The sequence below is a fragment of the Mauremys mutica genome, chromosome 1 (genome assembly GCF_020497125.1).
Source record: "Mauremys mutica isolate MM-2020 ecotype Southern chromosome 1, ASM2049712v1, whole genome shotgun sequence".
In the NCBI taxonomy this organism is placed as follows: Eukaryota; Metazoa; Chordata; order Testudines; family Geoemydidae; genus Mauremys; species Mauremys mutica.
The window spans coordinates 212,455,310-212,527,398 of NC_059072.1; the positions used below are offsets into that span (position 1 = coordinate 212,455,310).

The 72,089-nt window shown below is 44.4% G+C and overlaps 1 long non-coding RNA gene across 1 annotated transcript; it reads left to right on the forward strand.

The window, feature by feature from the left end:
• Positions 1-38,112: 38,112 nt before the first annotated feature.
• On the forward strand, positions 38,113-51,849 carry LOC123362283. The gene is made up of 3 exons (XR_006576395.1): positions 38,113-38,281; positions 45,339-45,759; positions 51,624-51,849. It is a non-coding gene; the product is annotated as an uncharacterized LOC123362283 (long non-coding RNA).
• Positions 51,850-72,089: the final 20,240 nt, after the last annotated feature.

Below are 72,089 nucleotides of genomic sequence, written 5' to 3' on the forward strand. Positions count from 1 at the left end.
TAGGGAGGTGTCAGAATCAAAATATCTACCTACCTACTGTGCGCCCCCTGCCCGCCCATCTGGTATCCCCAAAGGAGTCATTTCCCACTGGCACCAACTTAGTATACACCTACAAAGTTGCCATCAAACTCCCTTGCGGGGGAAGGATTTCGACAGAGCTGGCTGGAAATGGAATTCTTGTTCGGTGGAATTTTGCAAATTTTCCACACAAAAAAAGTTAGTTCCAAAACAAAATGAAGAATGGAATTTTGAAATTTCCTGCAGAACAGGAATTCCAGCATTTTGTTTTGACCTTTTAGAAATATGATCAGCTGCGAGAAGTCAACGTATCTTAGATTGACTTACCTCCCATCCTCACGGTGCAGGATCAACAGCCATGGCACCCCCATCGACTCCACTTCTGCCTCTCGCCCTGGTGGAGTTCTGGAGTCAACGGGGAGTGTATTTAGGATCAATTTATCGCGTCTAGACGAGACACAATAAATCGATCCCCGATAGCTCGATCGCTACCCGCTGATCCGGCAGGTAGTGTGGACATATCCTAAGTGTCCACATAGGTGTGTGGACTGGTTTAACTAAACCAGTGCAAGTTCATGTGTGGACAAAGCCTGAGTGTGTGAACAGTCTGAAGCAATATCTCTGACAGGGGGAATTTCCCTATTCATCTCAATGGGGTGCTAACTCAAAGACCCGTTGCTCTGGAGAGTCCTCACCCACACCATTACAGCAGAGGGCAGTGGCAGGAACAGAAGAATGTAGTGAATCCAGCACAGCCATTCAAGTAAATATACCCCAGCTGCTAGCATAGGTACTGGGGGGGAGGGGCTACTACCGCTCTTGTGGAGAAGAAGGGCACCCCATATCACTGCCCCTTCATCTGAGGGGGAAGAGGGACTCCCCTACCACTGCCACGGCAAGTGTGCGGGGGGAGGGTCACAACATGGAGGCCTCCATAGCAGGGTGTGCCTAGGACCCTGGATTGCCTTCATCTGATCCCATCCCCATCTATGTGCACAGAATCCCATAATCACTTATAGGTAACATTGATTGCCTTCCTCTAAAGCAGGGGTTGGCAACCTTTCAGAAGTGGTGTGCCGAGTCTTCATTTATTCACTCTGATTTAAGGTTTCGCATGCCAGTAATACATTTTAAGAAGGTCTCTTTCTATAAGTCTATAATATATAACTAAACTATTGTTGTATGTAAAGTAAATAAGGTTTTTAAAATGTTTAAGAAGCTTCATTTAAAACTAAATTAAAATGCAGAGCCCCTGAACCGGTGGCCAGGACCCGGGCAGTGTGAGTGCCACTGCAAATCAGCTCATGTGCCGCTTTTGGCATGTGTGCCATACGTTGCCTACCCCTGGTGTAAGTTATTAGGTTGTCAGAAAATAAGAAGCTATTTTACCTGCAGAGTAAGATAAGACTTGAAGAGGAAAAATAAAAATGACAGTTTATGTATTTAGGATTTTTCGATCAAGGCAACAGCATTTGACTAAGGACTAGATTTGCAGTGGTCACATGTCCCTTAAGATGAACTTGAGGCAGAATAGACAAAAAATTTTTGACCTTTTCCTTAAAATTATTTTGGGGCTTTTGATCAGCCTTCAGCTAACACAAGCACAACCTGATTGTGAAACCCAGCATTTTTGTTTGAGGCAACATTAACATGCTTTTCTGCTAGTTGTCGACAGGTATGTGTAGCGAGTCACCCCAGTACTGCCTCCTGTACAGGTTCAGTTTGTCACCTCCACGATGCATGAAGTTGTCATTAGAGTAGGGTCACACTAAGGATCTGAGTTCAGAATCTGGCCCTAGTCTTCAATCTTTACCACAATACCGTAAGTGTTATCAGATCCCTCCTTCCCTTTGCACTCCACCCACCCACCCACCCGCTCGGGATGTGTCCATTTTACAGCTCTTCAAAGGGAGGCATATTGGGTACAGTGATCTACAATTCTGGATTCTGTGGATTAGTTTTCAAAATGTAATCACCCCTCTGGTGATTTAAAGTACTGAGCACACTGCCGCCCCCTGGGATCAGCCACATTTTAACTAGGCAACAGTACCGGTAATTGTAGCCGACCATTCATGAGCACAGTTTTGAAGAGGAAAACCAACGAAAACCAACTGTTAACAATATTATATTGTAGGATAACGAAGAGGAACGGTTTCAGTTGCTCGCAATGTAGGACTGCTGTATGGCTAGAAATGCATCATTTGTACATTTCCCCCTATTTGTTCCCTGAATGCTGATTGCTTGTGGCTGTCCCATTCGCATGAGCACTATGAGTCTGATTCGCATCTACTCTAAGGTCCGTTTACACCACTCTGGCAGTACAAAGGCACCTTAGGGTATGTGCATGGGCTAGCCTATCCAAACCAGCTTGAATCCAGCTAGCACAGCGAAGCAGTGAAGAGAGTGTAACACAGCACAGGCTACAGAATGGCCTAGCAAGCCAAGTGTATACCCAGGCCCATGCTGGGCTTGTCTTCGCTGCTATTGCTACCCATGCTAACTGGACTCAAGCTAGCTTAAGTAGGCTAGCTCCAGCATAGCTTTTGCTCTGTAGACATACCCTAGTGGATGGCTTTAGAACCCCTTAGAGTTCCAGAGAGGTGCAAAGGAGTCTTTGAGTTAACGAGTTTCAGGCTCTGTATGGCTGTTTTCCAGTAATTATAAATTAGGGACTTGGCAGGCCCCTCTGCATCACTTACTTCCTACTTAGGCACTATGGGGAATGTGGGGAGAGGCAGATGATCAGGAATTACAAATGATGGCTACTCAAAGCAATAATCACAGTGAATAGTGTTCAGATGAACAATTCAAAACAACCAAATAAATGAAAATCAGACTGTTTGAGGATAATCCAGAAACAGAAAACGGGCTGAATTTGGCAGATAAATTGTTTGCTGTGAATATTTTGCTCATCCCTTGTCAGGATTTTGACCTTGCAGAGCCTTGAAGGACATCTTTCTGAAAGCTAGCACCTCCAGGAGCACAGGGCCTCTTGGCTCCAGACAGAGACATTGTCTGAGTTCTGACGCAGAGAGAAGAGTGCTATCTGCTGAATCATAAGCACCGCTTCCTGCTGTAGCTAGATGTTTCTTGGAGGTATCCCATCCAAGTATTAATGAGGCCTGATCCTTCTTAACTTCACCCGATCACAGTCTGAAGCTGTATGACTGGAGGTGCCAATTTCAGAAAATTTAGTCCATAAAATGTAAGAGATACAAGATGGGTGAGGTAATACCTTTTCCTGGATGAGGTTCTGTTGCATGTGAGAGACAAGCTTTCCAGCATACATGAAATTTATATACTGTAATTCTAGCGCAGATAGTAGATAATATTCTTGCCTATGAAGGAATGACTTGATAAGTCATTGCTAATACCTGCATCTTTTCACCACCTCTGTTTGTCTGCATAGTACATATTTTGCTTATAGAATATAAAACAGGGTGGGAATAGAGATGTCATCAAGCTACATTTACTTGATTTTTTTTTTTGCAACATCGTTATGCTACTAGTGATCTGGCTGTTTGGGAATCAAAATGCTATAGTTGAGGTTTGAATAAGATTTTTGATTTCCCTCCTCCAATCATTTAAAATACAGAAATCAGATCAGTATTGTTAGTGTTGGGAAGGGGAATGAAGTGTACTATGTAAACTATACTACTCTAAACTAGTAATTTAACACCCATTACTACATAGAAAATTGCATATTTTTGTCCTAATTTTGTGTGTGACTTAGCACTGTACCATGTGTTGTAACATTATATAATATCTCTCAGGTAGCCACAGAGGCAAATAAGTTGCAATAAGTATAATTAGTAAGTTACATAGTCAAGAAAGTAGTGAGCATTCAAATGTTACCAGATATTATAGTATATACTATCAATGAAAACTTTTTTCGGCTTGTTACCATTCCAGATAAGACAGCGGGTTCATTCATTCTGGTGTTCCCACCTGGCACTGGAAAATACATGATGCTTTAGAGCAGGGGTAGGCAATCTATGGCACGGGTGCCGAAGGCGGCACGCGAGCTGATTTGCAGTGGCACTCACACTGCCCGGGTCCTGGCCACTGGTCCACTAAGGTGCCTTTGTACTGCCAGAGTGGTGTAAACGGACCTTAGAGTAGATGCGAATCAGACTCATAGTGCTCATGCGAATGGGACAGCCACAAGCAATCAGCATTCAGGGAACAAATAGGGGGAAATGTACAAATGATGCATTTCTAGCCATACAGCAGTCCTACATTGCGAGCAACTGAAACCGTTCCTCTTCGTTATCCTACAATATAATATTGTTAACAGTTGGTTTTCGTTGGTTTTCCTCTTCAAAACTGTGCTCATGAATGGTCGGCTACAATTACCGGTACTGTTGCCTAGTTAAAATGTGGCTGATCCCAGGGGGCGGCAGTGTGCTCAGTACTTTAAATCACCAGAGGGGTGATTACATTTTGAAAACTAATCCACAGAATCCAGAATTGTAGATCACTGTACCCAATATGCCTCCCTTTGAAGAGCTGTAAAATGGACACATCCCGAGCGGGTGGGTGGGTGGGTGGAGTGCAAAGGGAAGGAGGGATCTGATAACACTTACGGTATTGTGGTAAAGATTGAAGACTAGGGCCAGATTCTGAACTCAGATCCTTAGTGTGACCCTACTCTAATGACAACTTCATGCATCGTGGAGGTGACAAACTGAACCTGTACAGGAGGCAGTACTGGGGTGACTCGCTACACATACCTGTCGACAACTAGCAGAAAAGCATGTTAATGTTGCCTCAAACAAAAATGCTGGGTTTCACAATCAGGTTGTGCTTGTGTTAGCTGAAGGCTGATCAAAAGCCCCAAAATAATTTTAAGGAAAAGGTCAAAATTTTTTTGTCTATTCTGCCTCAAGTTCATCTTAAGGGACATGTGACCACTGCAAATCTAGTCCTTAGTCAAATGCTGTTGCCTTGATCGAAAAATCCTAAATACATAAACTGTCATTTTTATTTTTCCTCTTCAAGTCTTATCTTACTCTGCAGGTAAAATAGCTTCTTATTTTCTGACAACCTAATAACTTACACCAGGGGTAGGCAACGTATGGCACACATGCCAAAAGCGGCACATGAGCTGATTTTCAGTGGCACTCACACTGCCAGGGTCCTGGGCACCGGTTCAGGGGCTCTGCATTTTAATTTAATTTTAAATGAAGCCTCTTAAACATTTTAAAAACCTTATTTACTTTACATACAACAATAGTTTAGTTATATATTATAGACTTATAGAAAGAGACCTTCTAAAAACGTTAATGTATTACTGGCACACAAAACCTTAAATTAGAGTGAATAAATGAAGACTCGGCACAGCACTTCTGAAAGGTTGCTGACCCCTGGGCTTACACTGTTCATGAGAGAGGTAGTGATGCCCACTGGACAGAGCACAGGCCTGGGTCTCACGAGACTTGGATTCTATTCCTGCCTCTGCCACTGGTTTACAAGAACGAGGTATTATTATCATTCATGGAGGAAGGTTTCACTTTCTGACTGCCCTGATGCAAGTTATCTCCATCATATAGTGATCTGGACTATCGACTAAAGACGGTACAGTCAACCCCACCGGTCAATACAACTACAGGGAACCTACAGAAGATGAACCATCCAAGAAAGCGAAAGAGCTCTTTTCTCTCTCAGTAACAGATCTTAAGGGTGCTTTGATCAGTTTGTGGATTTTAAATTGCAGCCAACATGTTATGAGGCTGCTTGTTACAGCAACAGTACCCGCTGGTTTCTGGCAAATCAGTGCTCGGCATAGTGCCTGCTGTGCCTGCACTGCTGCTACTGTGACTATTCTGCTACTTAAACTCACTCTAGGTCAGTGAGCGATAGCGCGGGCAGGGGAATCACCCCCTGAGCTCACAGTGTAGAAATAGCTTTTATTGGTTCACACTGGAACAATGCCACCCACCACCTCCTCTTCTGGTGTTTCTTGCAAAAATAGGCCCCTAAGCCCCCTGCCTTCAAGAAAGGGTTCCTAGCCGTGGATCGCTAGTAGAAATACATGCCTAAGTCCATGTGAGGACACAAACCCCTCTCCTCAGCATTTCCCACTGGCTGGCTTAGGCAGCTCCCCATTCTTTGGTGCCTCTCTCCCCCCATGCTTTGTACAGGGAGCGTAGGTGTCTAATCCAGGCTTTGTGGATTCCAGTGATTTTCAAGGTGCCTAATTCCCCTTATAGAACCAGGCCTAACAGACTTGCAAAAATATTTCATCCAGTGCCCCACTGTGACATCCACGAAGAGTCACGAGTCTCTCTATGAACTCTTTCTGGTCTCCAGGATGAAACATTAAATAAGGCACCTCCTTTGGAAGAGGTTCTTTGCCTACTGAGGCCTTGATCTGAGAGAGAGCCCATAGCGTGGGGTTCTGACCCAAAGCTTAATTGACCTGGTTCTGTGGATCCAAGCACGACTACGCCACTGTGACGATGCGGTTCTGGCAGGACCCAACTGAGAGTGACAATTCAGGACCAATTGCTCAAACAGGGCAGTCACAGCCCTAGGCTGGGGTTTTTCCACCTCTAAGGCAAACCAAACCAGCCAGACAAAAAGGATTTTGGTTTCACCCCACTGACTAACCACAAGTCACACAAGCAATTTCCTTAGACACTCCAGTCTCCCAGTATCACCACCAGTGCACTCGACCTGGGGATGAATGGTTATGAAAACCAACACCCCAATAAAAGAAAAAGGTTCTCTCGATCCCAAAGGACCAAGCCCCAGACCCAGGTCAATATACACATCAGATTCTAAAGGATTGGCAACCTAAGATTTGGTGCCACTACAGGACCTTAGTTGCAACCCATGTTCTATATGGTCCCAATTTATATCAATAACATCACACAAGGCTATTGGGTTCCCATGCAAGTATGAGCAGAGGCTTCCCATAGACATAAGCACTACTGCGCTGACCCAGCAAAGCACTTAAGCACATGCTTAAAATTATGTGCTTACTGGTAAGCATGGATGGAGAAGGGGTATGTTTGAGGAGATCCTCAGCATGTAAATGCAACACTTAGTTACATGTTCCTCTTAGATCTTCCTCCATCTTCAAAGCAGAAGTAACTAGGTGGCTACACAAGAGAGTGCTCAGTAATGCAGAATTGAATTCTGGTGCTCCCTGCCCTGCTCATTACTTTTTGCCTTATGCACTGAGCCTCTACACTGTGGAGGATAAAGCCGTGAGTCTGCAGGCTAAAGTAGTGGCAATAGGGATGGCACGGTGGAGTTCTACTTCGGCTATTACAAAATGTACTAACACCCCCCATGTGACTCTTCTCTCCCAAATTTCTCTCTTCATTTCTCCTCCATCCGCCCCTTTGCTTCCTCTTTTCTGGTTTCCCTCCCTTCCTTCTCTCTCTACCTACTGAATGGTGGGATTACGATGCAGCCTTGCGCTGTAAACTCTCTAGTGGAGGTGCTCTAAGCCAATGGGAGCGAGCTCTCCCATCGGCTTAACAACTCCAGCCCCTGTGAGCAACAGTAGCTATGTCGGTGGGAGAAGCTCTCCTGCCAACATGGTGCTGTCCACACCAGCACTTAAATGGGTATTCGTTATGTCGCTCGGGGGTGGCTAATTCACACATGCCGAGTGACATAACATATGTTGACTTAAACTGTAGTGTAGCCATAGACTCAGAGGAAAGTCACTCCTTTCACAGCTCTCACTGGAGCAGTGGCACTCTGACATCAGTGGTGAGGAGCCAGGGAGAGGAACACAAATAACAGACACATGAAAAGAGTTCAGAAACAACAGATCATGGGTGCTGCTGGAATTTCCTTGATGGTTTTTAGTCCCGAGAGACTCTCCATTACATTATTAATTGCTGGCGATTATGATGACGATTTATGAGCATGAATAATGTGCTTGGTGCTATACAGCAGTGGTTCTCAAAGCCAGTCTGCCGCTTGTTCAAGGAAAGCCCCTGGAGGGCCGGGCTGGTTTGTTTACCTGCCACGTCCGCAGGTTCAGCCGACCAATGGGGCTGCGGGAAGCAGTGCGGGCCGAGAGATGTGCTGGTTGCCCTTCCCACAGCCCCCATTGGCTTGGAGCGGCAAACCACAGCCAGTGGGAGCCACGATCAGCCAAACCTATGGACGCGGCAGGTAAACAAACTGGCCTGGCCCGCCAAGGGCTTTCCCTGAACAAGCGGCAGATCGGCTTTCAGAACCACTGCTATACAGAACACAGAACAGATAATGTCCCCGCCCTGAGGAGCTTACAGTCTAAAATGCCAAACACACAACCATTCAGGCTCCTTGGTAAAAGAGAAGAAATGCAGCATTCAGGCAGAGACGGTGATCAGGAGTCAGGGAGCCAGCAAACAGCAGCATGGCAGGTTTTGTTTTCTATAACAATGAATAATGCACTGCTTGGAGGGGTGAATGAAGCCTGGTAACAACACCTAAGAATGCTCAATACTATCACTGAATCAGAGAAGATATGGAAATGAACCATTTGGTCATTCAGACGCTCTCCCTGCCAGTGCAGGTTGTTCAATTTATGCTGCCTGAAATGGTCAAGTTCCTTACCACAGAGAAGGCATATTTTTTTCTCCCTTCAGCACAATGCGTGTGGTATTTCTTAATTACTGGAGAAAAATCAGTAGTCTTTCTATCTCTGGCCCTAATTATGGTAGACCCAAGTGTATGTACTCTTGCCATACACACTCTAAAGTAGTGGTCCCCAATCTTTTAGTCTGGTGGGCGCCAGACGAAGGACCGTGGCGGCGGTGGAGCATCCGCCGAAATGCTGCCGAATTTCTGCGGCATTTCGGCAGCGACGCCTCTCGATGACGTCGCTTGTCGGTGGCAAGTGGCGTCATCGAGAGGCATCACCGCCGAATTTCTGCAGTGTTTCGACAGCGACGCCTCTCGATGACATCACTTGTCGGCGGCAAGTGACGTCATTGAGAGGCGTCGCCGCCGAAACAGCGCAGAAATTCGGCAGCATTTCGGTGGATGCTCCACCGCCGGCCAAGACTCAGGCGCATTTAGATGTCCCCGCGGGCACCATGGCAACCTCTGCTCTAAAGGTAGCATGATTATAGGCGGCAGCTTTGTATAATTTTTGGTGGGGCCCAAAATGGTGGTGCCCCCCCCGCTCCCGCCCTGTAAGCCGATATAAAATGAAGCTACAATGCGTCAGTGCCACAAGATTACAAGGGTCAATTAAAAGTGGAAAGTCAGAAGCAGCACTTGCCTACTTCAATATACAGTATTATATTTTGTTGCAGCTGTGGGGATGAAGTGGGAATGTTCTTAATATTTTCTCTGAATACTGTGTGGGTGCCTCAGTTTCCCCTGCAAGATGCCAACTGAAGGTGTTGGGGACAAAGAGATCAGGTGGCCTCCTTGTCCGGAAGAGGCCAGAGGAGGGAGTGTCAGTTTGGAGCTGGCTGGGGAAATGGGGAGAGACCCAGAACTTGGTTCTGGGCTCCCCACCCCCCAAGATGGACCTGACAGAGGGGTTCTGTTTTCTGTACCAACAAGCTCTGTTTAAACTGTGTTCCCATCATCTAATAAACCTTCTGTTTTATTATCTGGCTGAGAGTCACATCTGACTGCGGAGTTGGGGTGCAGGGACCTCTGGTTGCCCCAGGACCTGCCTGGGCACACTCGCTGCGGAAAGTGCATGGTGTGGAAGGGCATGCTGAATGCTCCGAGGTCAGACCCAGGAAGGTATAAGCTTCTTGCCCTGGAGACAGTCTGCTCAGAGAGAGGAGGCTCCCCCAGAGTCCTGACTGGCTTTGTATGGAGCATCCCAGCATCCCCTTCCACACCATGCACTTCCCAGAAGTCCGCACATGCACTGACACTCCCTCCTCTGGCCTTTGTCTCTTTTCCAGGCATTAGGAGGCCACCCGATCTCTCTGTTCTCCAACACCTTCAGTTGGCACCTTGCAGGAGAGTGGCCCAGGCCATCAGTTACCAGGAGACAGGGTTTCAGCCATTCTCTGTGCAGACAGCATCACACTGGCCCTCTAGGGCTTTACAACAATCACACCCCCTTATCCCACCATCTAGAGCCTTGAGAAATGCAGAGAGGAAACTGAGGCACCCACACAGTATTCAGAGAAAACATTAAGAACATTCCCACTTTGTAACACCTGTATATGACTAGTTATATACTTTAAAGTGGTGTAAAATAGTCAAGTATTGTACTAAACACAATGATACTCCAAACTGACCACCAAATTTAAGTTGCATGTTTTTCCCCTCAGGTGAGGGTTCTGGGGTGGGGCTGGGGATGAGGGGTTCACAGTGCAGGGGTTCGTGTGCTCGGTGCTGGGGGTGCAGGCTTTGGGGTGGGGCAGGGCTGAGGATGAGGAACTTGGGGTGCAGACAGGCTGCCCCAGGGCTAGGGCGAGAGAGGACTCCCCATCACCACCACTGGCAGCAGCAAACTCCAGGGGAGGGACCCCTCCTCTCCCCCCCTACCCCCCACAGCACACTCACTCTGCACCACAGTCACTGCACATGCTCCTAGGGCCCCTCTCAGGTCCAGAAAGCTCACTCACCTCCCCTATGATGGGTACTGCGTGGGGGGGGGGGTGTTGCCATCACAGGTGGCCTTCCAGGTTGCTGCCCCTCACCATAACTTCACTGTGGATGGGGCTGCCCCTTGCCCAGCATGGGGCAGAAGTGGGGTCTGCAGGGTGGTGGCTATGGGGCAGGGGAGCAGGGTGTCATAAAATTCACCCAAGCCCCAGCTGCTCAGGTCTAGGAAGCCTCCCTATCCCATCCCTCCTGTGGCGGGTGGGTTGGTGGGTGCTGGGGGAGGGGGCATTGCCTTCACATGTGGCTTCCTGCCTCCCCTGTGCAGCCTGCTCCGCCTCACCATAGCTTCACTAGGGGATGGTACGAGGGGATGGCATGGGGCTGCCCCTTCCCCAGCGTTGGGCAGGAGTGGGGGCTGGGGCTGGGGGGGAATCATAGGGTCAAACACTCACGGAAGCCCCAGCAGCTGCTAAGGTGAGTGATGTCCGTCTCCTGGCCGGAAGTCCCCTTCGCGTCTCCTCCAGGTAGGGGCAGGCTGCGGGCAACCCAGAGCCTTTTAATTCCCGGCCGCGACTGGGATTTAAAGGGGCAAAACCTAGCTCCAAATATTGGTGGAGCAGAGCCCCTGACTGTGAATATTCCTGGGGCTTTAGCCCCAGGAGCCCATATAAGTTGGCGCCCATGAGCATGATGTACACATTGCATGTGGCTCCTGACATTTCACTGCAAAAATTCCATTTGCTGCCTAAGTGCCCATGGAAATCAGCAGCCCTAAAATTGTCAAATGTTTATACTGTACTTCATTCCCCTCCCTGCTCTGCAAAGCAGGAATCACAGCAGCACTCTCCACTTGATGAAGGGGAGCATGGAATGCTGAAAAAAGGGCCTAGCAGTGCAGGAGGGGATACTTGCTTCCTTGTGGGTGGTTCATTTGCCCTCTCCTTACAGGTGAGAGAGCTATTGGAAACTCCCCCTTCAGGGGAAAGAGTGAGACGAGAGATGGTCTTTCCCACTCTTTGGTTGGCAAAGAAAGTGTCTTGTAGCTCTCCCAGAGAAGCAAACAGGAAGAGGAACATTGTATGACAAGTGTCTGGATCCTTACATGCTATCCAAACTTATGCACTCTCCCTTGACAACTTTGCCCCCACCTCAACCACACATCCTCTCATCCCTTGGTTCTTTGGAGAGTGATTTTTAAAAGGAAATGCTGCACTCTCCACGCAGGGAGAGTGGGGGAGAAGGAGATGGACTAGATCAGCGATGACCACTCTGAATGGGAACTCTCTTCCACAGCTTTAGACAGATGACTATTCCTAATTCTTATCAAATTTCTTACCACATTCAGTTTGTGTAAAAATAAGATTTTACAGAATCTAAAACAACAAGAATTTTTTCCAAGAAAAGCGTTTTGCTTTTTTAAACATCCAGTCAAAATAGTGTTAAAAAATATATATTAACAAATGACTATTCCCCCTGCTACACGTGGCCTCGTCCCAATACATCAGGACTTTAAGGTGAACTTGACAAGATTCCAGACTACAAAAGTGAAACCGACTAGTCTTCTTTCCTTATCCAGACTAAGAGAGGGGAGCAGAATTAATACACTGAAAAGGAAATGAGTTGTTTAAAATTCTGTTAAATTAGCTAAGGTGTTATTTTTAACATAAGGCTCCAATTCAGCAAAGTACTTAAATACATGTTTAATTTTAAGCATATGTTTAAGTCCCATAGACTTGAATCCTGAATAGGTATATTGAATCAAGGCCTCAGCAAGAAAATTTAATTTTCCTTTAAAATAAGTGGGGCTTGATTCTTCATGGCCTTGCATCTTTGAATAAAATAGGGAAACTTGTCTAACTTATTAAAAGTTTTTTTAATATGAGCCAACAATTATGACCACTGTTGCACTTTAGCTATGTTATGGTATAAAATGGAGCCAGGATTCCATCCTAGGTGCCCAATCATTGTCATCTGTGCAAAAGGAGTGCATATCAGGTGACTAGTGTTTTACACTCAGTTTGCACAGGTGTCACTTTGGAAGTGAATTAAACTAAATCAGATTAAGACCTCTTTAATTCAGAATGAGGGAGCTCAAGGTTTTGTTACAGTTTAACTAACCCATTTCAAATTCACACTTTTAGTTAATTTGGATTAATCTTCCCATGTAGACAACCCTCACGATGCTATAGCAATTCCCAAATGCAGGATTATAAATGACCTGAAGGAGAGCTGATTGGAAATGTTTTATCAAAACAAATTTTGATGAAAAAATGCCATTTTGATCAAAATTGAAATGTCTTGATTTCAGTGAAATTTTCTTTTGGAAAAAATGAAATGAAGCATTTTAACATGGAACCATCCTGTTTTGACATTTTTGGACAGGAACATTTTGATTTTTTGTTTTCAAATGACCTTTCAAACAAAACACTTTTTAAAAAATATTAAAAACACTTTAAAAAGTTAGAAAAGGTCAAAATTGGAATGAAATGCTTTGATTTTATCTAAATTCAATTCACTGAAACAAATTTGGGAAGGAAGGGGTTTTGTTTTGTGGGCACTATTGGTTTATTATGTTTTTCCTTCCATTTCGGAAAGGAAGACGTTTTGGAATAGTGGAATTCCCCATTAAATGGAAAATCCCAGTTCCCATCCCAGTTCTGCCGAAAGGAGCTCTTTCCCTCCCTCTGCCCCTAAGGCTGCCATTCCTTGGCTACCATGAGCTGTGGGGAAAAAAAAGAAAGGGAGAAGTTTTGCCTTGAAACTTGTAAGCCAGTTTGATGCTTAACATGATTCACCACAATATGTCAAGCTGTGCTTTAAAATGGACTTTCCTAGTCAAGAATCCTCTGAGGGAATAAAGAGTCTGAGCTTTTCACTGAATTAGTTGTGCTGAAATCATTTATTTTTCTCCTGCCGCATCTACATTTACCAAAGAGTGGAGATCTGCCCTTTTGTCTGTATGTGGCTTGAGGCACGTTATCTCAGACATAAGCTCAAAACTATCATGGATTTGAATCTGAAGTAACATTTCTAATAATAACAATAACACCTCGCTCTTATACAGCACTTCTCATCTGTAGAGCTCAAAGGGCTTTACAACGGGGGTCACTATCATTAACCTCATTTTATATGTGGGGAAATTGAGGCAGCAGGAGGGTAAAGTGATTTTCCCAGAAAACCAGTCACAGACTCAGGAATAGAATCGAGGTATCCTGCATCTCATTGCAGTGCACTACCCACTAGACTACATGCTGTGCTGTCTTGTTCATCTTTGTAAAATGAAGAATGGCTCCACCAAATACATTCTCTTAAGGGAGCTGGCTCAGTAGTCAACTGCCATCTTTCCCTGGAAGAATTAGTAAAACTAATCCTGTGGGCTACCCACCCTCCTGTATGATTTCTCTGTAAACGGGGCTTCCATTGTTTCTGATTCCACCATGCTTAATTTGCATAGGAGACAGGTAGTGGCTAGAGCCCTGAGTGGATACAAATATACACCTGTGGATGCAGATATCTGCAGATATAAATCGGTATCCATGGAACTGCAGGGCTTTTCCAGGAACCGCAGCGCCAAAAGAAGCAGAACATGGGGTCGTCGCTCCCAGGAGCCTGTGCCCCACGCTGGCAGCTCCTCCAACGTGGCTGTACCGTCCCCAGCCCGCCCCGCCCCAGCTCTGCCTCAGTCCTGCCCCCGTCCCTTCCACACAGCTCTCTGCGTCTCCTATCAGTGGGCAGTACAGCTGAGCCAGAGGAGCTGCCGGTGCAGGGCACTGGCTCCTAGGAGCGGCAGCCCCACGTTCTGCTCCTTTCACCGCTACAGTTCCCGGGAGAGCCCAGCGGTTCCACGGATACTGATTTATATCCGTGGATATCCGCATCCGTGGGTATACATTTGTATCCGCACACGGCTCTATAGGTGGCTGTGAGAGCTCCTCCTGTCTGGGCAGACTGTACAGCCCAATACCAATGAGCATCCATAATGCCTAACATAGTGTCAATACATACATATCACAATGATACAAATCAACAGCATGTCATAGGCTTTCAGACTTCACTCTATACACTTTTGTAATACAATCAGTTGATTCAATTGCTTATCATTCTAGGTTTAGACTCCCTTGTCTTTATAGCCCAGCAAACCTTTGCAATGTATTCTTTGAAAAGTAAAACCCAGACCAAGCTTCTCTCTCCTGCTCGGTGTAGACGCCAGGCTGTCTCCTCCCCCACTTGTCGGTGTGAGATTTGCTTCCACCCCTTGTTAGCTTGATGGGTCTGTTTACCCGCAATATGTAAATACATTCTCATTGTCTTTCAAAGTACTTAGGAAGTAACTCCCAGAGGGGGAAACAAAATTCCTTTGTCTAGGGTGAGGTAAATCTTGCTTGGCTTGCAAACACATTTTAAGAATTATAATTGTAGCATATTCATAACTGTTTGGGCACATCCTGTGCATACATCATGCTAGAATATTAATGATCAGTGAGCTATTAGTTTTCAAATGATACTTCACAAGGCATATTTTGTACAAAGATTATTACAACAGTGTGTCAGCTGTGAATACGGGGCGCTTAGTGTCACAGACATACTGCATTCTGGCTTTATCAGAGCAGCAGTAGTTTCAAATAAGGGCAATCCTTGCTCAGGCCCAGATAAAAAGAAACAAGATTCTGGGTCTATCCCATTCAAATCAGCGCACATGGTGATCTTAGGCAGCTACAGTATCTAAGCATACCACTGGATCTTAGAGCTCGTCTACACAGCAAGTTAGTGTACGGCAAGCCAGGGTGTGAATCTAGAGTGGACCAGCCTGCTGCGCACTAACGGGCCATGGGGACACTGCTAGATCAGGGGAATTTTGTTTTAAATACCTTATTTAATAAGCCAAAGAACCCAGATGTGCCTTCTCTTTTAAAGAAATCTATGAAGAAAGAAGGAAATCCTCTCCAAATGTAGACAACAGCTTACAGGCACCTTCTCTTGTTTTGATACAAACTGGGAGGTAAAAGGTCTGTCCTGTTGGGAAGGCACTGGATTAGTGTATTGGAGACCTTGGGTTCAGTTCGTGGCTCTTGCTTCCTGTGTGATGTCACTTAGGGTATGTCTACACTGGCAGAGTTACAGCACTGGCAGCTACATTGCCACTCAAAAAGAACAGGAGTACTTGTGGCACCTTAGAGACTAACACATTTATTTGAGCATAAGCTTTCGTGGGCTACAGCCCAACACTCAGAGAGCTCAGAAGGGAAACCGTTGTTGTGTGTTCATACTGTCAGCTGCCTTCGCAATAGCGTGTTCACACTTGCGGCACTTGCAGCTGTATTTGGAATGGTGCACTCTGGGCAGCTACCCCACAGAGCATCTCTTTCTCTTCTGCCGCTCAGAGTTGTGGGAAGGCGGAGGGGATCACAGGGCATTCTGGGTCCTGTCCCAATGCCCCATGATGCATTGCTTCGCATCCCATCAATCCCTCTGCTTCCATCCACATTTGGCGCCATCTTTCAATGGTTTGTGTACTGCGCGCTCTGCTTCTTTGGTCTGCAGGAATGGATCCCGCACTGTTGACCACTATGCTGCTTGCTCTGACCAACACGTCACGAATGGCAGTGGCGTTACAACATGAGATTGACTGTGGCATTCACGGAGATGACCACCACAGCGGAATGCCACTTTTGGGCTCGGGAAATCAGCACTGAGTGGTGGGATCACATCATTATGTATGTCTGGGATGATGAGCAGTGGCTGCAGAACTTTTGGATAAGGAAAGCCACATTCATAGGACTGTGTGATGAGCTCGCCCTCAGCCCTGCAGCGCAAGGACATGAGAATGAGAGCTGCCCTGCTGTTGGAGAAGCATGTGGCGATTGCACTGTGGAAGCTGGCTACTCCAGACTGCTACCGATCGGTCGCTAGCCAGTTCGGAGTGGGAAAGTCGACTGGTGGACTTGTGTTGACGAAAGTGTGCAGGGCCCTTAATCGCATCCTGCTCTGAAAGACTGTGACTCTGGGCAACGTACATGACATTGTGGATGGCTTTGCACAAATGGGCTTCCCTAACTGCAGAGGAGCAATAGATGGCACACATATTCCAATTCTGGCACCCGACCACCTAGCCACTGAGTATATTAATTGGAAGGGGTATTTCTCTATGGTTCTGCAGGAACTTGTGGATCACTGTGGGCATTTCACAGACATTAACGCGGGCTGGTCTGAAAAGGTGCATGATGCACGCATCTTTCGGAACACTGGCCTGTTCAGGAAGCTGCAAGCAGGGACTTTCTTCCCGGACCAGAAGATCACCGTAGAGGAAATAGAAATTCCCATTGTGATCCTGGGGGACCCTATGTACCCCTTAATGCCATGGCTTATGAAGCCATACATGGAGCACCTTGACAACAGCAAGGAGCAGTTCAACAACAGGCTGAGCAAGTGCAAAATGATTTCTGAGTGTGTTTTTAGCCATTTAAAGGCCACTGGCACTGCCTAAATGGGAGGCTGGACATGGCTGATGACAATGTTCCTATGCTTATAGCCACGTGCTGTACACCCCGTAATATTTGTGAAGGGAAGGGTGAAAGCTTCACTCAGGGCTGGACCACTGAGGCTCAGTGCCCGGAGGCTGAATTTGAACAACCAGAGACCTGGGCTATTAGAGGGGTGCAACGTGGGGCCATAAGGATCAAGGATGCCTTGAGGCAGTAATTTGAAGCTGAAAGCCACTAATATTTGTTGCTATGCTCGGGAGTGCAGTGCTTGTAATGCTAGGAGGTGATTGTGATTGGTGTAGATGATGCAATATGAAGGTTTAAGAAAATTGCCTGTTGCTCTGCAGGGCTCTGTTTGCTTTCAATTAAAAGAATAAAGATTGATTTCAAACCAACACAATTCTTTTATTAAAAAACAACAACCGGAGGAGAGACGAACAAAAGAACACATCATCACTGAGGGGGATGGGGGAAGGGAGGGTCCTAGGAGGAGGTGGGGTCCCGGGACGGTTAAAGATTTGTGTATCTCCAGGTGTCATATCCAACCTTCTCCTTTGGAGTACAGTGCAGCGGGTACTGTACTTCAGCAGGGCTAAACTGCAGAGGGACAGGTGTTGAGTACAGTGGGTACTGGGAGTCTGCAGGGTGCCCCGGCGCAGGAATCCATACGCCTCTCATCAGGGTGGTTTTTTTACAGTGCTGTAACGGCACCATTTCTGCACATGGAGTGGCTTGGCAGCATGTACACCTCAGGAGTTACTGCGCAGAAACTTGCCAGCATAGACAAGGCCTTAGAGTTTGATTCTGTTCCCATTGAAGTCAGGAAAACATCCTATTGACTTCAGTAGGAGCAGAAGCATTGTTAAATACAGGATGATGCTACTTCCACTATCTCACAAGGGTGTTGTGAGGATAAACACAGCAATGTTTGTGAGGTGCTCAGATACAAGAGTGATGGAGGCTATACAAATACCTAGACAAGGATCAGCCAAAGCTTTCCATTACCTTCATAAAACAAAGGTCATATAGAAATCAACAAAAGGGTGGATTCACTTGGTTTTTAAGAGGTTATCCACAAGTTACATTTTTAAAAAATACCCATTGGCATCTGGGCACACATACTGAATATATACAGAAGCTATCTGAGCTCTCACCTACAAATCAAAAAGCACATGAAAGGCGGGAACGCTGACTCATAAAATATGAGACTGATAGAACAAAGGGAAAGCTGTTGGCGCAACAGAAGGGCTGAAGTTGAGAGAATTTGTTTTTTTCAGATTTACAGCAACCACCATAGACATAAAAAAGCCTTCAGAAAGCACTTTCCCCAAACTCAGACACTACATAACATGAACGAGTGCCCCCTAATCTTCATTGGGTGAGCTTTATCTGAAAAGAGATCCAACAAGTCATAACACCTCTGGAAATTTCCTCAATAACATTGATGTGGAAGATTTTCAGCACAGGGTGCTCTTTTCAGAACTCCAAAGATGTGGCTGAATTTGTCATGCATTGTGATAATGCACAATAATAAGTAAGACTTCATCATACTGCAAACGGATTGCTGTTGACAATCAAGATGTCTAGATGTTCTCAAATGCTTTAAAATCCTGCACCTTGTGAACCAGTGTGGTTTAAGGTTTCAGAGGGGTAGTCGTGTTAGTCTGTATCAGCAAAAACAAGGAGGAGTCCTTGTGGCACCTTAGAGACTAACAAATTTATTTGGGCGTAAGCTTTCGTGGGCTAAAGCCCACTTCATCAGATGCACAGAGTGAAAAATACACAAAGCACATGCTGCATATATATACACTACTTATTATATTTTTCACGTGCATCTGATAAAGTGGGTTTTAGCCCACAAAAGCTTATGCCCTAATAAATTTGTTAGTCTCCAAGGTGCCACAAGGACTCCTCATTGTTTTTAGTGTGGTTTAAGAGTAAGCAACTAAAATCACAGCTGAACAGTAAAGAGACACTCTGCAGAGAGTAAGAGAGCAGTGGAATGTAGGATCACACAGAAGAAAAAAACAGAGTATTAGCTGTGAACTAAAGAGCGCTGAGATTTAGTTGCTAAAATTAAAAGAGACCCACTTTTGTTGCGATAGGAGATGTACAAGGATGCCTTCTTGAACTACGGAGGCTTAGCCAGGAGGGGTCATCATGGCCTGGCACAACTCCAACATTGGAATTAATGTCATTTGTCCAAAGGGATTTTTAGCATATTATTAATGGCCATGGACAATTTTATCACCAGCTGTGTTTTTGGCCTGATCCAAAGTCCACTAAAGTCAATGAAAAGACTTCAGTGATTTCAATGGGCCTTGAATTGGGCTGTTTTCCCTCCTCTTGTGGAAACAGTTTTATAGCCATCTGGACTGGCTGCTTGTGTGCCATGTAAATGAAAAAGGGTTACTTTGTTACCAGAAAGAATTTTAAATGGCAGTTTCTGCACCACAATATAATTTCATTGCAATTCATGACTTTGTGAAAGATTTGCTAACTAGCCCCCGTATTGCTGGTGGTTTGTGTGTCACAAACAAAACACAGTTCAAAGCTGGTTGGTTATTTTAAGCCTCGCCATTCAGGTCAAGTTTTTAAGATGTCTGCGGACTAAACTATTGATCTCTAATCTCTACTTAGCTCCTGTTTTTGCACTTGTTTGATTACACAGGCGTGATCCTACTCTTCTAGGATCAAAGCACAACTTTAGCAACAGACTCAGATTCCCAGGCCTGGAGCTAAAAGAAGCACAGAACCTCAGGGGGGTAGTGGGCAGCTCAGCCTCTGAAAGGAAAACTGGAGGCATCTATTGCTGGCCTTTCCAACCAGCAGACCAGAAGTACAGTAGTAGTTGGCAGCAGGTCAGTGGAACTGAAATGCAGAAGGAAAATTAGAAGAAACAAAGTGCAATATATTCCCAGGGCTTATGCACTGACAAGCATAGCAACATTCTGCTGAAACTTCCTCCAATCCTGAGTACAAGCCAAAAAATCTCTGACTAGATCTAATGCCATTCAGGCTTGTAATACAAAAAGGTTCTCATCCGCAATCATGCCACTGATCTTTAAACAGAATTCTTTATTAATGCTAATAGGGAGAGGTTTAAAATATCGAGGCATGATTTGATCCGAAGTGTGGATGTGGGGGATGACCACTGATAACATGGGAAGAATCAGGAAACAGTCAAATTACATTGCACAAGGCCTTGGAAAAACAACTCCAGTACAGACACTGGGCCAGATTCTCAGCTGATGTAAATCAGCATAACTCAATCGATTTCAAGTGGACTCCCAGGTGTTTGTGTTGTCTTCGATAGAGGTACGTTGATTTAAACCAGCAGAGGATCTGGCCCTAGGGTGACCAGATGTCCCGATTTTATAGGGACAGTCTCGATTTTGGGATCTTTTTCTTACATAGGTTCTTATTACCCCCCACCCCCGTCCCGATTTTTCACACTTGCTGTCTGGTCACTCTATCCGGCCCAGAAATACTATGCTACAGCTGTAAGCAAAAATAGCTTACTATTGGCAGTGTGGAAGTCTGTAAGCATTGCAGTCAATGCCTACATTTACAGATAGCCATGTACAAATGGTGGTGCGGTTGCATGAGTAGATTTCAGCTGAGTCTTCAAAGAGCTCTGGAAAGCTCACTCCATGGATATGAGCACCAGGCCTCCCTGTTACACTACTATTTACATGGCTGCATATGTATTTCCCCCTACAAGATATCCCAACAGAGGCCTATGGTTTTTCGCCCTTGGTGGCCACCTTCACTGCGAGTTACTCCAGTTTGGATGACAGAGACTACATTAACTGTGAATCCCATATTTTTTCTTAGTCCTTCCTATTTTTTTACTACCGTGTGGAACCTAAGTTCCAAAGTAAACTACTGTAACTGAAGCAAGCAACACAGAAGGAATACTTTCCCCAGGCCTATCTGTGAGGCTACCCTCAGTGTTCTGTCAGATCCCTCTTAAGACCCACCTCTGTTGAGATACTGACGAGAAAAAGAGGCTGTATCCAATACTATACTGAATTCATGCTCAATGTCACATTGCTAAAGTTATTTGCTCTTTTCTCTGTAACTATGGCTACAGGGGAAATTCCCCACTCTTGGTTACTTGTACACCCCTGTTTGGAGTTTGCCAGCTCCTGGAACTCAGGACCAAGCCTCTAAGGGCCCTTCCCTACGGACTACAATAAAAAAGGCTACCAGAACTTGCTAACACCATTTCTCAGCATGCTTGGTGTCAGTGATGGAGACAGAATGGATTAGAAAACCCTGCTGAGGCCAACAGGGTGGCTTCTGCTTGGTGTGATATAGACAAGCAGTTTGCTGGGCCAAGGATAAGCCGGTGCTGCTCAGCCTGTCAGTGGGCGGGGACAGCCTGAGTCAGAGCCAAAGGGAGACTGGGGTTAGTTTCAGTTTTGAGCATTGAGTTTGGGAGCTGAGGGGGAAGCAGAACAGCTCAGGGGGTCTCTGATTAACTCCCCTCCCCACAAAGGGCATCTTTGAACTGCTGTGGGATCTAGTACATGGGTCAGGCAGTTCCAGCCCTGAGGAGAGATCTGGTAGAAACTAGTGGAGATCTGACCTGGCACCAACTACTGAGAGGCAGTCAAGACCAGGGGCAGATTACTGCACAGGCTGACGGGGGCTGTGCCCAAGGATCGCGGCCAATTTGGGGGCCCGTGCAGGAGCAGTTGGAACTCTGGCCATGTCACCCTGCTCCTCCTCTCCCCCACCCGCTCCTCCTCTTCCCCCTGAGGCCCTGCCTCCAGCCCAGCCGGAAGCCCGTGGAAGCACCAGGTGAGCAGCAATATTCCCCCCGCCCCCAGGCAGAGCTGGCTGAGCTGCCGGCTCGCCCGAACCTGCCCTGCACCTTGCCAGACCAAGGGGGCCTCACTACCCCATGCAGTGTGGAGCTGGACCGAGCCCCCCCCCCATGCTGTACTAAGCCCCCCACTCACCCCTGCACAGCACAGAGCTCTCTCACAAGCTCCTCTCCCTCCCTCCCCTCCCCGGTGTGGAGCTGGTCCCAACCCTTGTCCCCTCCCCCCTTGCAGAGCTGGCCCTCTCCCCTCCCCTGTGCGGGCTTGGCCTGAGCCACTCACCGAAGCCCACATCTGCCCACATACTGGGCTGGCCTGAGCCCCACTGCTTCCCCCCACCCCCCAACCTCCTTTTTAGCAAAACTGGGCATTTGTAACATTTGCTTTTGCCAGCATGTGATCAGTTGGCAAGAGCAAATGGGACAAATGCCCAGAAAGAGGAACCCTTTCCTTTAGTTTGTTTAAGGCGGCCAACATTCACAGTGCTGCTGCAGCCCTCATCTCCAGACTCATCCTCAGCATATCACTCACCTGGGAAGGTGCCAGGGAGTGAGCTCTGGGCTGCGAAAAGTAAGGAGTGTTGGGAAGTAGAGAATTGATGTTTTAGTACTTGTTACTTAACCCAGACCCTATTTTTCTGCTCCCAGGAAAGCCCTCCCTTTGCTATATTGGTATTTTGAGGTGTGTCATTTCTTTGCTGGGGTTTATGCATGCTGTTGTACTTTGTTTCCTGGGTACTGGGTTTTATGCTCCTTCCCAGCAGTGGTAGCCTTGTTCAGGTTCCCAAGGGACAGCACTCTTGTGTCCCAGGGCACAGTGAGGCATCACCTCAGTTGGAGGCACCAGGTGTCACAAAAAAGAACCCAGGATCCAACCCATACGAGGAGAGGGGAGAAGCCACTCCAAGGAACAAGCACCAGGCAAGCGGCTTGGGCACACCTCAGGGGAGAGGCCACACCTGAAAAACTGTCAGTGCATTACAAGGTTTGAGGACCATCTCACTGAACTAACTTTTCTGTTTATTCATTGAGAATTGGACCAAGACACCAACAAATTCAAAACACGTGGTTCGTTTGTGAGAGCCAGATCCTGGAGGATTATAATTTGGGTAAACCATTAGATATTGTTCACTGCTGCTCATAAAGAATCAGCTAATTTGCACACCACTCATGAGCATAGTTTGCTTATTTGCTTACCACTTCCATCCATCCCCATTGCAAAAATCCTATATTCACTGCAGGCCTCAGGCTGATGACATACAAGAACTTGGATATGAATGATGAAGCTAATAGATTGCCTTGTGCAAAACTAGGAGATACTTGTGCCAATTCAAATATAAAATAAAAATGAAGACCGTTCCCAGAGACATTACAGAATGTAATAAATGCTAGCCAAAGTCATAGACCCAGGAGCTAGGACTAGAGGGGGATTTTCTGCCTGACCTTTCCAGGTGGATCAGAGAGGTGAGATGAAATGCAGCTGCTGTCTCTGAGAAACCAGCTGAAGATGGCTTCATCTGAGCTGACCTGACACACTTGTTCACATGGGGGTAGGCTCAACCAGTCAGGAATGTAGGAGAAATACCATGCAATTTTCCTGATGGGACATATCCTGAGGAATCAGGTTCAAAGTTGAAATACACACAAACTGTAGCCTGAAAACATGTGGGTATCCACAAAAACATTTGCAAAAAGCTTCTGTGGACAATTTGCAGACACAAACCCAATTCAAGCCAAACCACTCCTGGTTTGTAAACACGGGGCCACGCTCAAGCCAAAGCTTACTCTATTATTACTGGTCAAGTCAAACTGTTGCTTAGCAGCAGTCTCCACCAGTTCAAAAATATTTGTATTCCCCTGAATCCCACTGCAAGCCTCTGAAGTGTGGACAAAATAACAGTAGATTCTGAGCTATGGTTCTCAGCGTAATCTTAACTCTGCATCTTGGCATTTATGCATCACAATCTGACCCTCCATTCCATAACCCAGCAACACTAGGCAATGTGACATATTGTTACCCACACGGTATGCCGTAAGCCCAAAGGGAGTGAGGCAGATCTGCTGTGAAAGCTATAGAGAAGGCTGGCCTTGCAGTTAAGGCACTGGACTGGAATTCAAGCGATCTCGGCTCTATCCTCCTGGCTGTGCTACTGACTTCCTGTGTGAGCTCGATCAAGTCATTTAGGGTTTGTCTACACTTGGAGCTGGGGGTGTGATTCCCACTCAAGGAGACATGCCTGCCCTAGTGCTGATTGACTTAGCTTGCTAAAAACAGGAGGGCTGGCCACCCTGAGTATGTACGTAGATGCTTGGGTGGTTAGGGCTCAGGGCAGCTGGCCCCTTCTGCCACGCGTGCTGCTGCAGCTGTGTTCTATTTTTAACACACAAGCTCAATCAGAACTAGTGCGGGTAGGTGCCCTCAAGCTGGGAATCACACCCCTAGCTTGAAGTGTAGACATACCCTGAGTCACTCCATTTATCACCTCCCTACCTCGCAGTAATATTTTCTTGCTCATGGGAGTGTTGTGAGGATAAAATTATTACAGGATGTGAGGTGCTCAGAAGAAAAGCAGCAGGGCCGGCAATGACACTTGTAAATCCTATCAAGAAATATTTGATGAAGTGGCAATGAGAAAAAGAACCAGAAGGAGGCATGAAAGAATGCGAGAGGAAGAGAAAAAAGCTGGGATTGATGATTTCTTATGCTGATAAGTTAGCGCTCTTACCTAGGAGTGTAAAAAGAAATGTGAAAGTCAAACACTTCTTCTGCAGCTAGGCACAATGGAACTCTTCGTGCTGTTGGACCCCAGGATTAGTGTCAATAAGATGTGTTTGGTCTGAGATATCAGCACAGCACATACTGGTGCCACAAGTGGTGCGGAAAACCTTTGAACATGCTTAGCACATTCAAACTGGATAGAAGTGTGCTTAATTAAAAGGAAGTTTGTTTAACCAGGCACCTAGAACTGACTGAAGAAAAAGGTTTGTGAAATTACTTGAAACAAAACTATAGAGCAGTACATTAAATAAAAAGTCAGTAAACTTGGCCGTACTTTTCAGTCTTTTGCTCCTTGAGTCAATTGTGCTGATCAGGTCAAAATTTAATTCCACAGTTGAAATGGAAATTTCAAGTGTAAGTACTTAACAACAGGCCCAAACTATAAGTGCTTTGGACAATTCAATGCCATTTGTCCAGTCGCTACTTGTAATACTAAAATGCCACTCCAGAAAGCATGACCTCCCAGAGGCAGAAGGCAGCAGGGTTCAGCCTGTGGCAGGCCTGGAGTCGAAAGAGCAGGAAATTTCCTAACCAATCTACCATTAGGCCTCTGATACATTAAAAATCTACAAACAAAAATCTATGCCTCTCCCTCCAATCTCCCTCCTCCCCCCCTCTCAATTATAGTAAGCAACATAGGGGTGTGTTTTAAAGGTACTAATTCAGCAGGACCTTTAGACAATATAGAAGCTCCCAAAGATAAGGAGGATAAAAGGAGGCACCTGGAAAGCATCTGCTTCACCAAATCATGTGAATTGCTTGGTTCCAGTGGTGCACTGACAGGGAAACATGCAACAGCTCTATGGTCTTAGCAATACGGTCTCAGCACTACTACTATCTTCTAAACCAAGCCTGCTATTCTTCCTCTTTATCATTATATACATCAGTCCCATGTCCAAGCAGCAACCCATGTAATGGAGTTTCACACTTTTGTAGCATCTTCCATCTGAAGATCTCAAAGCGCTTTAGGTTGATTTTCTTTTTTGGTGGTTCAGATTCTGTAATTTCTGCATTGGAGTGTTGCTCTTTTAAGACTTCTGAAAGCATGCGCCACACACCATCCCAATCAGATTTTGGAGGGCACTTTAGATTCTTAAACCTTGGGTTGAGTGCTGAAGCTATCTTTAGAAATCTCACATTGGTTCCTTCTTTGTGTTTTGTCAAATCTGCAGTGGAAGTGTTCTTAAAATGAACAACAACATGTGCTGGGTCATCATCCAAGACAGCTATAACATGAAATATATGGCAGAATGTGGATAAAACAGAACAGGAGACATACAATTCCCCCCAAGGAGTTCAGCTGAAATTTAATTAACACTTTTTTTTTTTAATGAGCATCATCAGCGTGGAAGCATGTCCTCTGGAATGGGGGTTGAAGTATGAAGGGTCATACGAATGTTTAGCATATCTGGCACATAAATACCTTGCAATGCTGGCTATAAAAGTGCCATGCGAACGTCTGTTCTCACTTTCAGGTGACATTGTAAATAAGAACCGGGAAGCATTATCTCTTGTAAACTTGTTTGTCTTAGTGATTGGCTGAACAAGAAGTAGGACTGAGTGGACGTGTAGACTCTAAAGTTTTATATTGTTTTGTTTTTGAGAGCAGTTATGTAACAAAAAAAAAATCTACATTTGTAAGTCGCATTTTCACAATAGAGATTGCATTATGGTACTTGTATGAGGTGAACTGAAAAATATTATTTCTTTTGTTTATCATTTTTGCAGTGCAAATATTTGTAAGAAAAATAATAATATAAAGTGAGCACTGTACACTTTATATCTGTGTTGAAATTTAAGTCAGTATATTTTAAAATGTAGAAAAACATCCAAAAATAGTTATAAATTTCAATTGGTATTCTATTGTTTAACAATGCGATTAAAACTGTGATTAATCACGATTAATTTTTTAATCATGATTAATATTTTGAGTTAATCACATGAGTTAACTGTGATTAATCGACAGCCCTACTTATAAGTGTACATTATTATTATTTATTATTATTATTAATTAAGGGTCCTTACTCAGGTCGTGAAATACCGAGTTTTGAACAGTCATTACTCAAGCAAACCTGCCATTTACTTAACCGAGTAAGGACTTTAAGATTGGGGCCTACAAGGCCTTACAAACTACACTTATATCTGCAAATTACACATATGTTTAAAATGTTCTTATAGGTCATTTTCCGTATGATTTACAATATAAACAATAGGAGAAGGTTAAAATAAAATAAAAGGGCCATTTGTGTACTGTCCATATAAAATAAAAGGATCTGATTATAATAGCAATGCTGTGGAACTAAGCAAACTGAATAGAAGTGAAATGAAACTGGATATGAAACGTGAGAGAAATGAGACAGATCTTTGTCAAAAACATCATACTAGCTACAGTCTGATATACACAAGAGGAGCAAAACATCCAATGTACCAAAGGCTAACAGAATACAAGAATGTTGACAGAGCTGTCATAATTCCTGTGCATCCTCTTTAACATAGAATGAATGATAAATGCCATGAGGAAAGCTCAAAAATTGTGATGCTGGTCACACTAATTGATGAACTAGCTAGTTGCCTGACATGTTTTGCCCCACGGTAAATGATACAGAGCAATACTGGCTCCTCTACAAGAAATTTCTCTCCATATCATCTTCAGAGGCTATAGACAGCTTGCAGAGACCATTCCATGGAAGATCTTCAAGAGCACTCTCTTGAACAGGGAATCCCCAACAGGGATTCCTCTAGGCATGATTTTCAATAGCACTAGCTGCCTGCCAGGGTCCACTGCATAGACAGGGCTTGTGACCAACAAGTACTCAGAGCAGCTAAGGACGGAGGGTGAATAGATGGCTTTAAGCTACCTTTGTGCTCCTCTGTTCCAAGTGCCAGTCTGGTCCCCAGCACATATTAGAATAGCTGCAAGGTTGTTCTAATTTACACTGGCTGCCATTGGGCCCCAAGGGAGCTGTTCCCTCAGCCACGGTTGGGTATAAAGGAGCTCCAGCTGTGTTAAGTGGAGTGTATGGATGCTTTGAGCAGCACAAAGGAGCCAGAGCAAACCAGTGACTTTGACCTTCGGTATTTTTCTTTCCCTGTCCCCTTTATTCCTCCTCTGTCCCAGTCTCTCCATCATATCTGAATTTCTGGAGTGGTATTCTGGAGGCACTACACCTTCCAGAATTTTAACGACTTGAGCTGCACAACCCTCTAGTGAGGTAAGCAACGTCCCCATTTTACCAGTAGGTACACTGAGGCACAAAGACGTTAAGTAACTGGCCAAAGGTCACACAGCAAGCTTGTGGAAGAGCCAAGAACCCAACCCAGATCACCTTCCTCTCAGTTGTATGCTTTAACCACATACCATTTAATAATACAGATAAAACACAATAGAAGAGCGCTAGACCATATTTCTTCTCCCTTACAAAGCATGTGCCATGTCAGCACTGACTGAGCTAGCAGCTGCATGTGAGACTGAACTATTTTTAGATGAAATGATATCAGAGTAGTCAACTGGTCAGAGAAGACCAAGGTTATTTATGAAGCCTGGCAGTACAGTACAGTAACCCTCTGTCTACATACATGGGTGGCAGGGGTGAAAGTAGAAATAGGGACTTACTGGTATGGAGCTGGGTTGGGGCCGCCTCTGGCCCCCGGAAGGGGCGGGGCCTCGGGCAGAAGGGGCGGGGATGGGGGGGTCAGAGCCAGCACCGGCCCACCCTGTACCAGTAAGTGCCCTCCCCTCCCCCGCCAGGGTAGCAGCGGCAGCTGGGGGCTCCAGCAGAGGTTTAAAGGGCTGGGGCCGTAGAGGCAGCGGGAACCCCAGGCCCTTTAAATAGCCCCGGGAGCCCCGCCACTACTCCAGGGCTCTGGGGGCTATTTAAAGGGCCCAGGACTCCCCTGCTTCTACCACCCCAGCCCTTTAAATAGCCCCCGGAGCCCTGGGGTAGCAGCAACGGGACTCCGGTGGCTATTTAAAGGGCCCAGGGCAGTAGAGGCAGTGGGAGCCCTGGCCCTTTAAATAACCCCCGGAGCACCGCCGCTACTCCAGGGCTCCGGCAGCGGGGCTCTGGCGGCAATTTAAAGGGTGTACCGGCTTACTTTCACCTCTGATGGGTGGTGCGTGAACGGCTGGCTGGGGGAGACTAGCCCCTGCCCTGCCTCTTCTGACTGAGGCCCCGCCCCTTTCACGCCCTCCACCCCTGCCAGAGCCAGCCCCCACACCGTGCTAGCGCGCCCGGCCCCAGAGTGCCGGGAGGATGGGCGGCATGGCCCCAGCCTCTCCAGCCTTGGAGTGTCGCCACCAGGTGGGCAGTGCAGCCCTAGCCCCAGCCCAAGCTAGGGCCACAGCAGAGGGAAAGAGGAACTGGCAGGAGAGGGTTTGGGGGTGGAGTGTGGGCGGGGCCACGCCTGCCTGTTTGGAGAGGCACAGCCTCCCTCGGCCTATGATACCTGCTGCCCAAGTCTACATACAATGAAGAAATCCTGAAGAGACTTTTCTTCCACTTTCTGGGTCTTTTCTTTCTGGATCCTAACTCCTAACCATTTGGCTCTACATACACAACCATAATGATATGAATTGAACACTAGACTATATTCTTCAGCATGGACCATAGACCCCTGAATGTTACAGCTGCTATTGTAACAATGCTTGGGAGAGAGAGGGCCAATTCTCCATTGTGTCACTCTCTCCTGAGAAGGAGATGGGAAATCAAAGGTGGCTTAAAGCACCTTTGCAGTGTCTTGGCACCTACTTGGTTCCTGGTATATCTTAGAGCAGCCTTAGGGCTGCTCTAATTTATACTCTGATTGCAATGTCCCTCTCTAGGCCATCCTCCTGCCCCGAATTGTTGCCCTGCAACACGCTCTGGCCACAGTACCTTCCTACTCCAGCCCACTCCAGCACAGGGACTGCGGTGGGGAGGAGTTGTCAGGCCACTGTAGTAGCTTTTTGGCCACCCAGGTTATGTCCTTAATATTGAGGGTGTTCCTTGTGGGCTGTGTCCACCCCCTTTATGGCCACCACAGCACTGTGAAGGGGTCATTTTGCAACAGACAAAAGGCCCGTACGACTGCCCATAAATTGCAACCAAAAGTGGAGAACTTTGAAACGATGCAAATGACAGGTCCAATTCTATCTTCAGCTCAATAAGCACAGCTTTCATTGACTCCAGTGGGAATTGCCTCCATGTATCAGAGAGCAGAACTGGGTTTGTCTATCTTGGTAAATGTGATGTTCCCCTCTGGTGTTGTCTGGACCGGTGATCTGCTAGGCCCCTCTAATCCTTGACTCTGGAAGCCAGCCTTACCCTTCTCTGCTGTGAGAACCCCCATTCCTGGGCTGTTCACGCACAGCCTCTGGCATGTAAACTGCTCCCAGTTACTTGCAAGTGAATGACACTAGCCAATATCCCCGGTCCCAGATACAAACCTGGCAACCTCCGTTTTGCAGTGTCCAGTTATGCCCATTGGACCCTGCAAGCTTATATGAGTTCATCAATTTAACAAAGAAATTGATATGTACCAGGCTTGTTCTCCCAAGGGGAGTCTCTGACACATTTCAAACCAAACACACTGCTTCAGGTAGAATAAACAAACAGATTTATTAACTATAAAGATAGTTTTTAAGTGATTATAAGTCAAAGCATAACAGGTCAGATTCAGTCAAATGAAATACAAGCAAAACACATTCTAAGCTGATCTTTAACACTTTCAATGCCCTTAAAAACTTGGATGCTTCTCACCACAGGCTGGCTTTTCAGTCAGGCTCTCCCCTTTGATCAGCATTTCAGTCGCTTGGTGGTGATGGTGTCTGTAGATGTAAGTGGAAGAGAGAGAGCATGGCAGACTGTCTCTCCCTTTTATCATGTCCTTTCTTTCCTCCTGGCTTTTCCCCCCACCCCTTCAGAGTCAGGTGAGCATTACCTCATTGCAGTCTCAAACTGTCCAAGGGAAGGGGGTGACTCCCTCGAGGGTCTAACAGATTCTTTCATTGCTGCCTCAGCTAGTGTCCATTGTTCCTTTGAGGCTGGGTTGGGTTTGCCCCATCCATGCCCTGACAAAGTGTGAACTGTCTCTCTGTTCTTGGAGAGTTTTTGCATGGGCTTGCTTTAAGCCACGAGGATACATTTTCAGCCTCATAACTATATACATGAAATTACATCCTATAACCTTATTATAACATCACTGTAACAACCATGCTCAGTGCATTAGGAGCCTTCCGAAGACACCCAACATGACAAACTTTGCATTGGATATCACACAGTCATTTTACAAAGATGAACATGAGGGTGTAGGGTGCTCCCCCGAGGTACAGAGCATCACAGTAGGACAGATGATTTAAAGATGCTTTTGTAACCTTGAACACCCAGCAATATCTTGATAAATACAGTTTGGGCATACAGTTACCACCTTTATTGTTAGAGTGCTATAATAAATATTCAGCTAAGCTCACTCCAAAATTTTACACCAGTAACCCAATGTCTTTACTTTAAAATCTACACAAGGACCTTTAATTGTATGATATGTAATGAAGTGATCTTATAACAGTCTTAAAAATCTATACCAAAGACACACAGCTGCTCTTCCTTCAAGTCGATTCCCCCAAAGAATGTTTAAGCAGGAGATCATATTCTTGGAGAAAACACAGAGTAAGCAGGTGGCCACAAATTAAAAACTAAGACTCAGATTAAGACTCCTAGAGGCAGAGATGGTGGTGTGAAGGAGGTTCACCACCTGAGCAGTGCTAACTCATGAATAGGGCCCTACCAAGTTCACGGTCCATTTTGATCAATTTCACAGCAAGAGGGTTTTTATATTGGTCAATTTCACATTTTCAGATGTTTACATCTGAAATTTCATGATGTTGTAACCGTGGGGGTCCCAACCCAAAAGGTACCTGGAGGTGGGTCTGATCTACCCCCGACCTGAGCAGCCATGCAGGAAAAGGACAAGTCCTATCCCTCCCCCACCCCGGCCAGACTCACAGCTAGGAGCCCCGGGCTGGGGCGCTCCCAGCAGGACAGGGGAGATCGGACCCACTTCCACAAGCCTCCTCCAGCTGCAGCAACCTCCAGGGCTGCTGCCCAGCCCCAGAGCTTCCTGCAGCAGGGGGAGGCACTTGGAGATGAGTCTGATCACCCCCGAGTGGCTGTGCAGGAGAAGGACAGGTCCTATCCCTCCCCAGCGTGGCTGGACTCACAGCTAGGAGCCCTGGGTGGGCTGCTTCTAGCAGCAGTGGGAGATCGGACCCATCTCCACCTCTGGAAGCTTCCTCTAGCTGCAGGAACCTCCAGAGCTGCTGCCAAGCTCCAGAGCTTCCTTCAGCAGGGGGAGGCACCAGGAGGTGGATCTGACATCTACCCCTGAGAGTAGCTGTGCATAGGAAAGACAAATCCTGTCCCTCCCCAGCCCAGGAGGGACTTGCAGCTAGAAGCTCCCCAGCTGGGGCACTCCCCGCAGCAAGGGGGAGATCAGATTTCACGGGGATGGGTTTATTTCATGGTCTGTGACATGTTTTTCATGGCCATGAAATTGGTAGGGCCCTACTCATGATATAATGGTTGTGCATTATTATTATTATTTATATTACAGTTGCACCTAAATCAAGATTGGGGACCCATTGCACTAGGTGCTGTACACATAGAGAGTGAGTCTGTGCTCCGAAGGGCTTATTCTCAAAACAGACAAGACGGAAAAAGGTTAGAAGGGGAGACAGAAAGGTGAAGTGACTTTGCACAAGATGACATAGAATAACCTGCTATTCTGTTCAATATAGGTTCTTATGCCACCTATGTTCATCTCCACAGTATCTGAGCACGCTCCACAAAGCAGTGTGCTTACATCTGTCACGGGTTTGTTATTATATCGCACCTCTTCCCTCTCCCAGGGCGGGAGACATGCTCAGGAAAGTGTTTGGGGAGGGTTTTTTGTTTTGGTAAAGCTAAGATCCTAGGTCTTCTGAGTCAAAGACAAGTACCTTATTCACAAGACCTCACTGCAGGAAGTCACCAATGGCTCTAGGGATGCTGCAGAGAGAGAGAGCATATTCAAAACAGGCATGCAGTCTTCTCCGTTTCTCTCTCTGGGCATTGTGTTATATGCAAGAGGAGAGCCCCCACCCCACCCTCCACTCCCCTCTGGACCATTCAGCAGTCAGCAGCAGTAATGTGACCCTCCATACTCCTCAACCCCAGCACTCAAGGAGCACCGGTCACATGACATCTGCCTCCTACACAGAGAGTCTCCCTGTGCATAGGGTTGGCCATAATTTCATCCTTACTGCTTTTACTTTTCAGGTTCAACCAACAGTTTGAAAGTTGCTTTTACAAACAGCTTTTCCCCAAGCGCTTGATTCCTCAATACACTATAATTGCCGGGATATGTCAACCAGCTCTTAGACATAGGGTCTTCACAAAAGGTTTTCATGTGTAAAGTTAGTTAGTTCTGCTTGATTTCCATATGCAAGCATGGCCCAGAAAGGAGTAACATTCATAAACCTCAAATTAGAATTATTGTGCCAAGCACAATATAGTGTCTGCCTAAAGCATATCAAATGGAACAGAAGACCTCAGACTTTAAGCACACTCAGATGGGCATAATTCTCCTTTCAGTTGCACCAACGTGAATCTGGAGTAGTTCCATTGTGGGCTAAATACACTCACAGTCTGTGCCAGCCTTAGCCAGCTCAGCCTCTAGGTGAGGGTCCCAGACAGTGCAAAGTCTGCTAGCGGGCTGTGGTGGAGCAAGGAATTCACCGCACAACCAGACAGCAAAGCCCAAAAGTGTGTGGCACTGACAGGGGAGAGGGCTTGGGTGCATTGATCCAGCCCACACTGGCAGGGCTATTATGAAAAGATTAATTCAGCCACCAACATTTCATGGACTGCAGTACCATCACTGGCCTTCCCTTGGGTAAATGGTGCACAGCAGACCAGGGAGATGCATTTCACCAGGAGGGGTGAATTAAACCCAATGACTTAAATGGATTAAGAGAGCTGAATATGGCCACATTTATTCTGCACATTAATTACTACATACATTTATAACTTCAAATATTTGTAAAATGTATTCAAAAGGCAGCACTAAATCAAACCACTCAGACTTAACTACCAGAAATTAAAATCAGATAATAAACAATCAACATTTCATTCTTACAAAAGAATCATTATTTCATAGGACATTTGGTTTATACAGTCTATGCACCTGCAGTTGAAATACTAGCAATACAGTGAGATTTGATAGCTTTTGAATGGAATTACTCAAAAGAAACCATCCAGAGTCAGTTTAATCATAGTGTAACTCATTTTTAATTTTCAATGTACAGAAAAGTAACCATTCACATTAGTCTTTGACTTACTTTGCTTTATATTCATTAAATGTCTACATTGTAGCTAAACTAATTAAATAAACATTAAATATTTCTCACTTAGTAATACAGCAAAAATTAAAGACACTTCTCAACTAGTAGAATGCACAACAAAAGCAAATAGCTAATAGCTTTGCAGGCTACGGCATCCAAGTTTATACATTTACAGTGCTTGTTTAGTGATTGTGAAATTAAATGACTATTATTAGCTGTGTCTGTTGAGGCAGTCAGGGCAATGCACTGTATTAATGGAAGGCTGAGATGCCAAATGATAAAAAGGGGAACTGGTACTTTACAGGGCACTTGTAAGGTGCCATCTGAAATTCTGTGTGCAGCGCTGATCGCTGTACCATTGAAAAATATTTTAGCATTGGAGAGGGTGGAATAGCATGGTGCCTCCCTTGCAATTGCGGTTAATATCTGAAGCCTGCCCCTTAGTCCCTTGTGTCTCAAGCAGATCCTATCATGCAAGTATTACAAATGAATGCAAAGGAAAAGAACAGTGCAGTGAGAAAACAATGATTACACTCTGTTTCATTGGTTGCTGGGATCATGAATGCGAGTGACTGCCAATAATTCAGTTGTTTGCAGCTGCTTTTGCCTGAGAAATGAAGATATGATTAAGGGGAAATGATGACTGGGACTGGCAGAATTATTCCAAAACCACATCATCTGTCTAAGAAAAACAAAACAGACCTCCCAGTGGCAACTCAGTCCTCAGGGGACGGAACTGACACAATTACACTAATTTCATCTGGGACATGAAAGTCATCCCTGCTTTTATTACTTCAGTGACCCTTTTCAGCCAATTTTAGTATTTGTACTCGATGTCATTTTCTGAGCAGCAAACCACTGTGGCACAATAATCTTACATCCCTGCATCCTTCTGAGATAAAGACACTAAAACAGAACTGGATTCCTTCCATGTCACCCTGCTTTTGATTTAGAGGAAGCATATTATTCAGAGCACGTATATTTCCACCCTCATACAGGGGAAAAAAATCAAGTCCCATTCCTTCTTCTAAGTACTTTCTTCTAGCTTAGCATTTCTTTTGCTTCTAACCATATAGTCATGCAGAATGGTCTGCAGATTGTGAGATCCTAACCACATTTTCACTGATAGCAGTTTCCTGTTTTATGTCTTCTAAAGCCTGAAGGCCTCTAAGACCCTGAAAGGGGAAGGCTGGTACCATGAGAGAGGTGAACACGAAGAGTTCGCTGGCATGGGCGGCGGGTATCATAGGCAGGGGTAGGCTGTGCCTTCCCAAACAGCCTACCATGGTCCTGCCCACAAGCCAGGCCCCCTCCTGCAGTTCTCAGCGCTCTACCTTGGCTGGGCTAGGCTGGCTGCCCTGCCTCCCACAGGGAGTCAGCGTGGCTGGCGCTGCGCTGCACCACCCCGAGCACTGGAGCTGGGAGTGCTGCTGCCTGGCGCACCAGGCTGGCCGCGCCACTCAGAGCACTGAGGCTGGGGGCCATGTTGGGGGTGCTCTGGGCTTCTGTGGGGGAGGGAGGTCAGAGGGGGAGGGGCGGGGCCTTTGGCACAAAGGGAGGGGCTGGGAGTGGTGTGTGTGGTTGAAGGGCAGTCTATGGCCGAGAGCTGTGGCTCTCAACCTTTCCAGACTTCTATACTCCTTTCCGGGGGCTGATTTGTCTTGAGTACCCCCAAGTTTCACTTCACTTAAAAACGACTTACTTACAAAATCAGACATAAAAATACAAGTGTCACAGCCCCCTGTTACTGGCAAATTGCTTCCTTTCTCACTTTTACCATAGAATTATAAAATACGTCAATTGGAACATAAATATTGTACTTGCATGTCAGTGCAGAGTACGTAGAACAGAGTAAACAAGCCACTGTCTGTATGAAATTTTAGTTTCTGACTTTGCTAGTGCTTTTTATGTAGCCTGTTGTAAAACTAAGCAAATAGCTAGATGAGTTGCTGTACCCCCGGAAGACCTTTGCGTATCCACTGGTTGAGAACCACTGGCCTAGAGAGCTTGGGCCTGTCCTCCAACACAAAGGTGCACCAGAATGTATGTTTATACAAGACACACAGCAACATGAAGCCTCATTCATAGCTGAGGAAAAAGGAAAAAAAAAACCCTACCCTATCCCAGCCTACATATTTAAGACTGATAATTTCATACATAAGGAAAAAGTGAATTACTCTTATAGAAAAGTTCAGTTCAATTTAACTGGAATGAAACCAACAGGGTTTTATAGAGATTTAACAGGGTTCTGTAGAAATTACTTCCGAGACCCTATAGGATTTACTAGAGAACAACAGTATTTCTGAACTATCCTATGGAATTCTATAGCAAGGATATAATTCTCTATTATGTTCCGATGGCTAAAAATAAACTGATAGGCTCCCATTCTCTAGTTATTTCTAAAAGAAATTGTCCATCATGCTACCTTTCAATTATACCAGTGAGTGAAATGTCCTGAAAGAGGCTGGCTGTGTTTGCCTAACTTGCGTGAGCAGGTGCTGAACTGCTGGGAAAGGGTTCTGCTGACTCACGATGAGACAGGAGACTCATGAACACAGGGCAGGTTATACACAGGAGGTGAGAACAGCTAACGAGAGAGAGGCTCTGCAGCGTGGCCTGGTAGGTGAAGAGCTAAAGAAGCGATGTGTCTCACACCTGTCCCTGAGGCCCGCTTCCAGACCGCACGATTTCACAAAAAACTTTTCTTATTTTAAAAATGTTTCTTTCCCCCATGGTGGGATGAAAGAGCCCCCCCCACCCCCAACAAACAACAGGGCATCTGCTGCCACACCATTGCTGTCGCCGCTGCCCACAGGGCAATTGGGAGCTTTGAAGCTCCACTTCTACAAGGCTGGAGAGGGTGCAATACCATGGTGGTATTGTGCTGATGTGTGCTAGAGGACATGGGAAACATGGCAGAACATGGTGCCCCTGACCAGGCCCCCTTGGCTCTGGGAGCAAAAAACCTAACTGGGTCCAAGACTGAGCTTGATAAGTTTATGGAGCGGATGGTATGACGAGATTGCCTGCAATGGCATTTGGCCGATCTGCGACTGCTAGCAGCAAATATCTCCAATGGCTGAAGATGGGACACTAGATGGGGAGGGCTCTGAGTTGCTACAGATAATTCTTTCCCAGGTGTCTGGCTGGTGGGTCTTGTCCACATGCTCAGGGTCTAACTGATCACCATATTTGGGGTTGGGAAGGAATTTTATCTCAGGTCAGATGGGCAGAGACTTGGGGTGGGGGCGGGGGGAAGTTCACCTTCCTCTGCAGCATGGGCACGGGTCACTTGCAGGTTTAAACTAGTGTAATTGGCAGATTCTCTGTAACTTGAAGTCTTTTAACCATGATTTGAGGACTTCACTAATTCAGGCAGAGGTGATGGGTCTATTACAGGAGTGAGTGGGCGAGGTTCTGTGGGCTGCAACATGCAGGAGGTCAGACTAGATGATCATGATGGTCTCTTTTGACCTTAAAGTCTATGACAGCATTTCTCAAACTGGGGTTCCAGGGGGTCCATGGGCCCCACTGATCAATTCCTCCCCCTTCCTCCCTCAACTCCTCCCCACCCTTCTCCGTGCCTCCTGCGTGCCAGGAAACAGCTATTTCCCAGCATGCAGGAGGCGCTGGGAGGGAGGGGGAAGAGTAGGGATGGGGCGCACTCAGGGGAGGGGGCGGAATCAGCGCCGCTGATCAACTCCTCCTCCTCCCTCCCAGTGCCTCCTGCACATCACTGAACAGCTGTTCAGTGGCGTGCAGGAGATGCTAGGAGGGAGACAAAGGAGCAGGGACAGGGTGTACTCAGGGGAGGGGGCAGAAAGAGACGGGGAAGAGGAGGAGCAGGGTGGAATGGGGGAGGGAAGAGGTGGGGTGGGGTGGAGTGAGGACAAGGCCTGGGCCTGAGCAGGAGGCTTGGGGATCCGTGAAAAATTTTAAATCAAAATGGGGGTCCTCAGGTTGTTAAAATTTGAGAACTGCTGGTCTATGATAGTCTATGTCTGGGAGTTTTGGGCAAGGTAATAATTCAGTGACGAGTGTTAGTGATGTATGTTTTCTTTTAAAAGTAAACATTCCGTGCGTCAAGCCATAAATACAGTTGAAAATTCAAACCCTTCCTCATAACTGACTGAGTCTCTGCTTTTTACAGCCTGTACATTTAACAATTTCCTGCGTATAATTCTTCTGAGGCAACAAAACCTTTTGAGCTTAAACAAGCAAAAAGCGGGAGGGGAAGAAGCATGCCAATGCTGACAGGCTGATAGCACTGATTTGAGCATAAGGTTAAGTACACCTGACAAACTGGTTCATCAAATCAGTCCCAAAGCCTACATATATTGGATCCCATTAATTCTTAAGCCTGCATGTAATGTGGTTATTGTCATTCTAAATCAACCAAACATGGGACACTTTCATTTATCTAAACTTGTCTCAACTATCCATCTATTGGCCGCTTGACTCCATTTACTTAAGTAATCTCACGATGCCTGTCACTCTGACTAGATCTCCTGTTCTGGGATTCCATGAAGCCTTTTGTTGGCAAACTGAAATGCTACTGATTATCTGCCTTTATAAATGACACGTGCACATGCATACAGAAGTACACATGTGCACAATCTCACTTGCCCGCATTTCTCCAGAAAATGGCTGAGCTGCATTTGTACAAGACTGGGGAGTAAACAAAGAGAGTTTTCAGCCAACTTTTATGTTTCCCCCAGTCCTGGGGCCAGCCTGGTGCTGGTTTTCTCGCTAGTGCTAGTTCAAGCAGCCTTACTTCTGCTGGCTGATCATGGCCCTAAAGAGGCATTAAAGCAGCTGGGGATCAAGTGGGTGCGGGGATGACGCAGCTATGCCCCCTTGTCCCATACCCTATACCAGGGAGCCTATAGAGGTTGGAGTAGAGCTGAAAAATTTCCAACAGAACATTTTTCCATCAGAAAATGCTGTTCCATCTTTCTGTGGGAACATGATATTTCCATTCAATATTGTTTAAAAAAAATATTGAAATAAAGCATTTTAGCCTTATCAGAACTCATTCAATTTTTCATTTCAAAATGCTTTTCCTTTAGAAATGTTATTTTGTATTATAAGTCATAATAGAACAGTCAATCAAAAAAAATTGAAATTGGAATGAAATGTTTCGATTTTATCAAAATGGAATATGGTGATTGACACAAAATTAAATCTTTTTGAAAATTTCAGTTCATGGGAAATGTAGGAATTTTTTGGTTTTGTTCCAATTCAGAACACAACAAGTTTTGGAATGTCAAAACCACCAAGTTTGGACCAGCTGTATGTAGAAGTAGGATTTGTTACATATGCTCTATGCCAGTGGTTCTCAGAGCCGGTCCACAGGTTCGGCCAATAGCAGCTCCCACTGGCTGTGGTTCGCCGTTCCAGGCCAATGGGAGCTGCGGGAAGGGTGGCCAGCACATCCCTCAGCCCACACTGCTTCCCGCAGCCCTCATTGGCCTGGAGTGGTGAACCGCGGCCAGTGGGAGCCGCAATCGGCTGAACCTGCGGATGCAGCAGGTAAACAAACCAGCCCGGCCCTCCAGGGGCTTTCCCTGAACAAGCGGTGGACCAGCTTTGAGAACCACTGGTCTATGCCACCTAAGGAATTGCCAGTGCAGGGGTATCCTCAACAGGCCAGCTGAGCCAGGGAATCCTGATGAAACTAACCAGTGGTTTTAAGGTAGTATCTATTTTACAGGGAGCTCTCCAGGTGCTCCAAAACCAGTAAGTCATTAATAAAAGCTGCACAGATCATGTCAAGAGTTGTTTGGTGGATGGGGTAGTAGCCTGAGAATTAGGAGACTTGGGTTCAATGCTCTGCTGTGCTACAGACTCTCATGTGAGTTAGGGCCAGATTTTTAAAGGTATTTAGGCACCTAAAAATGCAGATAGATGCCTAGTGGGATTTTCAAAAGCACTTAATTGCCTAAATACCTTAAAAATCTGGCCCTTAGTCTCTCTGTGTCTCAGTTCCCAATAACAGTACTTCCCTTCTCACAGGGGTGCTGTGTGGATAAATACATTAAAGATTGTGAGGTGCTCAGATACTATAGTATCAAGGACCACATGAGTTCCTAAGATAGGTAGATAGTCACTGGTCTGAATATCAGTCACCAAAAGTTGTGATCATCCTGTCCAGTGTTATGTGAAATGAGGTGGGTCCCAATCCATACCCTAGTGAGGACTTATTTGCATCTGCAGATGTGTGTATAATGAATTTTTCAGTTTTCTAGCAATTCAGGGGAAAAAAAGAGTCTAAGGTCAACCAAAAACCAAAATTATTTTGAATTTTTGACCAAGTGAAAAGTCAAACAAAAATTCATTTTGAGCTTCCGCCCCTCCTTTTAAAAAAAATTAAAATAAAATTAAAGGTAGTTTTGAAACAAAGTCATTTTGAATCAAAAGGTCAAAATACTTCATCTTGAAAATATCAGAACAAAATGTTTCATGTTTTTTGGAATTTTTATTTTGGACCAAACACAATTTGCCAAAATCAACATGAATTTATGAAATGTGTCAGTTGACCTGACTCTTCATTTTTTGCTGGAAAAAAGTTTCAGTTGAAAAAAATTGCTCAGTTCCATTTGCATCACAAAACCCACCTCAGCAGCTGGTACCTTATTGGCACACCCAGTCAAAAAGCCAAAGACTGAAATACCCTCTAGCCCCAGAAGTGGTCCCTTCAGAACAGGGCTGAAGAATGTTATTGGAGGAGAGATAGCTTGTACTACTGTGGCAATGCTGCACCTATTCCTTGCCCAAGCAGATGGCTTCAATTTCCCTCACTATCAGTCCAATACCTTTCACAACCACTAAAATACACCTTGAGAAAACAAAGTTTAAGAAAAATAAATAAATAAATAAATACAGCTGCCTCCTGCAATAGATGAAGAGTAAATGAGCCCAGGTATTCATGCTCTAATACCTTTCACTCATGTACTAGATTTTCTTTATTTTTATGCCAATTCTATATGGTCTCAAATGTCTCATTCACATCTAGGTCTCGATTAGTGGAAGTAGTTGAGTTTAGTTCAGATTTAGCTAGCTCATGCTATTAAACCCAAACTAAACTTGACCAATTCCCTAATGTTGATGCAGAGTAACACATTTAGTTCCATTTCAGCTGGTCAGGTTATAGTCTAAGCAGGAACCTAAAGGTGCTTTGGCACTCGGGAAAAAGGTTGAGTTTAAATTGGGTTTATTAGTTCATGCTAACTAAGGGCTTGTTTACAGTGATCGATCCAGTGGGGGTCGATTTATCACGTCTATACTAGACCACTGAGCACTCTCCTGTTGACTCTGGTATCCACCAGAACGAGGAGTGCAAGTGGAGTCGATAGGAGAGCGTCAGCTGTCGACTTACTGCAGTGAAGACACCGCGGTAAGTAGAACTAAGTACATTGACTTCAGCTACGCTATTAACGTAGCTGAAGTTGCATATCTTAGATCGACCCTGCACGGTAATGTAGACAAGCCCTAAGAATGATCACTTTCCCTAATCATGACCAGGCCTCACTAGTGTAGATAACACTGTACCCTGGTATGTAGTATTGAATCAAATACTCACCTGAACTCCAGTTACAAAGTTATACCAAATTTGATGGGTTATCTTCACAAAAAAGTGGGTCCATCTAAACTATTTTAATCAGTTGTAATTATCTAAGTATTCACACTCTCTAAGATTTTTTTCCCATTGGTTTTCTAGTACAGTGTCTTGTTTTATGTTCTTGTTTATGTACAATTCTGTGACTTCCTTAATCTCTCTCAGATCCCTGTTGAGCTTCTTTCTGGCATGTACCTCTCCCATTGCCCAAGAAGGTTTTTAATAGATGGGCTAAAAGTGTCACTCTGTCTCCCCCCTCCCCTTAGATTCCTACCTCTCTCCTTTTCTTGTTACTTTCCTCAGAATTCTGGGCTCTCCTCTCTGACCTCCAGGGGCCTTGCAGTTTTGTCATTCTTTAAATGTTCTCTATTCTGATCACACTTTCCCCTGGTTTCCTTCGATATTTTTCTTCATAAATTTATGTCTTCTGTCTCCTAGCCTTTCTTCTGTTATCCTTCTTTGTGAGCACTAAGGCAAATAATTAATTACATTTTCTTTTACCTATGTCCAACCCTTCTCTCAATAAATTATCCTTGCATCTCTTTAGAACCCTTATTGTCTCCTCCACTGATCTCTTGTCCCTTACATAGCTGAAGAATTTCTTATTATTTACCTTAACCTCTTGCGCAATATTTCTTTCATTCTTTACTCTTTTTTTTTTTTAACATTCCTTTAACTCCATTCTGCAATCTCCCCAGCCCTTCTCAGTGCCTGACATTTTATACCTTGCATATGTCTCTTTCTTGTCCTTGATTACTTTCTGCTCTTCCATGCTCATACACATTGCCCTACTTTAGGGCATTTATTGCTAGGTGGCATATATAACCCTTGGATAGACAGTGATTTATCTGTCAACACTTTCCATCTCCTCCCAGCCCACCTCATGTCCTTTCTCCCCCTGCTTTATGTCATTCAAATTCACCCAACACTTCTTGCATTCTTCTAAACTGGCACTGCGAATTCAACATCTTTATTTCTCAACATTTGGGAATTGTGTTCCTCTTAACTCAAGGCTTAGCAAAACCGTAATTACTCACCTCTGTCTCCAGATATGAGCCACAGTGTTCCCTTGCTCCAAATGCAGAACGCCTCCAGGCATCAGTTTGAACCTGTGTCAACTCCCGCTGAAGTCAAGAATAACATGCAGCTTCTTTCCTTCCACAAAATACGAATTGTAAAGTCCTTCCCTAGAGATGTCAGGTGAAAGTAGAAATTAACTGAAAGTTAACTGATGGGAAGGAACAAAATGAAGCAGAGTTAAAGGAGAGGAAGGATTGTCCAGTGGCTATTGTGCTAGCCTGAGACTTCAAAGATGTGGGTTCCAATCTCTCCTATACCATGCGCCCTTTGTATAACCTTGGGCAAGTCTGTGCATCAGTTCCTTACCTGTAAAATGGAGATAACAACACTGCCCTGCCACATCAGGGATATTATGAAATAATGTGGTGTCAGATCAGTACCACAGAAAGTTAATTGAAATAAAAATGTGTGCTAAAAAGAACCAATTCATAGTAATGACATTTGAGTTACAAAGATAAAATAAGCTGAACAACAATTTTGTGGAAGTTATTCAGATCAGTTTCTTGATTTAGGGCCAAAATCCTAATCCTAGATCTACGCTTCAGATCTTAGGGTCTGCACTGCCCTGTCGGACTACAGGAATGTGAATATCAGTGTGCACCAAAGTGCCACACTATAACTCACCTGGGTGGACCCTGCAGGCATGAACTAAAAGGTTCCTAGTTCACATTAAGGTAAACCTGTTTGAAGAGGACTACATTAGTAATCATTAGGAACCTTTCAGTTCACACCCACAGCATCCACACGGGGGAGTTACAGTGCAGCACTTTGTGCGTACCGCTATTCACCCCCCACATAGTCCAAAAGGTGGGAGAGTGTAGGCAAGCCTTTAGTGAGGCTATAGAGCTTTATGGCTTATTAAGAGCCTAGATTGAACACTGCGTTACTTCAGTTTCACATCAGTGTAATTCCATTGACTTTAGTGGAATTACACAGACATAAAAACAGAGTTTTGCAGCAGAAAATGAGAGAGAGGCCTAATTGCCACACAGAGCTCCGACTGATGTCAAAGGAAGCTCCACAGTGGGTTCAGTTTCAAAATTTGCAAGAGTGATCCGCCACAAGGATCTGAGAGCAGGCATCTGCCTTTAGTTTGAGGCAGCAGGATTCAACAATGCCTGCAATTCTTCTGAAGTCTCATATCTCAATTACCTGTAAATGTTCCTTTGCCTGCTGTATAAAATGGCAATTACCTCCTTTCCTCTCTGATCTCTTCTAAACAGTCTCTATCCTTCAATATTTACCCAAATTGATTTGTGCATCGCCATCATTCTTTATTTATGCCTATTGTCCATTTGAATCCTCAATTAATCACATATTTGAAAACTGTAGCATGTCTGATTCCCTCCATTCTTCCTGTCTTTTCTTTGCAATACAAAGCTCTTTTTATTTGCATAAAGCTACCTTAGAAACTTGCTCACTGAAACGAGTCAACATTTGTCCATTTTTCTCTGATGCCTTCTGTTATTTATCCCATTACTACAGATGCCTTAATCCTACCTACGATGATTCTCCCTGCCCTTTTGTGGATTTCTTGTACAAAGCATTCAATACACAGAAACACTACCTGCCCCATTCTGCCTCTCCAGTCACTTCAACTCTCTCACACAGCTCTTGCTCCACCAATATCCTAGACACATCTGAAGTCTGAAAGTAATGCTTAGAAACAGGCAACTTATCTCTTTGAATGTTTATAAATAAAGCTCCTGGGATAAATAGCTTGCTGGAGGCAAGGTAGATAATTTTTGAATACAAGTGATTCTGACATTATTAGCTTTTCCTCACAGACCACATACAGAAAGGGACACATGCTATGTGTTGAAAATGAATAAAAAATTAATCTGAAATTTACCAATTGAACAAACAAATGGAACATGTGCAATGCATACATATGTCCAAAAAGGATGGGTGAACCAAAAATGGCTTTGTCAGGGTTAAATTGATATAACGCTGCTAAATTTGACCTAAACTCATAGTGTAGACCAGGGCTAAAGGAGCGGCAAATTTAACATCTGCAAGAGTTCAGCCAGGGGGCTGGATACTACAGTGCAGACCGTTTTGTGGCAATTCCAGCCATGGAGGGTGTTGGGGTCACCCTGCAAGGAGTAACCAAGGCTGGTGGAAGCCAGTGGGAGGTTGTTGTGGTCTGAGGATACTACTGCTGTCAAGGCTCTGAACCAAGGCTGCACAGCACAGAGCACCCGGGGTTACAGGGCAGACAGTGACACAACCCCTTACAGGTCTAGGTTGAACGCTAAAGCATCACAGTTTTACATAGAAGTTAAATGGATTGTTATGAGTTATTTGACTATCCCGGTCATCCCCTACCATGGAACATCTATAAAGCATCAATAATAATGCTTTTGGAAGGCCCTTGCCTGACCTGGGTGAGTTAACATACTCGTGATCCCCCTGGCTTTGTGGGCACTGCTGGGAGGGAGAAATGAGAACAGTAATGGGAAACAGCAACTCAGAATGACTGGGGAATGTAAACGTGTATTTAAGGGAAAGTCCTGAATGTCTGGTTGAAACACATTTCCTTGGCTTGTTTTTTAAAAATGTTGCTTGAATTATATTTTCTGAAGGGTGCATAATTACTTCTTCCTCCTGACAATTATTCTGTCTCTTCTTTCTCTCCCTAGCCTGCCATCATCAGACACTGCTGCTAACTAGCACAGAGAAGGCAAAGGAAGAGGGAAACAAAGAGACCATTGTTAAAAGAAAGCAAGCATAAATAAATCGAGTTTTCCTGCTGTACTTCTAAAAACTAGACAAAAAGCGCTTTCTACTCTAAAAGGAACCATTTTTATTATGAATTGTTCATTCCAAGGGGCCTATTGTTCTGCCGATGAACACGTGTAATTTTCACTTACATTTATGCATGTGCAGTGAGAGAGGCTATACCACAATGTGTTGAAGACATCCTAGCCGCAGAGACGCTGCATATATCATAGCATTTATCTATCTATAGAATCACCTGCCACTGTAGTTTCCGACTAACTCCTCCAGCATCTGGTCTTATTTATTGACAAATTCCAAGGCAACGTTTTCAGGGATTTATAGGTGAGAGTGAATGCTCATTGAAGCCAGTGGGAGTCTTTCTTCTGACTTCAGTGGGGTTTGGATTGGGCCCTATGCATAAACTCGGATTAATGCCAATGACACATTGCTCCCCATCCACCAGTTTGATAATATTCTTAACACCGAGAGAAAACAGCATTCTCCAATCAGTTTGATGGAGTTTAAATGAATCTCTGTTAGGGCCCAAGCCTGCACTCCCTGAAATTGGGAGTTTGACAATGGTGTAGTAAGTCTTAATGAATAAATCGGCACATCCTGCAGCCCGTACCTGGGCAAAGCTCCCATTAAAGTGATAGGCCCAATGATGTAAACGGCTTGGAGATCCTTCGTTGAAAGGCACTATGAATAGGATTCTAAGTACAGTGAAATCAGAGAGAGTTTTCTCATTGACTTAAATAGGCCCAAATCCTCAAAGGTATTTAGGCTCCTAACATCCACTGACTTCCGTGGAAATTAGGAGCCTAAATGCCACTGTGGGTTCTAGCCTATATGGTGTTGGCTATATTGTGAAGTGTTCTTCAACAGGGGAGAAGTATGCAAGGAGCATTCCTGCCTGTGAGCATAGGCGGCAGGTTATATTCTTCTGTGGTGCCCAAGTTCCAGCCATATTCAGGGCTGGGGGCTCTGCGCCACCAATATTTGGAGCTGGGTCTCTCCCCCGGCCCTGTCTGGTGCAGGCCCCGGCCCCCGCAGGTCTCCTGCCCCCTGCCCCACCACGTCCCTGCCTGGAAGAAAGCAGCGCATGCCTCTCCCGTGCCTGCTTGTGCTGCCCGTGTAGCACATTCCTACGAGGAGCCCTGCTCCCATCAGCAACTGCTGTCTGCTGCCCCAGGGTCCTAGTGCCCCCCCATCCATTAATGGGAAGGCAGGCTGCCTTTACCCTGCCCTTCCACCCTAGCCCTGAGCCTCTCCAACACCCCAAACCCCTCATCCCCAGCCCTCATCCACCCACAGCCTGTTCCTCTGCCCCAGCCCTGAGCCCCCTCCTGCATCATGAACCCCTCATCCTCAGCCCCAACCCTCAGCCCCCTGCACCCTATTCTTCTGCCACAGCTCTGAGCCCCCTGCATCATGAACCCCTCAGCCCCAGCCAGAGCCCTCATCCTCCCACACCCTAATCCTCTGCCCCAGCCCTGATCCCCCTTCCACACCCCAAACCCCTCATCCTCAGCCCTCACCACTGTACCCCCTCCTATCCCCAAACTCCCTCCCAGAGTATGCACCTCCTCCCCTTCTCACACACCCCTTTCCAATCCCAAACTCCATCCCAGAGCCTGCACCCAGCACCCAAACTCCATCCCAGACCCTGCACCCCTCCTGCACCTTAATCCCCAGCCCAGGACCTGCACCCCAGACCTCCTCCCCCCACCCAACCCCCCTCCCACAGCCTTAGGCAGGTGGGGGGCAGAGTTGGGGGGGGGACAGAGTTGGGGGGTCAGGTTCTGGGCACCACCAAAATTTCTACAATCCTGCCACCCATGCCTGTGAGGTCAAGCACAGAGCACACCAGCAAACCCTGTGGTCAAGAACTGCTTGCCTTCCACTCCCATGCCCCCCCCCTCCCGCCCCCAGGGAACAAATCACCTGAAAGGGGATGGGGAGGTGTTGTGAAAATGGGCCTGTAACTTCTGCATGCTTAGAAATTTAGCATGGAAAGTAGGTCAAGTTATTTTCAATAAAGAATGTTATAAACAGGTGCAAGAGAACCAGCCAGAGAGACAAAATTAGTCCAAACATACTTGGCTACACTGATAATTCAAAAATGTTTTTACCAAGCATGATTTGTTAAAATCATGCATGGTAAAAACAGAAGATGTGGAATGGGAAATTAATGACCTAAAATTGGTCTGTCAGTGTGACAATATGTGCCCCTGTGTTCACTATTGTAATGACGACTGTTGTAATAATCTTTGTACAAAGTATGCCTTGTGAGGTGTCATTTAAAAACTCATAATTTGCTGGTCAGTATTGTCCTGATAAAATGCATGTGGTGACGTTGTATGTGAAGTTATAAGATTTCACTGTGTGGTGTTATTAACACATGTTCCAAATTGAGGTTGTCTCAAACGAAGGAATGTGTAATCTGCTTAATTTGCATTTAAGCAGTAAACATAGTCAGCTAGCAGGAAGGGAAACAAAGGGTTCTCAAACAGGTGAGGAAAAAGCAGCAGGGAACAGCCTTCCGAAGAGACACTTTGTACCCTCAATCACAACTGGAAATGTTTTTCAAGAGGGAGACTGACACTAAAAAGGAAGGACAAACACCCCATGACACCCCTCATCTCTCTCCCTGTCCATTGCATTCATGGCACCAGAAGCAACAAAGGAAGTATTTGTTGGACTGGAGAAGGGGTCCTGACCAAAGAAGTCTGGTCAGTAAGACTGCTGAAAAAGCATGTGGTGAGAAAACTTTGCTTGAATTTAACATAGTTTGTTAAGTTAGACACCAGTTGTGTTTTATCTATTTTTTCCTGTAATCATTTCTGACTTTTGTGCCTCATTACTTGTACTTACTTAAAATCTCCCTCTTTATAGTTAATAACCTTGTTTAAGCTAATCCAGTGTGAAGTGTCTAGGAGACTCCATTTGGGGTGGCAAATTATGTGCATATTATTTCTATTAAAGCAATAATGGACTTTGTGTAAACTTGTATTGTCCAGGAGAGGGCTGGGCAGCACACTACATACATTTCTGGGGGGAAATCTAAGATTGGGAGTGTGCTGGGGTCACCCTGCAGTATAACCCAGGCTGGTAAGAGTCAAAGTGTGGCTGGCTGGCAGCACACACACAGAGACATAGCTAGGAGTAATTTACGTGCTGGCAGCTGTTTGTGAGCAGTCCAGGCTGGAGGCTACAGCAGCAAAGCATTGTAAAGGGCAGCCCAGGCTAGAGGGCAAGGGTGACACAGCTGCTCATTAGTCTGGATTGTGCCCTGGTAGGTCATAGTCAGATACGAGACCTAATTGGTGAACAAATAATGAAGGGATGAGAAATTCCACTCATCACTCCCTTTTTGGGTCCCGAAAAAAAGAGACTTTGGAGAGGAAAGAACAAATAGAACAGAGGGAGGCTACTGGAGCAAGTGTCACCATCGTGGCTGCCAACCCCACCAGCTCCTGGGACCCAGACCTTCTTGTCCTAATTCTGAGGGATGTTCTGACCAGCTCAGGCCAGAGAGAGGGATCCAGATGACATCATCACCCCTCCCAGCTCCAGCAGAATCCCACACTCCACCTGAGATGAATTAGACTTTAACAACAGCTCCAGCCTGCCTCAACTAACTTCTTCTCTTTTCCATGAAAGGACAGTTATTACCATCTCTAACACCAGCTAAGAGACTCTCAAGCATGTTTTTCCCCCTTGTAAGATTCTTTCACTGTGACGAAATGCATATAACAGTCAGTCAGTCAGTAAGTGTTCTGCCTTATATGAGTGCAAAACATCCTTGCAAACTGATGGTTATAGTCTTATGGACTGTACAGGGAGTATTGCTAGAAGGTTCTAGTCTTCCACCGAGAGCTCTATGAGCTGTGATTGGTCAAGAGTGAAAGTGTATTGCAAAGGATAGACCTTGCATATGCTCCAGCCAATTGGAAGCAGGAATGACATCATCCTTTCAGCTAGATCTAAAATTCTCTGAAACATTTGCAAAAGCTAGAAACAATAGTTCTTTGTTCCCACTGCTTTTCCAGCAGTCTTCCATACAGCTGGCTGTGGGATTTTGTTGGTTCACTTGAGGACACTAGCAGGGGTGGCTGGAACTGCTCTTGTCTAGCTTCATTCTTATCTTTCTGAGATAACTTGAAGAATAGCTGCGAAAAACTGTTCCTCTGCCCCAATGACTCTCTTTGGTGGGGCGGGGTCAATACTGTTGCTTCTTGTTTGTTTGATGTGTGTCTGAAGTGGCTAGAAGGGTTTGGTGAGGCAGTGTGGGCTGCAGTGCGCCGAGTATGGTGATGACACTCAGCTCCATATCGTCTCCATATTTGGCCCAGTCAGAGCAAACTACTCAACCCCTAGCTGAACCTGGGTCTTTCATGAGAGCTAGCTGTGAGTGACTCAATCCAGACAAGACAGATAATGTTAGTGGGCTGGGGGAAGGAGCTGGAAGAGTTGGAGGAACTCATATCAGTGTCCTTCTGACAGAGAGTGGCTGCCTTTTCTCAAACAGGTCTGCTTTTCACAGGTGTTAGATCCTGGGCTGCTCCTGCACGCTCAGGTGAGGGCTGTTGCCAAAAGCACTGTCTCCATCTGTGCGTGACAAGACAAGTGCAAGCTTTTCTCTCCCATGCAAACCTTAGCACAATGATCTATGCCTAGATTTTGGTGATGCTCTCTACACCTTGGGAAGAGTTTGAAAGCTGCAGCTAGTGTTGAATGCTGCAGCCCACTTATCAGGTAGAGTTGCATATTAGGAGTGTTTTAGACCAGTATTCTGGGACCTGCACACTTCTCCAATAAGCTTTGAGGTGGAATTCAAGATCTTGGCTTTAACCTGGGAAGCCCTACATGGTTTGGGACCTGGTTACCTGAGAGAATCATCTCAGTCCCCATAACATACGGTCACAGGTGAAATCAGTAGAGGTGCTGGAGCTGGATCTCCCTCAGTATTAACAGGAGGGAACTGCTAGCAAGGTGGTCTCTGTGAGAAGACCTCAATTTTGAAACTCACTTCCCTTCTTGGTCCACCAGAGCCCAGATTTAGTAAGTGTCTGAGCACACTGCAAAACTACATCTTTGTTTAGGCTGTTGAAGGAGGTGTGAATGGAGGGGGAGGTATTTAGGGGCAGTCTTTTGTCTGCATTTATGTTTTTTTAAATTTATAGGATAGGCATGCAGAGCACTGGGTGGGCATCTACAGATGTATTTTTAAATTGAATAAATCCTGCATTCGATCAGATCTAAGTAACAGACTACAAAGAGATTAAGATTTTAATAGACATATGGGAATGGACCAATGGAGGGGCGGTAGATCCATGTTCTTCGCAGATTCGCAAGTCCCAGTACCCTGTTCAAGTGACACAGAGGGGCCAGGGCTGCTATTACTGTCCATGGTTTTCATGGCAGTCCCTTGCCCTAACTCTGCATTTGGGTGTGGTGTTCACGTCTTCAGCTGCCCTGCACTCCCAACTGCACAGATCCCAGATAACGGGTCTCTATGTGGACGTAAGGAATTTCATGCTTAGTAAATAAGCAATGTCAGATAAGCACATATAAATATGAGATATCACATAATGCAAATCACATTGGATAAAATCCTGTGTCCATTGAAGTCAATGGGAGCTTTGCCATTGACTTCAATGGGGCCAGAATTTCACATATGGAATGAATCAGGTGCGTAATAAAGCTTCTGTGGTTGTAGAAATTTGGGGCAGAGCACCCAAAGCATAAAAGGGATAGTTAAATAATCAAAAGAAATTAAATAAGTAAAAATGAGAAAGCGTAACACCAGGATCCATCTTCATAGTTGTACTGTTAATATTGCAGTATCCAATGAATAAGGCATATCCCATAAGCACATACAATTACAAGTGGCATATCATAAGTGAATAATACAGTATGCAATGCATAAGACCTATCACACATGTAACAGAAGCAAGATGTATAAACAAAGCATATTGTAAAGGACATAGCTATGTATTTAATCATAGGTAAACATCATTAGAGAATGCTACACTAGCCAATAAATACTGCATCTTATAATAAGCATACGCAACTCCAGGTAGTGTCTCATTAATGAATATTATGATACACCTGAATTAGTGTATCATATAAGCTATTCAATTACAATAAACGTTCCTATTCTTTGTTTTCTCCTTTGTTTCTTTCCCCCTCTAATATTACAGAGACAGTGAGAACTAATTGAAAAGGACATGTAAAAGAAGACGTATGTATTTATGCCATCTGTGCTACCTCTTGCTGCGGCAGAGAATGATCTGTCTATGGAGAAAACTACTTAGAAACCAAAGACACCTAAAACATCGATGGAAAGTACTGTAGACCTGAGTCAGGACAACCTGAAATACATGTGAGAGGAAAAAAGCCTAGGCAGAAGGTTTTGAATAAAAAACACATTTTAAAATAAAGTTTGGTTATTACCGTAGTTTTCCTAAATTGTAAGTTCTTTGAAGCAAGGGCATGGGTTTGTTGTGGGCATACAGACAGTGCCTCGCACAGTGTATACAGCACTACCACAATATTGTTACTACTACTAATAGTAATTAATAATTAGTTGACAGTGACATTATTTTATACTTTTGTGTCTCGATTCCCCTGTAAGAGACAACACTTGAGTGTACATGGAGACATTTTTTCTCCCCAGTGCATAATGAGAAATATTTGCAAGGGGCATGTGGATACTTTGCATGTGCATTGATCACGTTGGTGAATGTGAAGCAACATTCATTTTCCATCTAAGGGAGGATGTCAAAATGTATTGCACAATTCAAAAGTTCCATTCTATTTGTTCTGAAAGAAGTTATTAGGGACCGGATGTCTCAGGAATTTGGAAATGGAATATGAAACCTCTCATCTCTAGACCAGCAATTCAAATATGACCCAGATTATTAGTCATGGAAAGTCATTACCATCTGATGGCAGTTCTTATGTAAAATCAGATGTGATCTCTCTTTCTCAGTCTAGTTCCTAACTAACAGGTTTTCCAGTTGTGACGTTGGTCTTTGTTTGTCATAATTTTTTTAATCTTGTCTTTAATCATCTGACAGACCACTGATTGAATGGAGATTAACTGAACTGCCACCTGACTGCTATCAGTGATCCCTGCAGCTGATACATGGCATGGGGCAGCTTGTTCTGCTGTTGTGGATACAGCAGCTGTTTTATAGGCTGAAATGTTTCTTGCAGACTAGATGACCTCCTGAGGTCCCTTCCAACCCTGACATTCCATAACTTTACAGAGTAACAAAAAGATTCATAACACAGAGGATTTCCCCTCTAGGCAAAACTTTAAAGTTACAAAAACAGGGATAAACCTCCCTCTTAGCACAGGGAAAATTCACAAAGTAAAACAAAAGATACTCTAATGCATTTCCTTGCTATTACTTACTATTTCTGTAATATTAGATATAGCATTTCAGTAGGAGCTGGATTACTTGCTTGGTCTCCCTCTTTGTCTTCCGATAGAACACCCACAGAGCATAAAGCAAAGCCTTCCCCCCATCCTCCCGATTTGAAAGTATCTTTTTTTCCCCATTGGTCCTTCTGGTCAGGTGCCAACCAGGTTATCTGAGTTTCTTAAACTTTTACAGGTAAGAAGGGATTTTATGCTACCCTTAACTGTATGTTTATGACAAGCTCCAAGTGCAATGCTATGGCAAAATGAGGTGATGTAATTTTTGGATGTACAAACAGGGGAGTAGTAAGTAGAAATAAGGAGGTAATTTTGCCTTTGTATATGGAATACAGCACACAGTTCTTCTGTCCACATTTTTTAAAGGATGTTGAAAAATTGGAGAGAGTGCACAAAAGAGCCACAAAAATTATTTGAGGGCTGAAGAAAATGCCTTACAGTGAGAGATTTAAGCTAAACAAATTGAGTTTTTTTATCATAAAGAAGACAGAGGTGACTGGATTACAGAGTATGAGTACAATCATGGGGAGGAACCACCAAATACTAAAGGGATCTTTAATCCAGTAGAAAAAAAGGCATAAATAGAAAACACTGGCTGGAAGCTGAAACCAGACAAATCCAGATTAGAAAGAAGGTGCACATTTTTTTTTAAAACAGCAAGGGTGATTAACCATTGGAACAAACTATCAAGGAAAGTGGTGGATTCTCATCTCCGGAGGTCTTCAGAGCAATGCTGGAAGATTAACTTGTGTTTGGCTAAAGTATTTGTCCTCAATACAGGGATGTCTAGGTGAAATTTAATGGCCTGTGATATCCAGAAGGACAGACTAGATCAATGGTTCTCAAACTTTTGTACTGGGACCCCTTTCACATAGCAAGCCTCTGAGTGCGACCCCCCTTATAAATTAAAAACACTTTTTTATACATTTAACACCATTATAAATGTTGGAGGCAAAGCGGGGTTTGGAGTGGAGGCTGACAGCTTCTGACCCCCCCATGTAATAACCTCCCGACCCCCTGAGGGGTCTCAACCCCCAGTTTGAGAACCCCTGGACTAGATGATCTAATGGTGCCATCTGAACTTAAATGCTATGAATATATTTTCCCTTGCACAGAGCACCTTCTGTAGGAATGGAAGACCTTGCTCTTTCTTACATTCTTTCTATGTGTTCTCTCTCTCCTTCACACTTTTTATCCCCTTTATCATAGAATCATAGAAGTGTAGGATGGGAAGGGAGCTCAATAGGTCATCTAGTCCAGTCCCCTGAACTCAAAGCAGCACTAAGTAATATATAGACCAGGGGTTCTCAACCTTTTTCTTTCTGAGTCTCCCACCCACCCTTTCTGCCTTTGGCCCCAACAAGTCTAATGCCAGCCCTGCTTGGCGGACCCCTTGAAACCTGCTCACAGCCCCCCAGGGGGCCCCGGAACCCTGGTCAAGACCACTGATGTAGACCATCCCTGACAAGTGTCTGTCTAACCTGTTCTTAAAAACCTCCAATGACAGAGATTCCACAAACTCCTAGGCAATTTAGTCCAGTGCTTAACCACCCGAACAGGAAGTTTTTCCTAATGTCCAACCTAAACCATCCTTGCTGCAATTTAAACACATTGCTTCTTGTCCTGTCCTCAGAGATTAAAGAGAATGATTTTTCACCCTCTTCCTTGTAACAACCTTTCATGTACTTGAAAACTGTTATGTCTCCCCTCAGTCTTCTCTTCTCCAGACTAAACAAACCCAGTTTTTTCAAATCTTCCCTCATAGGTCATGTTTTCTAGACCTTTAATCATTTTTGTTGCTCTTCTCTGGACTTTCTCCAATTTGGCCACACTTTTCCTGAAATGTGGTGCCCAGAACTGGACACAATATTCCAGTTGAGGCCTAATCAGTGCAGAGTAGAGTGGAAGAACTACCGGGGTATTCTTGTGTCTTGCTTACAACACTCCTGCTAATGCATACAGAATTATGTTAACTTTTTTTTGCAACAGTGTTATACTGTTGACTCATATTTAGCTTGTGATCCACTCTGACCCCCAGATCCCTTTCTGCCGTACTCCTTCCTAGGCAGTCATTTCCCATTTTGTATGTGTGCAACTGATTGTTCTTTCTAAGTGGAGTACTTTGCATTTATCCTTATTGAATTTCATTTTATCTACTTCAGACCATTTCTCCAGTTTGTCCAGATCATTTGAATTTTAATCCATTCCTCCAAAGCACTTGCAACCAGCTTAGTATCATCCACAAACTTTGTAAATGTACTCTGTATGCCATTATCTAAATAATTGATTAAGATATTGAACAGAACCAGACCCTATGGGACCATACTTGATATGCTCTTCCAGCATGACTGTCAGCCACTGATAACTACGCTCTGGGAATGATTTTCCAACCAGTTATGCACCAACCTTATAGTAGCTCCATCTAGGCTATATTTCCCTAGTTTGTTTATGAGAAGGCCATATGATACAGTATCAAAAGCCTTAGTAAAGACATCTACTGCTTCCCCCCATCCACAAGGTTTATCCTCTCCCTTTTCCCCACACTCCCCTACCTATTGGCTATGTGGATCACCAAGATAGCTTTTTCTATCCCCGAGACCTTGCACAGCTCTAGGGAGACCTGAGCAAACTCTTCAGTCCTGACTCACATATTCAGAATGAGAAGCAGAATTCCATATTCAGGACTCCCAGTGAGAGACATTCACACATTAGTGGAGCTTCAGGAAGGGAACTGGCTATTCCCCTGCAGTTTCATCTCTGGGTCACTAGGGGCAGCATTTGAAGTTGTGAACAAGGAATCAAAGATTCCACTTTTCCTCCTCTTCCTCCCCTCTTACTGCTCCCTGCCTTGTGCAGCACAATGAGCCAGGCAGCAGAGAAGAAATGTATTTTAATTATTTTTTAACTTTTAAAAAATTTCATTTAAAGCAGTGTCTATATTTAAAAGGTGCTGTGCCTTTAGAAACAGCTGGAAATCCGAACATGTCAGATTTCCTTACTTGTACAGACACTCTCGAATGGGGCTGCTCTTTTGTTGTGCCACATCCACCCTCTTGTTCAACCTCTCTTCCAGAGCTGTCATTAACTCTGACAGCAGCACCTCTGGAGGGAGTGGGAAAAGAGAGGTGCCAATCAAGGACACCAGACAAGACAGAGAAACAAACAAACCGAAAAAAAGTGGCATTTTTGCCAAACGTGAATATTTTAATGTTTTTCTATATTTTATACAGGGCCCCCTGACAGTTTTGGAGGGATATTAAAAAAACAAAACAAAAAAAACCACACATACCAAAGGTAGGTGAGATGGATTAAGTGCCAAACTCCCAATGACTGACAAGTAGGTGCCTATCTTAAAAAGTCATAAACTGATACATAATTAAGGCAAATGCTTATAGTGCTCTTCATCCATAGATCACAAAGCACTTTACAAAAGGCAGATAAGTATCATTTTCACCATTTTACAAGTGGGGAAAATGAGTCTCAGAAATTAGGAGAATTGCCCAGGGTTACAAAGCAAGCGAGTGGCAGTGTTTGAACTAGAACCCAACTCTATTGAATCCCATGCTTGGGCCTTAGCCACTACCTCACTAATAGACATTTAATCCAGGCCATGTAAAAAGAGGAGCTAGGATTTACAGTTACACAACCACCTCCTGGCCTTAGCATCAGCCAAGAACATTAATATCCTAAACATTTCTATCATTCTGCCATCTTGATTGTGTACAGCATATTCATCATCTTTACCTTTCCTTTGCTTTAATCTTCCCAGTTTGCGTATACACAGGCCCAGACAATAACAATTGCCATAAAACAATTGTGATGTCATCCTACCAATAAAAACTGCTCTGCTAAATCAGGCAACTTTCTGTCACCATGCCTGAAGAGCCTCATTTTAAACTGGCAGTCTGAAGAGGGCAGTGGATAAATTAGCTTATCTGATTGCATGCTGAAATACATTTATTTAAGATTTTTCCCATTCAGCCTGACAACTTGTCTAAATAGGTTCATGTCTGAAGAAGACAACTTGCAGACGTGATGTGTATGACAGGGCATCAGAAATATAATACAGTCACACGCAGAGCCAGAGAGCAATATACTGTGGAAGGGATTAGCTGGGAAAAGAGAGGATTCCAAATAAACAAACTAGATATGTTAAAAGCTATGCCACTGGTGTTTAATTATGATTTTCTTTTTCCATTTCTAATTGCAAAAAGTCACTGTAGGAAAAAAGAAATTAGTGATCTGCTATTATTCACCATGTCATGTTTAACTCCTCATTAGCAATTCCCATTGACAGTGGTAGCACCTAGGATCGCATTCTTCAAGCATCCTAAACGTGTACTGGGATGGGTTTGGATGCCCAAAGAATGGAGAGTAGCTCTGCAGAGCTTAGGCTCCATCTTCCTCTGTTTGGAAAGCATGTGGCATTTCTGGGGCTTGGTCACACTAGAAAATAAATAAAAACAAACAGGTTTTGGTCCCAACCAATCATAGCAGTCCTGTTTGCACAGGGTCCCCTCATGCAGTTTCAAGCAGTTTTTTCACCTTATTCTGTAACACAGGAATCCCTAGAGGAACAATTCTGCTCATGAGCAGATGGCAATGCAACCAATGAAAAACATTCAGCAAACCAGCCATAAATCAAGAAGGAGGTTTTCACTACATAAGCCAGTAAACCAAACCTTTCTTTCCAGCGGAATACAGCATCACAATGGCTAGATGAAGGTAAGCCTTTAGCATTACAATAAAATGGCAGAAGTAATCAGCAACACCAGGCTAGAATGAGGGTTAGATTTGCTTGAAAATAATCTGCAGGATTTTGATATATTGCTTGATGGACCAGGCCACAGTGGCCTCTCTCCGTATGAGTAGCTGCTCGGTTCTCAGTGAAAGTTGTACAAAGGCAAAGACGAACGACGAAGATTTATTGAAGGAATGTATCGACAACGTCCTGACTACCAAAACTGCTCAGAACAGCGGAGCTTTGAGCAATCTGTGGCAATTTGAGCAATTAGTGACAACCTGTTAAAGATCAGACTAAGGTAAATTAGATTGGTGGTGGTCCCTTTAGCCTCTAGGGTTAAGAGTGCAGCAGGATGGATTTTTGAGCTTTGCCTCTGGGAGGAACAGCAATGGGAGGCACAGCTCACAGGGCAGGCGTCAAAGAGGGCTTTCAGCAACTTTGTGCATGGACCATTGTGAACCCTGGCATAAAAGCACTTCCCGCCCACAGATGCTCCCTAGCCCAGAATCCCCATAGCAGCTACTGCTACAGAGAGGCCAGTCCTGCTCCAGGCTTGTCCCCTCCATTGTGAGGGAGCAGCAGAGGTCTGATTGTGACAGCCCTCCACTGTGCCTGCACAGGAGGCGTTCTCCGCCAGCCCCTTGCGTCACTTCTCCCAGCCCCTGCACACTGCCAGAACAGACGGTATGGGAAAAGAATCTCTCGGAGTGTGAAGAAGCAGACAAATTCTCTTCCTTCATTCTCAGCTGGGCTACAAAGGCTCTGCACTGAGTCATTTGGATTTCACTGCACAATGTGTAGCATTAGGAAGGTCATGTAATTGATATCCCAAATGTCTCTGTGAAACGTGCAGCCCGTTCCAGAAGGCAGCAAACTGTTACAATTTGTATGTTCCTTTGAATTATTGTCGTCAGTGCTCGTGAGCCCTGATCTAACCACATTACAACCCAGCTGAATTATGGCACCTGAAGGCTTCATGGTTACGCCAGACCAGAACAGAGGATTCTGAAGTGAGGATTCTTGATTGTGTGTTTTCATTTCCCATGGATAATTTTCCTTATGTATGGGCTGCCTCACTGCACCTGTTTATTCTTTAGTAATGAATTCAGTACTCAGGAAATGCGTCAGCTTGACAGAACCACAGAAAACTGCAGGTCAGACTTGCTCTCCCCACCCATACAGCAAACCCCAGACCAGGAGGGTGCATGTACACTATGCAAGAAAACTAGTACGTTGCACTGCTTTAACTGTACCAGTATGGTTACAACAGTACAACCCATCTAGCGTGGATGCAGGTATGCTAGTATAAAGGTGCTTTAAACAGGTATAGCTATTCCCAGATGGGAGGGGAAATAATTATATTGGTATAAGGCACCACACTAGGGCTTGTATTAGTACAACTATATTGGTTAAGAAAAAAAAAATATCACACCCCTAACCCAACATAGTTCTACTGGCCCAACTTTCCAGCATAGACCAGGCCTGACACTTCAACTGCATGAAATCCTTTGTTGTCTCACTTGTCTTTGCAATAGTTCAGAGCATCTTCAGGGCTCCTCAGATTTTTCTTGGCAGTAACAGTACTTACTGCCTTTTTGGATTCCCAAAGCAGCTATCCCAGAGTGCCCAACACCGTTGCTGCAAAAGGGATTTGGGGTAGTTTACAAAATGGCTACCCCACCTCATGGAGCATTCCGAATTACTCTGGTCCCAGTAGTATTGCTGCCATTGATCACATGAGCACCAGCATGCACTGCAGCAGTGGTTCTCAACCTTTCCAGATTACTGTACCCCTTTCAGAAGTCTGATTTGTCCTGTGTACCCCCAAGTTTCACCTCACTTTAAACTACTTGCTTACAAAATCAGACATAAAAATACAAAAGTGTCACAGCACACTATTACTGACAAATTGCTTTCTCATTTTTACCACAATTATAAATCAATTGGGATATAAATATTGTACTGACATTTCAGGGTAGGGTATACAGAGCAGTATAAACAAGTCACTCTCTGTATGAAATTTTAGTTTGTACTGACTTCGCTAGTGCTTTTTAAGTTGCCTAGTTTTACACCAGGCTAATATCTAGATGAGTTGATGTACCCCCTGGAAGATCTCTGCATACCCCTGGTTGAGAACCACTGCACTACAGTGTGAAGGAGAAGCGCCAATTCTATATGCTAGCAGCCAATCTCTCAATAGCTGTAATATGAAAGTCACCTGGCCACTGTGGATTGTAAACAGCAACAGATTAAATTTAGGAGTCTAAAGTCTTTGAGACTGCACCTGCATATGGGATGCTACCCAACCCACTGCCCCCAGGACATGTGGTGGGCCAAGTTGCTTGACATTAATGTCGACCTTAAATGATTTCTGGCCGTGAACCTTGCCCCAGTGGAAAGCCAGTTGTGGACTTGGTCCTGGTAGGATGCTGTAGTGCTGGGTGACATGACAGTAAGCCACTAAAGAATTCCCAATGGGATAGGACACCTTTTATTATCTCTGCCTGGAAGTGGGCCCCAACATTGCAGTATATGAGACTTCGTGTCTTAAAAGCATTCTGATGCCCCTACCCCCTCCCACCCCCCACATCCAAGTGTGGTGCAATAATCAAGCTTAATCAGGAAGCAGGTGTGACACATACCTAGGGTAGAATTTAGACTCAAGAGTAGCTGTGTTACCCTTGCCCTGTAACCTGGGGTGCCCTTTACATTGCTTTGCTGTCTTGCCTCCACTCCTGGACTGCTCACAAACAGCCTCTAGCATGTAAGTCACTCACAGTCCTGCCAGTCTCACCCAGGCTTTTACCAGCCTGAATTGTACTGCAGGGTGACCCTAGCACACTCTGCATCCCAGATTTTTTGCCAGAAATGTAGGTTTTGTACTGCCCAGCCCTCTCCTGGACAATACAAACTCATATAAAGTCCATCATTTTATTAATAGACATGATAGGCACAAATCCTGTTATCCCAAACGGGGTTGCCCAAACACTTCAATTCAAACATGCTAGTTTAGATAAAACAACTTCATTAGCTACAACGAGAGATTTTAACTGAATACAAGTAAGGAGGCATAAAAGACAGAAATGGTTACAAGCAAAATAAAGATAAGACGCCTAATTTAACAAATAATGCTAAATTCAAAGCAGAGCTTTTCCTCACCACACACACTCAATGTTCTTACTGGCCAAGTTTCTAGGCAAGGCACCATTCTTCCATGCACTGGCTGCTCCCTTTGTTCCTTTGGGTGCAGTGAATCAACTAGAGTGATCCAGGAGGTGGAGTAAGGTACCTTGGGGTGTTTGTCCCCCTTTTTAAAGTGTCAGCCCCTCCCTTGAAAAAGAACTTTTCCAGTTGACATTCAGGAGACAATAAGTCTGTGTGGATGGGAACTCCATGCTGTTTCTTTGCTAAAATCTAGATGTTTCACCCAGGCCCCCTTTCCTGCCAAAGAATGGCCATTTAGCAGGTGATGGCCCATTGGCCTTGTTTACAACTGACTGAGGCATCTGCTTGCCTTTTATCTCTGAGGAACTGGTTTGGCCACTCCCCAGACATGGAACAGGTTTTAGTAACACCCTTCAGTGGAATCTTATAACTTTACATACAATGTTGATACACATATTTCCCAGTACAATAATGACCACCAAATTATGGATTTTCAAATGATACCTCACAAGACACACACTCATACAACTATTATTATAATAGTGTGCAAGGGATGAATACAAGGGTCCAGTCTGTCACAGGGTGACCTCTTCAGTGCCCATAGCTATTGAAAGTTGCTATTACTTTGTGGAGGCTGGGTGCAAAGAGAGCCATTTGCTGGCACACCTTTGTGATAGGCAAGTCTGCAGCCAGGGCCATTGTGTTAGAGAAATTTACATAAAAACCAAAGCTCTGTCAGCACATGTAATTTCTATGAAAAGTCTCCCTTAAGTAATAGAAAAATGTGAGTGCAAATGGGAGTGAAAAAACCCTTGCCCATGACAAGAGACACAAGCAAATGCCAACCAGACAACTACTCGATTGTGATACAAGATCTGGTACTTCACAGAGGCCATTTTCTGATTGTTTACATCAAGTGGCCACATTAAGAGCATGATGTGTAGGATTTTTCAGAACTCTGACCTGTAAAGTGAGGATACTCTTCCCCCACATATATCATAATACCCTTGTCTCTGTTGCTATGACGATCGTTGGTGATCTTGCCTATTCTTTGATCCATTGGCTAATGAAATCTAATCCAGATTACACTAATAGAGTAAGGGATTGCTTCTGCTCCAGTTTTAGCCAGGGTCAAATGATGGCTGAATCACACCTGTCAGAGGTAAAAGGTGAGGTGGAAAAGCCCTCTGATAGCACAATCATAATGGCATTACCTGTGTCTCCACTGGTTGTTGTGCTTGCTCTCCAAGGAGGAGAGATTGCTCAGAGGAGACAGAATATTATGTTTTAGCAGCTGGAAACCAAGAGTCCAATGCAGCTGGAAGCATCAAGAATGCTGCATGTAGCCAGCAAAAGGGTAGAACATATAGACAGGGGATGCCAGTAAGTAACAGCTGCTGTGGGCAGCCAGTTATGAAGTGTATTAACTTATTTTAGTCATCAGCTTCCTGATTATGCTTGATCATTGCTCCATAGTTAGGTGTGGAAGGGGTGTGGGCATGGGAATGCGTTTATGACACTACAATTATCATAATTTATTGGGTTGTACTTCTGTTGGATGCATTTAAAACATGATGCAGTTTCCTTTAGAGCATCGATCAATAAGTTGGCTCACATTTAAGAACAAGTGATTTAATAAAGAATTGTGCAAAACCTAAACTGGGACTCAGAAACTTTTTTTTTTCTCCCTATCATATTCTGATATCCCAAAAATCAGTCAGATGTGAGCAGTCAGAGTATGATAGTTGCTTGAAAGAGGAGAGGGGGCAACAGATACAAGGAACGGTTGCTGAGATTAGGGCAGCCTGGAGGGTATGAAAAGCATCAGTTAGTTGTCAGACTGGAAAGGGCTTGTCTGTTGCTGATGGAAGGTAATGCTAAGTCTCTGCTCTTGGCAAAGTCCCCGGCATCCATTTTTAATGGCAGGATGAAAGATCCCATGCATGATCTGCCTGATGGACATGGACAGCCAGGCCTAGTTTATCTACCATAAGCAAGTCTCATACTTTCTGTCATGTCTCTGGTTTTCTTTCTGCATATGAAGCTTAAGTTTCTCCCCCCAGCTCTAATCTCTCTTGCAACTGCCCCTGTCACCTCTCTTGTGTCTCTCTTCCTCATGACAGCAGCAACTATGACTCCCTCCTTCTCTCCTGGTGGGAATATTTCAACCCTTGACATTACTGTCTTCAATTTGCTAAGAGGTTTTGTGGTTGTTCTCTTTTGGCCTCTCTAAATGTCACTGGAGCCATGAGCTATTTCAGGGGATCCATTAAACACTTTTCTCATTCAGTACATTGACCACTGACTATGTGGTGAGGATCTAGCGGAGAAGCAAAAGAAAATATATTAAGATTACATTATCGGCTTCGTATTGTACTAGTGTTGCAAGTTTGGAATGCAGCTGTTTTGTGCACAGAAAGGCCATTGTTGAGTGAAGTCCCTGAGAAATCATTACTAAAATACAAAGTATATTTTTCTAAATACCACCAATCTTTTGAAGTGAAATAATCAAGTCTTGAGAGAAATGAATGAAAAACCAAAATATAGGTCAATGCACTTTCTTGAACAATTCCTCAGCCAAGTTCCATGGGTATTTTTCTTTTCTGTTTGGACCTTAAAAAGACTGACTTTATTACAGGCCACCTTGAAGGAACTCAGCAGGTAATGCTGGGCTCCTCACATTCTGGCTTCAGGCCTGGTTGCAGCATAGAGATGTTGCTAATCACCCCACTGGGCAATTTCCTCTATGCAGCCCGATAGTAGGTTTGTCACTGTAGATCAGGAGGTGCTGCTGATTTGTCCGAGTGACCTAGAAGGAGTGGGTGGAACTGCACTAAGTTGGCTCCATCATGCCTCTCAGCTGGATCCCAGAAAGATGCGATGAGCAACTGCATCTCTGTCTCAATGTGTGTCACCTGTGGGCTCCCACATGGCTCACTTCCATTCCCCTCTGCATCATGTTCCACCTACATGTGAAATGCCAGGAGAGACTGAGAGTAAACATAGGCTTCAATGCACGCTGGGTCGCTACAGCCATGCCACCAAAAGTTGTGCAGTGTAGCCGCTGTTTGTCGACTCTCCTGCCAACAAAAAACTTCTACCCCCAACGAGTGGGGTCCTGCCGACAAAGCACTATTCACACCGGTGCTTGTCATTGGCAAAACTTGTGTCTTTCGGGCGGGGGGGGGGGAGGGAGGGGGGTTTAAAAGTTTTGTTGTTCAATTGCCAGTGTAGACAAAGCTTAAGACTTAGTCTGACATGTGGGATCAGCACTCTGTTAGTCCAATACACTTCTTTGTTCTGAAGACAATGTTAGAAAAAGAGTTTGAAACTTGATTGCTGACTGCTGAAATCAACAATCTTGCACCTTGGGAAACTTTCCTTAAAAGGAGTAGGGGGGAGGGTAAGTAAACAACGCTTAGACACAAACTTCCTAGGTATGTTTAAATCTTTCATGCATTTACACATTAAGCCATATAGGTAATGGGTTAAATGTCCAATGAAAATGGGTTGCATAAACATTTAATTAATGCAAGTTATCCTGAGTTTTACATTCCCAGGAAAATACAAAAAGGGTTAATAAATGGTCAATAGTAACAAAAAAGTTTGAGAGAGAATGGCGTGAAAACTAAGGCCCAATCCTGTAATTGAATCTATGTATGTGGACCCTTAATACTGTAGAGCCTCTGACTTCAGTAGGTTTAAATAGAATTTATGTGGTGTTTAGGTCTTGTACTGGCCCTCTGTTCAGGGGTGAATGTCAGCCTATAGGATCAAGAATCCTATAATCACCTTCTGCATGAATGGGATAGTTTCTTTCTGGTTTGTTTTTTTTTAAAAAATTATATTATATTTTTTATATATAATTGCATTTATATTAACAACTCTGGAAGCATTATAAAAAAAACCCCACACAAACAAACAAAAACACACCACACTCAAATCCAGCTCTCCCAAGAAGAAGAATAGCTCTGCCTTATTTTGGTTCTCAACATGTCGATCGTTAACTCTGTTGGATTTTTTCAGCATTTAAGTGTGCCAGCTTTCCTAGCCATTTTCCCCTGTCTTAATATAATCAAATAAAATAAATGTTTTCCACTTCTATAGCATTCTTCATCCAAGATCTCAAGCCACTTTAGGAACATTAATTACTTCTCCCATCACTCTTGTGAGGTAGTTAAATAAGTAGTAGTATATAGAGAGACAGGAAAAGTGAGGCATCAAAATTAGCTGACAATCCAAAGCTATGCAGCAAGTCAGTAATAGAACTGGGAACAGAACCCATTTGATCAGATTCACTGTCCTCAGTTCTAACCTTTAGACACCCTCTGCTCCACTCCTTGTTGTTAAATAGCTAGTAGGTACAACAGGAAGTTAGGGCTCCTGGGTTCTATCCTCGTGTCTACCACTGACTTTCTTGGTAGCCTTGGTCAAGCCAATAGACCTTTCTGGACTTCAGTTTCACCATCTCTATCATGGATACAAAGCTACTTGCTTAACTTGTAGATGCAAAAATTGGTGTTCTGTTTACCAGCAGGGAAGATTTTTTTTTTTAAATCAGCCAGTAATCACTGGATTTAATCTGGTAAAGCCTAGAGTAATTAAAAATGGAATTGATAAAAACCAGGAAACCTCCATCAGTCCAAATATGCCTTTCAGAAAATTCAGGAGGAAGACTCCCAATTCACACCATCCCATACAGAATGCTGGAAATCCAGCATGCACACTGTTACTCATCCCCAAGCTGAAGTAGTTTACCTGCTGGTTTGGTGCTTCATTCATACAGTTTATAAATCCAACTAATGGTGAGTTCATTGTGGGCATTGCAATTACCCCCCCCCCTTCTAAAAAAAATAAACACAGCCATATATAGATTACTGAAAGTGCTTCGCATGGTGAACTACACGGTCTCATTCTCAGAGGCCTCTGGGAAGGTTTTCACCTGTCTGGTTTTCAACACTCCTACTCCCTTGCCTCCTGTGTTTGCTGAGCCTGCCTGGCCTTTCCTATGCCTAGGCATATAAGGAAGAGGAACTAGCATAGCACCAGCTAGACGGTACTGTTTAAAAGCATAATCCTCCCTCTCTGAAAAGGCAGAAAAATCTTCAAAGGAGGATACTCACCCTCCCATTCTCCCTCCCCCCCACCCAAATCTGAAAACTCTCACAGGCCTACATCATAAATAATTGAGCTCTGGAATGCAGCGCTGACTCTGTTCGTGCTCTCAGTGGCTGCAGGACAGTTCATGGAGTGCCTAGATTTTATTTTAACACTTGCCCTTGGAGTCAGTTCCTCAGCTGAGCAAAATGTGTCGTTTTCCTCTCAAAGGAAGTACAGCCCCTCAGGGTCCGATCCTGCTCCCACTGGAGGAGGCTTTTAACAAAATCTTTTGCAACTTTACCTGTGGCGCCAGCATCCTGACTGTACAATGATGTGACTATTCCATCAAAGATCTGTTCACTCATCTATGGGGGAGGATTTGGCTGTGGACAAGCATCCACATCACAGAAGTCACCATCCCAATTGATACTAACTGCCTCAATAAATAGGCCAAGGATTTAATGAGAATGGAGACTAATCTACACTCCCACTCCCATTCACTAGAGGTAGTCCCTTCCGAGCAGGTTTGAGGCACAATGGCAGAGCAGTGTGGGGGAAGTTTTGCTGCTTCGGATCTACCAGATATGAGGTTACATAAAAGAATATCTATCTCCAAGGCTGTCAGTGCAGCGCCTGAATCTTGGACAGCAGTGTCGGCGAGCAAGCGGACACTGCAGAGCAGTTATATCACTCCCTTGTGCAGCTGGGCAGCAGGGGCCTGAAGGGAGTGGGAGGAGCTTTAGTTCCAACCCCTCCCCCAAACATCCCAGCCAGCATAGCTGCATCAATATGCCAGGGAACATACACTGGGCTGGATACAGATCGGTCACAGATCATTCCCTCCCTGGAGCAGTGGGAAGATTAGGATTTGCCCAGTGGAAGCACAATGTCACAATCTAGCTCACAACTTTCATCTTTGGTCTTGGTTCTTATCTGTTGATTTCACCTTCAAGTCAATCCTTGACTTAATGTATACACTCTTCAATTTGTTACTACCACTATTGTCAACTCTGGTGATTTTTAAATCACAAGTCTTTTGTCGTTTGGTGTTTTACTTAAAGCCCCAGCTCCTGGAGAAGTGATTGAAGAGGCAGCTCAGCTTTCATAAAAAAGTTTCGAGCCCTCAGTGGTAGAGAAAAGCTTGAATTTTTTTTTAATCCAAATGCACCGTAAAGTTTCCAACACAAGAAGGCAAAGAACCCCATCCCCAACTAATTATTTTTAAATCTCATGATTTGGGGGCCTCACTCATTATTTTTGAATGTTTGTGGTTGGCAATGCTGCATTACTAACAATCAGATATTTGCTTCCCCCATCATCTTCACTTTTGTGTTCTTGAACTCTCTCTTTGGATTACATGTTTAAACCTATACTTTTTTCTTATACATTTTTAATCTGCTTTCTATATATTTTTCCCTATTGCTTTCTTCTTCTTCTTCTCATTCTTTGCCTGAGCAATTGCTTTTCTCCTTTGTTCTTAAATCAGATATCTCTTGCAATTTAGAGCAGTCTGCCTTGTCAGTTTCAATAGTCCTGAGCAGCAGCTCAAACTAACAGCATCACATTTGTGAGGCAACAATCCAACTCCATCCTTACATCAGTTATCCAGGACCCCGACAAAGAGAAATGGCAGCTCTGTACAAAACTGTACAAAACTAAAACAAGAGAGACAGTTACATATTTGAACCAGGTTAGAGCTATAATCTGAATGATCTTCATTTTAGAAGTCTATTGTATTCTTCATTTTATAAGTAAAATGTAATACTATTTATTAGAAGTCTAAAGAACTTTTCATTCTATGCAGGTTTCAAAATACCCTGGTGTGAGAGAAGACAACAGAAGAACAATTACTTATATAAAAAACTAACCACCACATCATGCAAGTACTCTGTGTTCTGGAACTGGCCTGTATGCATATTTGTAGTTGTAATACAAGCAAAAACATTTCATTTTCTAATTGTAATCATTTACTTCTAGCATTCTTCAGTATTAATCCAGTGTAGTCACATATTTATAGTTTGTTTAAACAAAGTTTACAGAAAATACTTGAAATAACTGTTTCTATTGTAGAATTATTTTTCATTTTATTTTCTCTCCAACTAATAAGGGCTTGCAAAAATTTCAAATACCAAAATACACAATATGAAAAAAACAAAAACAAAAAACAAAAAAAAACCCACCAAGATTTAGAAACCTGGTTTTTCCAATACCTGAAACATGGGGTCCTTTTCACACCTTGATCTCCCCCATACTCAGAAATGTTTTGTTATCCATCTATGGTACTTATATGGCTCGTACTACTGTGGTATCTGAGCACCTCACAATTTTGAATGTATTTATTCTAACTCTCCTGAAGGCAGAGAAGTGCTGTTATCCCCATTTCACAGATGGGGAACTGAGGCACAGAGAGACCAAGGCCTAGTCTACACTAAAAAGAGTTGGGTTGCTCAGTGGTGTGAAAAATACACATCCTTCAGTGACGTAATTAAGCCAATCTAACCTCTGGTGTAGGCCACGCTAGGTTGATGGAATAATTCTTCTGTCAACCTAGCTGGAAGTGGATTAACTATGCTGACTGGAGAAGCCTTTCCGTTGGCGTATGAAGTGGCTATGCTGAAGCGCTGCAGTGTTTCAAGTGTAGACAAGCTCTAAAAGCAACTTGTCTAAGTTAAGACACCTCTCTGTAGTCTCTCAACCCCAGTAACAGAACCTCTCTAAATCATCTTTTCTTTGGGTCTAACTAACAGCCAACTATAGCAGAATATTAGATATTACTGCAAAACAGATGCAGTCAGTTCCTTCTGCAGCTACTAGAAATGCTGCATTGGGAATTCTTTTTCTGCATACTTTAATGAGGAGTCATGAGTAAGGGGTCAAGGAGCCCCAGGGAGAACGTCATGAAAGAAATTAATGTAGAAAAAGGAAGTACCATAGACAGACACTTATGACATAGATGTGAGTTGGACTCATTACAACCACTCCTCCAAAACTGTTCAGCTTACAAATTCATTGGGATTCCCTGGGTGCAAATCAGAGTAGACTTTCCTCTGAAAAAACTGATGATAGTAGATTATCTATCCAATTCAGAAAGGAAAGCAGGAAAAAGAAGCCTAATCAAGAGGAGCTTATTTTTAATCATAAGTGATGGAGGGGGTTATGGCTATGATAGAAGTATTATGAGTCACACCTTCTATGTTAGCTCTGCACTTAGGACCTAAGTGGCCTGATTTATTGATTTCAGAAGTGCAATATACCCAAAAATCCCTTTGAAGTTAATGGAAGCTGCAAGTGCTCATCACAGCACCTTGGAAAATTAGATGATTCATATTTAGTGACCTAGATGGGGGGGTTAATGTCAACAATCCAAATTTGGAAATTTTAATCTAGGTGCATTTGTTATTATTTTGTTGAGAGTCGGAGAAAACAGGCCAAATGTTCATCTCCTTAGTAATATCAAAGCTAAAACAGCTGGGATCTTCTAGATGTAAAATTGATTTACTTTTCATTAGAATTTTTCCTTAATTAGCATATGTTTAAGCTTTTGTGGGGGAAAGCTACTCAGTAGACAGGAATGGACAATTTTCCCAATAACCCTTCAGAGGCAGACTGATAGAATCATAGACTTTAAGGTCAGAAGGGACCATTATGATCATCTAGTCTGGTGGCCTGCACAATGCAGGCCACAGAATCTCACCCACCCACTCCTGTATCAAACCTGTGACTGAGCCATTGAAGTCATGGTTTAAAGACTTCAAGGTGCAGAGAATCTTCCAGCAAATGACCCATGTCCCAGGCTGCAGAGGAAGGCGAAACTCCCCCAGGGCCTCTGCCAATCTGCCCCAGAGAAAAATTCCTTCCCGACCTCAAATATAGCAATCAGTTAAACCGTGAGCATGTGGGCAAGACTCACTAGCCAGACACCCAGGAAAGAATTCTCTGTAATAACTCATATCCCATCCCATCTAACATCCCATCACAAGCCATTGGGCATATTTACCACTAATATGGTAAATACCATAATATGGTAAAGACCAACTAATTGCCAAAATTAGGCTCTCTCATCATACCATCCCCTCCATAAACTTATCAAGCTTAGTCTTGAAGCCAGATATGTCTTTTGCCCCAACGACTCGCCTTGGAAGGCTGTTCCAGAACTTCACTCCTTTGATGGTTAGAAACCTTCGTCTAACGGACTGGCTGAGGAATGATGCAACACTTGCAAAAGCACAGAAACTAGGGGAAAAGGGAAAACGTGTTGAACTGCACTCATTGACTTCATGCAAAGCAGCAACCTTTCACCTATATTTGTTGAATCACTTTTCTGAAAGAAATAAGTTAGGACAAATTGCCTCATACAGGGCAAGTCAGTCGAGGTCATGTGGGACAATTTCATATCGGGTGCAATGTCCAAAAACCCACCTTCTTTTTTTGTAAAAAGACAGTTCCCCAAAATGCAAGGTTAGCAACAGTCTATGAAGCGATTGTATATTAAGAACTCTACTACTGGTACAAATACAGAGAACAAGTGCAGATCGTGGTCCAGCTGCTTCTATAACCCACTGGTCATGTGTGTGTGTTATGTGGGGCCCTATTTGCCTAGTTCACGTAGGACATGAGTCTGTTACTGCCACTACCTTCAAAGCCTGGTTCTTTAGCTCAAACTGCAGAGACCCATATTTCTTTCTACCACTGGAAATCCCCAATCCAATCTTTGGTGTATTGGCCAAGATGGCCTTTACTGCACTTCCATGGGGCAGAACTCACAAAGCTTCCTGGACATTCGTAAAATCTGACTTTGGGGTTACCTTTAACTCCTCTTTCCCCCCTCACCTCACACATTTGGGTCATGTCCATATCCTGCCACATCTTCCACCTCAATCTCTCTAAAATCTGTACTCTTCTCCTCCATCACAGCTGCCAAAACTCTCATCCTAACCCTTGACATCTCCCCTCTGGCCTTCCTAAAACAGATATTGCCCCTTCCACTTCATTTTACTCCTACTAGTGTCATGAGAACTTACTCTAAGAAATTAAGTACAAGAGATCAATTCTTGCCCCATTTTCCCTATCATTTCAGTTAGGGGAGAGGACCCTTCTACAGCTACATGTCTATTGCTAAAGCAGCAAAGAGTCCTGTGGCACCTTATAGACTAACAGCTCATGCTCCAAAACTTCTGTTAGTCTATAAGGTGCCACAGGACTCTTTGCTGCTTTTACAGATCCAGACTAACACGGCTACCCCTCTGATACATGTCTATTGCTGAAGAAGCTCCCAAAGGTTGGGGGCGGGGGGGGAAAGCAGACTCAAAGGTTCCTAGTTTGAAAAATTAGAAGGCGGGGGGGAATAAGATCACTTAAGTGTGCACAAATGGGATTTTGTTTTTCCTTAAGCAACACTGACAAGTTAAAACAACTTGGCCATGAATTAAATATTTTCCACTTTATCAAAACAACTGGACATCCTATAAAGTGAAAAGTTGAACAGAAATTTGAGATGGATCTGAGACAAAACCAGACCCGATTTTTCTCAGCTGGGCTTTGAGTTTATGTGCAGTGTTGGCAATAGGTGCTGGACACAGAGTCCAGATCTGGATCCACACTTTTCAAAAGAGATGTGCCTGGGGGATTGGTACAGTCTCTTCTCTAGGGGAACCCATGATGCTTGGAAATTAGATCTAGAACACAGCAATGTATTTCTCTTCAGTGGATTCTATTCCATGAGAATGCAAGAAACATTTAACTGTCTGATCAGAGTCCAAAGAGAAGCAGCAAAAGGGAGAAACAAAGAGAGCTTGTCATGTAGCTTGTGCTGCTCCATCCCCCTCAACAGGCACTAGCAGTGCTCCTGCATTGAACTGAGCAGCCTTCAAAAAGGTGTGATCAGCAGTTTAATTCCATGAGCCTGAGCACTGTATTTTAGACTGTGACCTGGTAACACAAAACTACATTTACAGACGTGGCCAGAGCCAGAGACCTGCTGGCAGCCCTCTAGGCCAGGCAGGGCTGGGATCTACTGAAGACATTTGAGAATAAAAGTGTTTCTATAATGCTAGCAGAGAAATGCAGCTACTCTGTTCCAAGTTCAATAGTAACACAACAGGGATTTGTTGCCTCTCATGTGACAGCTACTATTTCTGCTCAAAGTTCCAGGTAATTGCAAGGGTTTCAGTGGTTCCAGAGAAACAGCAATGTCATAAGGCTCACTAATATGTA